Here is a 72,089-nt window from a genome sequence, read left to right as displayed (position 1 = left end):
TAGAAGCTTAGCCATTTTTATCTTATCAGAAAGGAGCATAAATCCTGTTGGTAGTACAGTTCTCAAATCAGTTCTGATGTTGTTGTATTTTGAACAGTGAAGCAGAATATGAGAAAGTGAATCGGTTGTATTAGGACAGAAACGACAGCAACACTCATTTTGTGGGATATTAGAGAAGCGAGCTTGAAGATGTACTGACGGAAAAGAGTTACACCTTGCTCTAGTCATGACCCATCTGCAATTGTAATTAACAAGATGTTCCAGGTATATAGCAGGGCTAGATTTCTCAGGGATAATCCCAAAGAATATTGGAGAGCAAGAGCTTTGCGCTTTGCTCAGGAGAAATTGATATTCTTGATCGAATAATCTAGACATAAGAACATAAGAACATAAGAACAAGCCAGCTGGATCAGACCAGAGTCCATCTAGTCCAGCTCTCTGCTACTCGCAGTGGCCTACCAGGTGCCTTTGGGAGCTCACATGCAGGAGGTGAAAGCAATGGCCTTCTGCGGCTGTTGCTCCCAAGCACCTGGTCTGTTAAGGCATTTGCAATCTCAGATCAAAGAGGATCAAGATTGGTAGCCATAAATCGACTTCTCCTCCATAAATCTTCCAAGCCCCTTTTAAAGCTATCCAGGTTAGTGGCCATCACCACCTCCTGTGGCAGCATATTCCAAACACCAATCACACGTTGTGTGAAGAAGTGTTTCCTTTTATTAGTCCTAATTCTTCCCCCCAGCATTTTCAATGAATGCCCCCTGGTTCTAGTATAGACTTTAAGCTATGGTAAATCTCCGGAGCGGTGAGCATTTGTAGGGCCTCCCAAGAGAAGCCCAAGGAAAAGATCTTTTTTTCAATATGTAGCCACCATTTCGAAAGCTGAAGCTCTCTCATTTCTAACTTAACCATTACATCACATTGACTCTCATCCTTCCATTAATTCTGTGATTTTTATTTTGTCGGGACGGGTGGCTGAGATTTGAACACAGGTCGCTGTGGCCTAGGTCCAGCATGCTGTCTAGTTACAGATCATAGCAGCTCTGAATTTGGCTCCAAAGCATCTTTTATCCAATATCCCTCTTAAATTCTGCCAGCTATTGTCTGCAGACTCACGACCGTGGATATTCCGTGCGCTCTAACCCAGCGTGGAATTTGAATCTCTGACCCACCGGCTCCTAATTACCAAACAAATGGAGAGTCCCCGCTCGCTTTTGACAACCCCTTTGTGTGTTTTCCTTTGCAGAATGTGAATGATTAATGGAATTTCCCTGAAAACAGCCACAGTTGCTTAACGATGGACCAGACGCTAGAACTGGCATCTGGAAATTGGAAAATTATACCTCCCCTTCCCATGTCACCATCAATGCCAACTTCTCCTGATAAAATCATAGGGGAATCAGCCAAAGTTCAGACTTTGGGATTCCTTCTGACCCAGGCTGGTCTCTCCTGGAGCTTAAAAACTTCCCTCAGAAGCCAGAAGTCTTTTGGATTTGAAGACAGAACTTTGATTCAGAGGGTTACAAAAAACATGCCCAGACAAAGCAGCAGAAGATAACTGGTCTGTTCAGTAAACTGGCGAGTGTGACGTAGTGGCTAAGAGGGGTGGACTCCAATCTGGCGACCTGGATTTGTTTCCTCACTCCTACACATGAAGCCTGCTGGGTGACCTTGGGCCAGTCACAGTTCTCTCCAAACTCTCTCAACTCCACCTACCTCCCAAGGTGTCTGTTGTGGGGAGAGGAAGGGAAAGGAGTTTGTAAGCCTTTTTGAGACTTCTTACAGTTGAGAAAAGCAGGGTATAAATTCAATGGACAAATCTGTCTAAGCCTCCTCCTCCTCCTCCTCCTCTTAGAATCATACAGTGGGAAGAGACCTGAAATGTCATCCAACCCCCTGCAATGCGTAATCAAAGCACTCCTGACAGATGGCCACCCAGACTCTGTTTAAAAACTTTCAAAGAAGGAGACTCCACCACCACACTCCGAGGTAGTGCATTCCACGGTCAAACAACCCTTACAGTCAGGACGTTTTTCCTGATATTTAGGAGGAATCTCTTTTCCTTCACCTTAAAGTCATGACTCCTGGTCCTAGTCTCTGGAGCAGCAGAAAACAAGCTTGCTCCCTCATCAACATGACATCCCTTCAAATCTCCAAACAGGGCTATCATGTCACCTCTTAACCTTCATAAATGACCTGGAAGTAGGGGTGGGTAGCGTCGTGGCCAAGTTTGCAGATGATACCAAATTATGTAGGGTGGTGAGAACCGCAAAGGATTGCGAAGAGCTCCAAGCGGACCTTGATAAATTAGGTGAGTGGGCTAAGAAATGGCAAATGCAGTTCAATGTAGCAAAATGTAAAGTGATGCACATAGGGGCAAAAAAAATCTAAACTTCACATACACACTACAGGGGTCAGTGCTATCAGTCACAGACCAGGAAAGGGATTTGGGCATCTTAGTTGATAGTTCCATGGGAATGTCAACTCAATGCATGGCAGCTGTAAAAAAGGCAAACTCTATGCTGGGGATAATTAGGAAAGGAATTGATAATAAAACTGCAAAGATTGTCATGCCCTTATATAAAGCAGTGGTACGACCGCACTTGGAGCACTGTGTTCAGTTCTGGTCGCCACATCTCAAAAAGGATATTGAGGAGATAGAAAAAGTGCACAGAAGGGCAACGAGGATGATTGAGGGACTGGAGCACCTTCCTTATGAGGAGAGGCTGCAGTGTTTGGGACTCTTTGGAGAGGAGACGTCTGAGGGGGGATATGATTGAAGTCTATAAAATTATGCATGGGGTAGAAAATGTTGACAGAGAGAAATTTTTCTCTCTTTCTCACAATACTCGAACCAGGGGGCATTCACTGAAAATGCTGGGGGGAAGAATTAGGACTAATAAAAGGAAACACTTCTTCACGCAACGTGTGATTGGTGTTTGGAAAATGCTGCCACAGGAGGTGGTGATGGCCACTAACCTGGATAGCTTTAAAAGGGGCTTGAACAGATTTATGGAGGAGAAGTCGATTTCTGGCTACCAATCTTGATCCTTCTTGATCTGAGATTGCAAATGCCTCAGCAGCCGAGGTGCTCGGGAACAGCAGCAGCAGAAGGTCATTGCTTTCACCTCCTGCATGTGAGCTCCCAAAGGCACCTGGTGGGCCACTGCGAGTAGCAGAGTGCTGGACTAGATGGACTCTGGTCTGATCCAGCAGGCTCTTTCTTATGTTCTTATGTTCTTAACCTTCTCTTCACCAAACTAAACATCCCCAGCTCCCTAAGTCTCTCTTCGTAGGGCATGGATTCCAGACCTTTTACTCTGGACTCGTTCCAGCTTAATATCCTTCTTGAACTGAGGTGCCCAGAACTGTATGCAATATTCCAGGTGAAGTCTAACCAATGCAGAATAGAGTTTGAGACAATTGTAGTTATAACAGACCCTAAATAGTTTGGGTCTGTAACTCAAGCAAGTCCAGTCAGGTCAAGAATACTATTCTGAATCAGCAGTTCCACATAACTGTAATACTTGACTCAGTATTCATTACCGACCTCCCATAGCAAAAAGAATCAGCGCCAAGCAATCTAGCGGCATCTGTCAAATACCTGACCCTAATCCCACCGTAGCTGCCTCGGTTCAATTTGGGTGATCTAATACAGTATATCACCCGACCCCGGCAATGTGAATGGCCTGTTAGTGCTCTCCCCTTGGAAGGGGGGGTAACTAAGTTAGACCAAACATTTAAAAATGTCCCTTTTAGGCACTTAGGAGGCAGACCTGCTACTGCTCTCGAGTACACCGCTGTCGTTCTGGTGCCATCAAGGTGTGCATTAGTGTTTCTTTCCAAATCGTTTAAACCTGGCATTTCAGAGCCAAGCTCCTGGGAGAATGCCCTGGACTTGCAGTGACTCCTTTCTCCATTTTGCAACAGAGATGCTTGAGGCTGGATGCCTGCAAATGTCAGCTCAGGTTTCAGAGGTGTGAATGTTACAAGGTACCGGAGCGGAGAGGAAACATCGGCTTTTTCTGCACAAGCCATTGACACCATTCCTGTCAGGCAAATGAACCATTTCCTCAGTGGAGTTCCACACTGTTTCCCCCTCATTGGGTTGTGGAAATGTTTCCGGACACGGTTTCTAACTGAAAATGTTTCTGAGCCAGCTTCCCGCACAGTGCGGTCATATTTAAACATTCTTTCTGGCAAAACGATGAGCTGTTTTCCATACCCCCGTGCGGTTGCCAAACCTCCCCTTCGGCACTGGCTCTGCCATTTTTTGGCCGCCAGCATCATGCTTTTCCCCCTATCCTCTTAATTTTTCCTGTTTTTTGGGGGGTGGGGGGTGGGGGTCCTATTTTTAGACTATTGAATCAATAATGTATGACTGTATGTATGATTTTATATGATATTTTATACTGTACACTGCCCTGAGCCCTTCGGGGATAGGGCGGTATATTAAATCAAATAAATAATAATAATGATAATAATGATAATAATGATAATAATGATGATAATGATGATAATGATAATGATGATGATGATGATGATGATGATAACAACAACAACAACAACAATAATAATAATGATAATGATAATGCTATAAATCATCACTGCAACTGAGCCCTTCGGGGATAGGGCGGTATACTAAATTTAATAAATAATAATAATAATAATAATGCATGGAAAAAATGAAAAAAATATGGCCACCAGAAAATGTTTTAAGGAGGGGGTGCAGGCAAACATTGAGGTAAATGATGGGATCAAAAACACTTTCAAAATGGGTTAATTGCTGTCTGAGGAAAAGGCCACGAAGATGAAGTCACTTCTCAGAGACCATGAAACCAAAGGATGTTTCCCCACTAGCAAACAGAGAGAGATTTTCACAAGTGTACCATGTGTGAGGCTAGATAGAAATATACAGAGAATGATTCTTGGGAACTATAAAACTGCACCTCACTACCACAAAGACTGAAAAGTCCAAACATCTCTTAAAAATACCTGCAAAATAGAGTTTCCATCCAGCAGCTGGCAACCCAAGTGACTCTGCAATGGGTGAGGACAGGAGCATTACATCATTTCCAGGGAAAACATGGACGTGACAACATTTCAAATTCCTAGAGAGGAATAACATCACTTCCAGATTTCTGGGTTACATTGCCCTATGCTTTCTCCCATCAGGGCAGCCATTGTCTTAACCTAACTGAAGTAACTGATCTACCCCACTTCAGACTCCATGTGGGGCTACACTCCTCCATCCAACAAAAATACCCTCTTTATGGGAGGTCATAGAATCATAGAGTTGGAAAAGACTCCAAGGGCCATCATGTCCAATCCCCTGAGCACTCCTGACAGATGGCCATCCAGCCTCGCTTTAAAAACCTCCAAAGAAGGAGACTCCACCACACTCCGAGGCAGTGAGTTCCACTACCGAACAGCCCTTACGGTCAGGACATTTTTCCTGCTGTTTAGGTAGAATTTCTTTTCCTTCACCTTGAACCCATTGCTCCTGGTCCCAGTCTCTGGAGCAGCAGGAAACAAGCTTGCTCCCTCACCAGCAGGACATCCCTTCAAATATCCAAACAGGCCTATTTATTTTTATTTTTTATTTTTATTTATTATTTATATTTATATACCGCCCTCCCCGAAGGCTCAGGGCGGTGTCCATCAACACTAAAACAGTTTAAAACATCAAATACATAATTTACAATAAAATAATATATAAAATACTAAAACGACAGATGGCTTCAGCCCCTCCTTCCCCTTTTATGTACCCACGGGAGGCCAGATGTTCTTGTGGCGGAGTTGACATCATCCCGGCTGGCCAAACGCCTGGCGGAACAGGTCCGTTTTGCAGGCCTTGAGGAAACTTTGTAAGTCCCGCAGAGCCCCGATCTCACCTGGAAGCCTGTTCCACCAGGTAGGGGCCAGAGCCGTAAAAGCCCTGGCCCTTGTAGAGGCCAGCCGGATCGCCTTGGGGCCAGGGATCACCAGTAGGTCCGCCTCCGACGAGCGGAGGGGCCTAGAAGGGCGGTATAGGGAGAGATGGTCCCTATCATGTCACCTCTTAACCTTCTCTTCACCAAACATACCCAGCTCCCTACGTTTCTCCTCATAGGACATGGAGTTTCTCAGAGCTTGGGCATTTGCAACATGGAGGCAGGCAATGGCAAAACACCACTGTTGATTTTTTGCCTAGAAGGCGCTGCAGTCCAGCTCCTAACAGGATGGGGTTGCCATGAGTCAGTTGACACTTGACAGAATGTTCTCCTTCTCCAAGTCAGGGAGAAGGGTTCTTTGCCAGCTTCGTACACTCAAGGTCATTTTTTTTTGGGTACGGAGAAGCATTCAGCCAGTGGTGGGATCCAAAAAATTTAGTAACAGGTTCCCATGGTGGTGGGATTCAAACTGTGGTGTAGCGCCAATGGGGCTGGGCGGGGCACGACAGGGGCGTGGCCGGGTATTCTGGGGGAGGGGCATTCCTGGGCGGGGCTGTGGCAAGGACGCAGCTGCTGCGCCGGTCCTTGGGCGGGAAACGAATGCACGTGGCAAAATCACCAATTAGTCACCCCCTCTCGGCACACACAAATAATTGGTAACCTACTCTCGGGAACCTGTGAGAACCTGCTGGATCCCACCTCTGCATTCAGCCAAGATGGGACCAGCCAGTGAGGACACGCCTGCCTGAAATCGGGAAACAGAAGACGTCTAGGACACAGGAAAAAGAGAGAATATTGAGAAGAGGCCATCCTCTCTTGATTCGCCTGAGCTGGCTATTTTTTAAACCCTCCCTCAAGCCCATTGGTGATAATTGTAGCATGGAGTTTTCAACATCTGCCCCCCCCCAATTGGTAAGACAATTTGGCTCCCGATGGATTAGAGTGGCAGGGAGATAGAAAGCCATTCCATGGAATCTGCAGCATTTTGCTGAAACAGCCAATAGACAACTTCTCTTTTATCTCCTAGAACTCCCTATATTTCATCTCACGTAGCATTCGCCAGCCGCCCAGCCAACCCTTTGCACCCACGAAAAATAACAATAATAAAAGAAAAAACCTTGCATTGCCTCACCCACCCCTTTTCTCCCTCCCCCCCCCTTTCTTAAAAGGTACAGCATTGTTACACTTGGTTGGCTATAACAGACTCAACTCCTTTGAAAGTAATGGAATTACAATGCCCTCACAGTTCAGTGGGTCTGCCTCATTTTGGAAAATTCATCTTTCTTAACGTCTTGTCCGATAGGAGAGCTCAGCTCCTAACTTGCAAGGTTCCCAGGAAGCGCAGGCAGACAGCTCAGAGAAAGCCAGGAACGAGGGCATCTGGCCAGGTGAAAGGAGGAGATATAGTGAAGAACCATAGGGAGAAAAGGAGGGGAGACACAGAGAAAGAGAGGGAGAGAGATGTTCAATCGAAGTTGTCCCCAGGGAGGCAAAAGAAACAAAGTCCACTCCAACCAGACACCCATTGTTCTTGTAATACTTGTCAGTATCTATGAGATCCGACTTCATTGTTTTCCATACAGAAGCACAACTTGAAGTAATTTCAAATACGGTTGTAAACCCTAGAGGTCATACTACAAAATATGACATTGTAACCCCCCCCCCGCCTAAAAAAAAATTCCAGCCTCCCCAAAGGGATTTCATATTAAATGTGCTGAGTGTATCCATTGGAAGGTGAGTTTTTCCTAGGAGGAAGCAGAATCGAGTTTCTGGGGCAGGGTTGGGAGTTAGAAACCTCCACTCGGCTTCCTTCCATTCAGCATTGTTACACTGTTGCATGAGTTTAGATTGTACCACTTATGTGTTATAGAACTGGTTGAACTGTCTATTGAAACAATTGCCTGTCGAGCAGAGCAGCGGATCAGCAAGCAAGTAAATAAAACTAAGTTGATCCATGTGAAAAGTTGATCCATGTGAAAAGTGCTGTACAATGAGTGCAGTTGCACTGCATTGCACTGATAAGGAAGAATACAATGACCCTTTCCCCACTCACCTTAAGCCCCGCGCTACTCGAGGAGAGTAGCGCGGGGTCCCTCGGCACTCCCCACTGAGAGGGGCGGTGACAGCGCAGCCGCCCCGAAGCTGCTGCTGTCGCGCCCCTCAGCGCGCGGTATCCCAGACGCTCTTCTGACCGGCGCCTTTTGACGACCCCACACAGAGCGCGGGGTCGTGGGGACGCCTGGGCGCGCGCCTGGGATGCCGCCCGCTGAGAGCAGTGCGCGGCATAGGGGGGATGGAAGCGAGTGGGGAAAGGCCCAATGAAACAACTTTCTGAGCCGCCACAAATGGCTGATGAACACTTTGTTGAAATACTGGTTCCCTGTCTATGACTGGTGAACGGGACATTAGTTGAGCCAGCAGGTATTGAAGAGTTCTTGGCTGTAAGTCTCCAGTTGTGCTCTGCTTGCAGCTCATCTGAGCAAGTTGTCCAAAGCATCAAAGTTGGGGCTATCCCACCTGAGTCTGTTGCTTCCTTTGTGTTCTCTTTGCTGTGCTGCCAACTGCACCATTATGCATAGTTTACGGATCTGTTACGGTAAATAGGATCTTATTGCTAATTTTTTTGCATTTGTTTAACACTATTTCATGCTGCTAATACTTACGCTTTGCTTCACCTCAGATTAGTTCCAGATTTCTATGAGTCAAATCCTATTGCAGTGTAGATTGGATGTCCTACCTTGTCGTTTGTATTGACTTATCCTGTTTCAATTGTCTTGAGTCCCAGAGACAAAGGCAGATAATAAACAGCATTATTTATTTATTTTATTTCTTAGGTTTCTATACCGCCCCATCCCCGAAGGGCTCTGGGCGGTGCACAACATAAAATTCAGACAATGTCAGGTAGAGGAGCAATCATACGAAACACAGTAAACAATTAACGTCGCTCCATCCAATTAATAATCACTAAATAATCACTAAAATACATAAATTTACTGCTACCCAATACTCATGCCAGTACCTATGAGATTCTACAGGCAGAACAGCATTTGTCCTTCATGCACACGAGGGAGAGAGAAGCTTTCAAGAAGAGGAAGAAGAAGAAGAAGAAGAAGAAGAAGAAGAAGAAGAAGAAGAAGAAGAAGAAGAAGAAGAAGAAGAAGAAGAAGAAGAAGAAGAAGAGAGGAGGAGGAGGAGGAGGAGGAGGAGGAGGAGGAGAAGAAGAAGAAGAAGAAGAAGAAGAAGAAGAAGAAGAAAAAGAAGAAGAAGAAGAAGAAAAAGAAGAAGAAGAAAAAGAAAAAGAAAAAGAAAAAGAAGAGAGGAGGAGGAGGAGGAGGAGGAGAAGAAGAAGAAGAAGAAGAGGAAGAAGAAGAAGAAGAAGAAGAAGAAGAAAAAGAAGAAGAAGAAGAAGAAAAAGAAAAAGAAAAAGAAAAAGAAAAAGAAGAGAGGAGGAGGAGGAGGAGGAGGAGAAGAAGAAGAAGAAGAAGAGGAAGAAGAAGAAGAAGAAGAAGAAAAAGAAGAAGAAGAAGAAAAAGAAAAAGAAAAAGAAAAAGAAAAAGAAGAGAGGAGGAGGAGGAGGAGGAGGAGGAGGAGGAGAAGAAGAAGAAGAAGAAGAAGAAGAAGAAGAAGAAGAAGAAGAAGAAGAAGAAGAAGAAGAAGAAGAAAAAGAAAAAGAAAAAGAAGAGAGGAGGAGGAGGAGGAGGAGGAGGAGGAGGAGGAGGAGAAGAAGAAGAAGAAGAAGAAGAAGAAGAAGAAGAAGAGGAAGAAGAAGAAGAAGAAGAAGAAGAAGAAGAAGAAGAAGAAGAAGAAGAAGAGAGGAGGAGGAGGAGGAGGAGGAGGAGGAGAAGAAGAAGAAGAGGAAGAGGAAGAAGAAGAAGAAGAAGAAGAAGAAGAAGAAGAAGAAGAAGAAGAAGAAGAAGAAGAAGAAGAAGAAGAAGAAGAGAGGAGGAGGAGGAGGAGGAGGAGGAGGAGAAGAAGAAGAAGAAGAAGAAGAAGAAGAAGAAGAAAAAGAAAAAGAAAAAGAAGAGAGGAGGAGGAGGAGGAGGAGAAGAAGAAGAAGAAGAAGAGGAAGAGAGAAGAGAGAAAAGGAAGAAGAAGAAAGAGAAGAGAGGAGGAGGAGGAGGAGGAGAAGAAGAAGAAGAAGAAGAAGAAGAAGAAGAAGAAGAAGAAGAAGAAGAAGAAGAAGAAGAAGAAGAAGAAGAAGAGGAAGAGAGAAGAGAGAAAAGGAAGAAGAAGAAAGAGAAGAGAGGAGGAGGAGGAGGAGGAGGAGGAGGAGAAGAAGAAGAAGAAGAAGAAGAAGAAGAAGAAGAAGAAGAGGAAGAGAGAAGAGAGAAAAGGAAGAAGAAGAAAGAGAAGAGAGGAGGAGGAGGAGAAGAAGAAGAAGAAGAAGAAGAAGAAGAAGAAGAAGAAGAAGAAGAAGAAGAAGAAGAAGAAGAAGAAGAAGAAGAAGAAGAAGAAGAAGAAGAAGAAGAAGAAATTTGAACTCCATCCATGGGGAGTTCCAGCATAGGGTTGCCAGTTCCAGGTTGGGAAATACCTGAGCATTTTATATGTGGAGACTGAGGAGGGCGGGGTTTGGGAAGGGGCTTCAATGAAGTATAACGCCATAGCATCCACCTACCAAAGTGGCCACTATCTCCATGTGAACTGATCTCTGTCACCTGGAAAATCCCAAAAGCCATCACTTGCACTTTAGCAACTCCAGTGAAGAGACAAGCAGGGGTGCGATGCCATTGCCTGCCTCTGTTTAGCAATGCCAGTGGCCCTTGGTGGTCCTGCATCCAAGTACCGCCCTGAGCCCTCCGGGGGAGGGGCGGTCTATAAACCCAATAAATAAATAAATAAATAAATAAACCCTGGCTGCCAGACTTTTGGGGGGCTGCTATAGAGATTATATCTCTATTCGGCCAAACGTTTCAGATTGGGTGGACTTCAGTCCAGCCAATCCATTCTAATAGTCTGCACGATTCTGGGCATCAAAGTAGTTTACATTGGACCCATGTGCTGATTCCTAAGTAGGCTGACTGATCGATTGATCAAGGGCAGATGGGATGTGACAGTGGAATATTATGGCAGACTCTTCCTTGTGATGAATGGGGCCACCTTGACACAAACTCCAACTCCGTGGCTCTCAGTAATAAATCTCAGCGCAGAGCCATTCGTCTCTGACCTGATGCTTGGAATCAACAACTTGGGAGACTGAAAATTTCATTGTCTTTATGAACATTTTAAGTTGGCTTTGTGGGGCCAATGCAAGCTTTCTGCTCTCAGTCTCTTTGATAGTGGCAGGGTCCATACTGGTGCTTTTCTCTTTGGGGCGGGGGGGGGGGGGAAGGGTTGGTGGTAAATGGTAGCAATTCCCAAGCAATTTTCTTTTTCACCTTGCCAGCTGGAGGAATCCCTGCTAATATAGATGTTACATCATTTTAATGAGCTAATCGCTGGGGACGGGCTGGGGAATTCAGAAAACAGCAGTGAAGATTGACTTTGTGGACTTGTGGTATGACCAGTGTCATAACACCAGATGCCAACAATAAGTAGTCATTGGTGTCTTTGGTTCAGGACGAGGTGTTCAGGATGCCCCAAACAAGTACACTTTCTGTTATGAAATGGGGTTTATTGTGGATTTAAGTTGCTGAACTATTTGCTGCTAGGATGTTATTGCTATTGTATTATTGCTATTGTATTATTGTATTATTGTTATTGCTACTATTGTATTATTGTTATTGCTATTATTGTATTATTGCTATTGTATTATTGTATTGTTGTTATGTTGTTCTGGAGTGTTATGCTATTGTGCTATGCTAGAGTTGCTATGAAATATTATGTCATTGTTTGCTGATGTTGTTATAGTTATTAACCTGTTACTAGTCGGCTAACCTGATATAGAATTAAGTATTTGCTGAACTGTTGGCCCATTATGGGGCTAGTGCAATTGGTAGTGTTACTTCCCTTAGTCCTGTTGCATTACTAGTCCTATTGTATTATTATGTTATTGTTTATTTACTATGTTGTACACCGCCCTGAGCCCTTTGGGGAGGGTGGTGTATAAATTATCTATCTATGGCCCCTTCCGCACCCACAAAATAATGCATTTTCAAACCACTTTCAAAACTGTTTGCAAGTGGATTTTGCTATTCCGCACAGCTTCAAAGAGCACGGAAAGCAGTTTGAAAGTGCATTATTCTGCATGTGCGGAATGAGTCTATCTATCTATCTATCTATCTATCTATCTATCTATCTATCTATCTATCTATCTATCTATCTATCTATCTATCTATCTATCTATCTATCTATCTATCTATCTATCTATCTATCTATCTATCCATCCATCCATCCATCCATCCATCCATCCATCCATCCATCCATCCATCCATCCATCCATCCATCCATCCATCCATCCATCCATCCATCCATCCATCCATCCATCCATCCATCCATCCATCCATCCATCCATCCATCCATCCATCCATACCTACCTACCTACCTACCTACCTACCTACCTACCTACCTACCTACCTACCTACCTACCTACCTACCTACCTACCTACCTACCTACCTACCTACCTACCTACCTACCTACCTACCTACCTACCTACCTACCTACCTATCTCTCTGCCTGCCTGCCTGCCTGCCTGCCTGCCTGCCTGCCTGCCTGCCTGCCTGCCTGCCTGCCTATCTACACAACTGAGTATCGGAAACAGAATTTACTGTCTGGTCCTTTATTCTCTATGAAGAAGAAGAAAATAAGAGTTTGGATTTATACTCTCCCCTTTTCTCTCCTACAAGGAGTCTCAAAGTGACTTACAATCATATTCCCTGGGATAGTAGCACCATAGCCATTGTTCACAGCTTGCCCACAAAGGAAGAGTTGCGAACAATTGCTGTAGTTCAACAATTGCACAATATGCAACAACAACTGAATAGAGGAAGAAGAGTTTTGATTTATACCCCACTTTTCTCAATCGTAAGGCATCTCAAAGTGTCTTACAAACTCCTTCTCTTCCTCTCTCCACAACAAACACCTTGTGAGGCAGATGGGGCCGAGAGAGTTCAGAGAGAACTGTGACTAACCCAAGCTCATCCAGCAGGCTTCATGCAGAGGAGCGGGGAAAGAAATCCAATTCTCCAAATGAGAGTCCTTTGCTCATGTAGAAGAGTAGGGAGTCAAACCCAGTTCTCCACCACTCTTAACCACCACACCACAGAAAAAAAATATACAAAAATCTGTAGTGACTGTCAAGTAAAAATTCAAAACCCTGGAGGAAAAAAAAGGAATTTTTTTAGATGATTGAGGAGACAGGGCATGCCTAATATAATTTCCCCCCAGAATATTTTAATTCTTTTGTGTCAGAAACATTTTCTGGAAGGTCACCGATTCAAATAAGTATGTTCCATGCCTGTTTGTTCTGTGGGTTTGTTTAAAGGCAAACACCCAGGCATAAGAATAACTCAGGAGCTGTACAGCTTTAAGACTACAGATCCCAGGATGCCGTGCAAGGTGGGGAAGCAACTCACGTGCACAAATGATTTGGTGTGGAAGAGCCTTGCTCTCAAATGACAGCCTAATGACATTCACAAGCTAGATAGCACTAACCAAGGGAGAAAGTGGCAGATGACTGCCAAATCAATTGTACTGGGGGAGAATGAATTTTCCCTAGAAATCTATTGGAGCAGCAGTGGCGTAGGAGGTTAAGCGCTCGTGTATCTAATCTGGAGGAACCGGGTTTGATTCCCTGCTTTGCCACCTGAGCTGTGGAGGCTTATCTGGGGAATTCAGATTAGCCTGTACACTCCCACATATGCCAGCTGGGTGACCTTGGGCTAGTCACAGCTTTCCGGAGCTCTCTCAGCCCCACCCACCTCACAGGGTGTTTGTTGTGAGGCAGGAAGGTCAAGGAGATTGTCAGTCCCTTTGAGTCTTCTGCAGGAGAGAAAGGGGGAATATAAATCCAAACTCCTCCTCCTCCTCCTCCTCCTCTTCTTCTTCTTCTTCTTCTTCTTCTTCTTCTTCTTCTTCTTCTTCTTCTTCTTCTTCTTCTTCTTCTTCTTCTTCTTCTTCTTCTTCTATTGTCAAGGACTAGGAAAGTAAAATTGGCAATGAAATCCCCTCCCCATTTAATACCAGGCTTAAAAAAAACTAGCTGTTTTGTACATCACTTGCTTATGAGACCCTCCTCTGCTACACCCCCCCCCCCCCGTTTTGTATTATTAGGGATATTTACCACAGTAAAGTTCATACGATGCTGAATATGATACCCCATTTTTAAAAAGGAAGCCTATACATAAAAATAGATGACTTTGAATTTAAGATACCCCCCCCAAAAGACAAACCAGCCAGCTAGAGGGGTCTTCATTCAGCCAACTCACCCCAAGGTGCAAACAAAAATAGGGTTGTCAGATTACCCCGACTGTCAGTGGGGAGTGGGGGTTAAGGTTGCCAGATTTAGACAGCAAAATTCCTGGAGATTTGGGGGGGGGAGGAAGTCTCGTGAGGGGTACACTGCCATAGATTCCACCCTCCAAAGCATCAATTTTATCTAGAAAACTGTAGTCTGGCGATGAGCTGCAATTCTAGGGGATCCCCAGGCAGTGGTGTAGTGCCCAGGGGCCAGGTGGGGCGCAATGCACCGGGCTTGTGATGGTGCTGGGGTACAGCGGGGGCGTGGCAGGACACAGTTTCCCCTCACTCCACCCCTGTCCCCAGGTCCCATCTGGAAAGCTGACATCCTTATTCAGATGGCTCTGTTCCATACTCACAGGCCTATCAAGGTCAATATTGCCCACCTGATGGCAGCTATCCAAAGTTTCCAGTGGGGGTGTCTCCCACTACCTAGTGCATTTTAACTGGAGATGCCAGGAATTGAACCTGAGACCTTTTGCCTGCCAAGATGGGTTTTCCCACTAAGCCACAGCCCCTCACGTTCACCATGGCCACCGTGGCCTCTGGGATCACCTCTCCGTCTTTCTGCTGGTTCAATTGATCCAGAGCCAGAAAGAGAGAGGGTGCCCATTCCTCCAACTAGGTCACACAGGATGCTTCCAGACCCCTCCACAGCTAGTGGCGAGACTGGCAATTGTGCTCCACGTTTTCTTTCTGACCCAAAGGATGCCCCTACAATAAGGTGACCAGATTTTCACCTTTGTAATGCGGGCTGCGGCAAGGCGCTGCTACTCCACGCCGCCACAGGAGCACACTGCCTTGGCGGCGCTTCCTCGTCGGGAAACAGGGAAGCTTAATTCCAGAAGGCAGTGCGGCAGCGCCGAGGCGATGTACGCAGGAGCCGCACTGCCTTTTGGCGGTGCTCCCCGGTCGGGATACAGGAAGTTTTCATAGGAAGCATGGAGGCAATATCGCAGCCGCGACTTGTAGCCCCCTCGCTTCTCGGCCTCAGAAAACCGGGAGCTTCACAAAGGCAGTACTCTGCGGCCGCTGCGACCCGCTGCCACACTGCCTAATTGGGAGAATTAAAAAACCCCGTGGGACACATTGCTCAAAAGCGTGACTGTCCCACCAAAAGCGGGACGTCTGGTCACCTTACCCTACAAACCAGTTTCATGGGTGGTTTTGCTCTCCCGCCACAGCTGATTTGCTCTCCCACCCCAATTTTCTCTCTGCGGTCTCTGGCCGAGCCAAAAAGCACGAAGGAAGGGAATGTGTCAGCAGCTTCTCCTTGCAGGTGCAGAGTGTTTGCATTTGTTTAAATTTGCATCCAGATTTAACCCCCCCTTTAAAAAGCTGTTGAAAGGGGTTTTTTTAATGTCATTCATTCAAGTAAATATGGTAGGACTTCTAGAGTTGTATTTCTACAATGCCGGAATTGAAAAGGCTAAAACTGTCACGTCTCTTCTCTCCTTTTGTTTTTTGTTCATGTTGCAGAACGGCACCATGTAAGGAGAGGAAAGGAAATCGCCTTGAAAATTAACCTCCAAGCCAAATCAAACATTACTGGTTGAATTCCGAATCATTTTCAAGGTGTGGGTACTGACCTTCAAGGCCTTACACGGCCTGGGACCCTCGTACCTTCGGGACCGCATTACCCCTTATGTCCTGGCTCGACCTCTGCGGTCAGCAGAGGCCAACGTACTGGAGATCCCTGGCCCCTCAATGACGTGGCTGGCCTCTACTCGGACCAGGGCCTTTACGGCTCTGGCACCAGCCTGGTGGAACACTCTACCACCAGCTATCTGGGCCTTGCGGGACCTTGGAGAATTCCACAGGGCCTGTAAAACCGAATTGTTCCACCGGGCCTTCGGAGAGTCCAGCCGCTGATGGTGCCTATGCCCGTGCCCGTGCCCCTGTTCCCCTCTGCTTATAAGGGTCTTTAACACCACTGAGACCCATTGTTCTTTTCTCTGAGGGGGGTTGTTTTTGGGTTTATATGTGGGGTTGTGGGCTACTGTTTTAGAATGTAACTGTTTTAAATTGTTATTTTATGATGTTTTATATTGTTCACCGCCCTGAGCCCTGTTGGGATAGGGCGGTATATTAAATCTAATTAATAATAATAATAATAATAATAATAATAATAATAATAATAATAATAATAATAATAATAATAATAATAATAATATAGGTGCATCAGAGGTAAGTTTTGAAGGTCTCCTCCCCTCCCTCCACCCCTTTCTGGAATGCTGATATATTTCTCAAAAGAAAACAGAAACAAATACAATATTGTGCTTTTTCTTGTGATGCTGATGATTTAACTTCGTCACATGCCCTGATAAACCTCCGAGAAATACCTTTCTCCTCCATCCGCCAAATACTTTATCAGCTTCTGGAATTTCTTCCTTTTGCTGGAAGGCAACCAGAGAAGAGAAGATGTAATGATACCAGAAATAATAATGGGGCGGAACTGAGGAAAACGGCTCATTTCCGGGATAAAGTGCTGATAAACCTTCTCGCCCAGTGAGTTTGGCCCCCCCCCCCCCCGGCCCCTCGAACAAAATATGTGTGTTTACATACACACATACCGAGAAATGTGCGTACCAGAAGTGGAGTCAAGTGCCCGGCTCTTCTTCGGCTCCAACTAAGTTGGACACTCATTAGAGCACAGGGATTTCTTGAATTGTTGCCACCGAGTGACCTATTAGAGGTGTTTCTAGCAAATGGGGGAGCTAATAGACCATTTTGGAGTAATGTTAAGATCACAGCAAACCCACTGCTTAAGGAGGTTAATATAAAACTAATTGGGGCCCGGGTGAACAGTTCAGGTTCCCCCTGCCGTTCCTGAATTTTGAAAAGCTAGAGCAGTTTTTGGCCGTAACCCATATTCATCTGAGCTTCAGAGTCTCTTCTCTTTTTTTAACTAGAAAGGGGATACAGAATGATAATTGTTACGTTCTAATAAAAGCCAAACAGCTAATATTTTTTCTTGCTTTCAGGGCAGACCCGCTGCCCACATTTTGATAGGGTTGCCAGCTCCAGATTGGGAAATTCCAGGATACTTGGGAGCGGATCCTGGGGAGAGCAGCGCATGGGAAAGGGAGGAACTTCAGCAAAATATGAGACTGTGCAGTCCACTCTCCAAAGCTGCCATTTCCTCTCGAGCAGTTCCAGTTCCAGGAGAGATCCAGGTCTCTCCTGGAAGATGGCAACCCCAGTTAGGACTGCCAAGCTCAGTATTACAACTGGCGAGAGGTCTGGCAGTGAGGACATCGTGGGAGCAGTGGCAACCATGATGCCCCTTTCAGGCAAAACCCAGAAGCAATAACAGTAGCCCTAGGAATCGCTTGAAACCATGTAGGAAGCAGGAGACCCCATGATTCTCCAGATAAAGGGATTCATATATCAGCCCCTGCCAGCATGGCCAAATGGCCATACTGGCAGGGGCTGATGGGAATTGTAGTCCATAACATCTGGAGTGCCAAAGGTTCGCCACCACGGAGAGGCATCACCATCACTTCTGGGAGTGGCATCGTCCTTGTAACACTGGTGGTGGGATTCAGACTATTCGCACCAGTTCGTTAGAACCGGCAGCTAATATAAAGTCTAACTCGGAGAACTGGTTGTAATCCCACCACTGAGTCCTTTTGAAACCAATTGTTAAATTATTTGAATCCCACCACTGCCCTCCCTCCACAACTGTCCCTTGGAGAAGTTGTGGGCAACAATTGGAGGAGGAGGAGGAGGAGGAGGAGGAGGAGGAGGAGGAGGAGAGTTTAGATTTATACTCTACCTTTCTCTCCTGTAAGGAGACTCAAGGCATCTTACACACTCCTTTCTCTTTTGAGTCAGGTGGGGCTGAGAGTTCTGAGAGAACTGTGACTCACCCAAGGCCACCCGCTAGGCTTAATGTGTAGAAGTGGGGAAACAAATCCAGTTCACCAGATCAGTCCACCAAATCAAACCCGGTTCCCCAGATTAGAGTCCAGCTACTCTTCATTATTACACCACGCTGGCTGTCTCTGATCAAGGGCTTACAGGTCTAGAATGTCAACCTAGCAGAACAAATTGTTTTCTAACAAGAATTGGAGGACTAATGCTGCAACTCTCTTTTCATGAAGCTGCTATGTCGCAAGACTTGAAGTAGAAGAAGAAGAGTTTGGATTTATATCCCCCCTTTCTCTCCTGTAGACTTAAAGAGGCTTACAATCTCCTTGCCCTTCCCCCCTCACAACAAACACCCTGTGAGGTAGGTGGGGCTGAGAGAGCTCCAAGAAGCTGTGACTCGCCCAAGGTCACCCAGCTGGCATGTGTGGGAGTGTACAGGCTAATCTGAATTCCCCAGATAAGCCTCCACAGCTCAGGCGGCAGAGCTGGGAATCAAACCCCGTTCCTCCAGATTAGATACATGAGCTCTTAACCTCCTACGCCACCAAACATCACCCAAATCAAAATGTGGAGATGACTTTGTAAGACTAACCAGATATTTCATATTCCTACTTACAAGGTACACATTTCTGTTCCTCCCACTGTCTTATTATCCTAAGCATTTATATAAACAGGCAGAAGTAATATATTTTAGGTCAGAAAAAACAGCTAAGTGCTTATGGCATAAATGTTGACTGAGTGACTCTTTCTCTTTGTTTCTCAGACGTACTATCAGTCTTCGAAGCATTCGGGAGAGTCTAAGGTTTTTAAGAACAGCTGTAATCCACAGTCATTGATGGCAGAGGAGATTGTTTGCCAAACTATTACCATAACTGTCAGCCAAAATCAGAAAAATAATCTCATTGCTGTGGACGGGTGTCTTTCCAGAATTATTGATGGAGACGTTGCTGGGTAATAGAGAAATATAAAACACTGTGCTATTTACGGAAGGAAATTTGGCCAAGTCCTTGAGACACAGTGTGGGGGACGAGCACTTACCGGAATTGAGATACGATGTGTTCACTGAGAGCTTTATATGAGATTTCATCTTCTGTCTCTTTATTTAGCCTTTCCTTATTCTGTCACCTTGCATTTTTACCATTTTTTTAAAAAATCTGTGCTGAACAAAATCAGGCTGCACTAAATAAGGGTTTTAGATGTTGGCCATGTTTCTTTCCACTCTCAACTCTCACGGTTCCAGAAATTTCTGTGATGCATCGTTGCTGGCAGAGAAAGGAAATGAGTGGGAACCAAAACCTATAGCAGTGATGGCGAACCTTTTTGAGACCGAGTGCCCAAATTGCAACCCAAACCCCACTTATTTATCGCAAAGGGCCAACCAGGCAATTTAACCTGAATGATGAGGTTTTAGTTTGGAAAAAACTGATTGGCTCCCTCTTCCTCCGCCCCACCCGCTCAAGCAGGGGCCAGCCTGCTCTAGCCTCCAGCAAGTCCCCCTCGCGCTGCTCTGTGCCTCTCTAGCATCATTGCCTCCTCTGTACCACCCGCCCCCCTCAGGCACAGGCACCAGGCACACCAGCCAAGTCTTCCCTGCTCACCGCAATGTGTGCACATCGTGCTCAGTTGCCCAGGCCAGCCTAGATATGTGTGTGTGTGTGTGGGGGGGTGATTTTCCACCCCCACATAATGAATTCTGTGTGTGCGTGCCCACAGAGAGGGCTCCGAGTGCCACCTCTGGCACCCGTCCCATAGGTTCTCCATCACTGACCTAAAGAATTACCCTGAATTTTCAGATGAGGAGGGATTTTTACCAACCAGACCGCATAGTTGCAACAGTTGGTTAGTTCAGTTCTACAATGTCCCTTTTTAGACACAGAGGATTTTGCAGACAAGAGGAGAAATGCAGACTTCAGACAGGCAGCATGGTGCAGTGGTTAAGTGCTGTGGGCTCTAATCTGGGGAACCAGATTAGATTTCCCACTCCTCCACATGAGAGGTGGTGAACCATCTGGTGAAACCAGGTTTGCTTCCCCACTCCTCCACATGAAGCCTGCTGGGTGATCCTGGGTTTGTCACAATTCTCTCACCCCCACTTACCTGCACAGGATGGTGAGTGGGTGGGTTCTTTCTGACAGCACACCAGAGGCGTATTGAGGTAAATTGGCATCTGGAGACAAATTGTCTCTTAATGCCCCCCCTCACTGTGGCTGAGGGTGGGGTGGGGCAGGGCTCCCCCCCCCACGCTCCCAGTCCCTTCTGCCCTCCACTTTGGGGAGAGCAGAAATGACTGCCATCCCCCGTCCTCCAAGAGCTGCTAAGCACTGAGTCCAGGGGCGGAGCTTGGGGAGTCATGGCCAAGCCCCCAGGGGGTGGGGGCATGTCTTGGCCCCTGAGCCCTGCCCCCTTGGCCTCAGTGCTTATAAAAGCAGTTCTTGGAGGATGGGGGACAGCAGTTGTTTCAACTCTCCCCAGAGGGGAGGGCAGAAGGGACTACCAGCTGCCAGCTTGGAGTCAGGAGCTGGGAGGGGTGCCAGGCTGGGGTGGTGGTGCCCCCTCTGTCCAGGAAGTCCTGCTGCCTTGTCATCTTTGGGCACCCTTGGCCCCATCCATGTCGTCAATTACATGGGTGGGGACAAGGGTGCCCTAGGACACCGTCTTCCTGGTCACGTGGGGGGGGGGCTGATTTTGCGCTCGCCACATGACCAGATTAGTGGTGCCCAGGGACAGAGGGTGCCCCTCAGACCTAGGTAAAGAGCAGCAGTGGCGTAGAAGGTTAAGAGCTCGTGTATCTAATCTGGAGGAACCGGGTTTGATTCCCAGCTCTGCTGCCTGAGCTGTGGAGGCTTATCTGGGGAATTCAGATTAGCCTGTGCACTCCCACACACACCAGCTGGGTGACCTTGGGCTAGTCACAGCTCCTCGGAGCTCTCTCAGCCCCACCTACCTCACAGGGTGTTTGTTGTGAGGGGGGAAGGGCAAGGAGATTGTAAGCCCCTTTGAGTCTCCTGCAGGAGAGAAAGGGGGGATATAAGTCCAAACTCTTCTTCTTCTTCTTCTAAATACGCCACTGGATGGCACTGAACTCAAATTGAACGGGTGGAAGGGAGGAGAATAAAGCACCCCCTGCCTGTTGGGTTCACATGGGAGCACCTCCAACCTGGAATTGTGCAAAAGGAATGCTGGTTTAGTGATGTTCAAAAATCCCAGGTTGAAGGGAATGAAGTGGGCCAAACTTGTTTTGGGGGATAAGCCCTACAGGAAGTCCCCCCACAAATGGTTTATATAACATCCTGCACCTGTGACATTAGGCCTGTGAGGAATCCTCCGAAGAAAAATGGGCCCTCGTGTGATTAACCCGTGGAACTCCCTGTCACATGACTGCAGGTTGGCCTGAAACAGGGTTTACCCCGTTTTGTGAAAGCGAAGTCAGTCGTCCATACTAGCTAAAAGGAAATTCCGGTTCTACAGGCAGCTTGTCTGCAAATAGTTGCAGAGTGGAAACAGCTGGGGAGCTCTGTTGATAGATAGCAAGCATCTCGGGAACATCTGGCGAGTTGTTTGTGGTAACAGGGTGCTGGACGAGAGATAGCTGCTCCCGCCTTGATTTGCTCTTCTGATGATTTGACATGTGCTCTCATGGATACTTGTGGGCATGCCGAGTTGAATTTTTGAAACGCCAGTTTGAGGGCTTTGTTCAAAATGAAGTTTTTAGTGCATACCTCTGCACTCTCTCTACGATTACCCAGCAAGCCATTCCAGTTTGATGCCGATATCAAACGAACGAGGGTGTGTTTTTTTAAATTGAAAACCATAAATTTGGCCTACTAAATCTACTAATGATTCATTTTAATTAGGAACCCAGCTGTTTCCTGAGATTTCGCCGTCTGAGTGCCGCAACTTTAAGCATCCTTAAATGAGTCTCCAGTGAGAAGCTCACAAGTTTTTTATTTAAGAAAAAAAAATCAGCATCCCCCCCCCTTCCTCAACTTGTTGGGGAAGTCCAGGCTGAGAACTTTCCTCTAGGACTTAATTGGCGGTCTTCTTTCTTGCCTACGGTTGAGGAGCGCTTGCTCAGAGCCTGAACAAGAATTTCTTTTTTGCCTTTTTTACGAGCGAGGTGCAGATGAAGTCGGTCGGGTTTCTGGGAGAATCCAGCTGTTTCAATGAGGATATAAAACTCAGTCTAGAGGGGATTTTTGTTAAGGGGGAAAACCCCCCCACAGATTGGTCATACGCTACTTCCCCTGCACTCCCCCTAGTGGTTTTTTAGGAAAATAACAACCAGTCTTGCAGGTAAGAACAGCACACCTTTGGAAATCCAAAAGGGCATCGTTGACACCTAAATGAACGCTGAACTTAGTGCAAGGACTTAGAAACAAAGCAGGGAACTGCAAATCTGTTGTTCCTTCATCTTAAGGCAATGCTGAAAAATGCCCTTTTGTCCAAATTCAGATTGTAAATTCCTTAGGGGGGAACTTTTTATACACTACTAAAACCCCTCATGTATGCTGCATTTACAGTATTATCCTTATTGTCATCACTTTCTAACATCTCTTGCCTTGAAAATCCTATGGGGTTTTCTATCTATCTATCTATCTATCTATCTATCTATCTATCTATCTATCTATCTATCTATCTATCTATCTATCTATCTATCTATCTGTCTGTCTGTCTGTCTGTCTGTCTGTCTGTCTGTCTGTCTGTCTGTCTGTCTGTCTGTCTGTCTGTCCGTCCGTCCGTCCGTCCGTCCGTCCGTCCGTCCGTCCGTCTATAGATATATTTGATATCAATAAAGGAATGAATGACAACCCCCCTAAAAAAAATGTTAAGATTTGACATATCTTGGCCTTTTATAAATAGCCTGTAGAAATCTGTACCTTAAAACTGCTGGCATCAGCAAAAAGAAATGTGTCTGAGTTTGTAGCAAGTTAAGCAAGCAAAGCAAACATGAACAATGCAGTTGCTCAAGTAGCTTCCTATAATAATAGCTGGGGGTAACGGAGGCATCTGTTCTAGCAAAAGACCCCCACACTACTTCCTAGGAACATGATCGTAAAGTTTCCAACCTCAAATAAAGCTCACTTCCAGATGACAAGGGGCTTTCCCCACTCCCATCCCAGGCGCGCGCCCAGGCGTCCCCACGACCCCGCGCTCTGTGCGGGGTCGTCAAAAGGCGCCTTTCAGAAGAGCACCTGGGATGCCGCGCGCTGAGGGGGCGCGACAGCGGCAGCGTTGGGGCGGCTGCGCTGTGGCCGCCCCTGCCGTGGGGAGGGAGGAGGAACCCCGCGCTACTCTCCTCAAGTAGCGCAGGGCTTACGGTAAGTGGGGAAAGGCCCAAGGATTGGTTCCCCTGCAGAAAATGTGGGGTTTTTTTGCTGGGACAGGTGGCCAGAGTGACGTCGTCCTCCCCTGCCTGCCAGCTGTGGACTGGGCTGTGAGATTCCTTGGGCTGTTTCCCCACTTTTAAAATGACGTCCGTTTCGTCTGGTCCAGGACCTTTTTAGCCCGAGGGTCGTGTTCCCCGGGCTTCCCCACTGCCCTGTGCCCTGCACGGGGTCATCAAAAGGCGCTGTTTTGAGCAGCGCCAGAATGAACCGTGCTGAGGGGGCGCAAGAGCAGCTGAGTCGGGGCGGCTGCGTTGTAGCCACCCCTGTAGTGGGGAGTGCAGGTGGACCCCGCGCTACTCGGCGAGAGTAGTGTGCAGCAAACAGTGAGTGGGGAAAGGGCCCTTACTGTTGAGAAAAGTGAGGTATAAATCCAAACTAGTATTCTTCTTCCTCCTGCTCCTCTTCTTTTTATTTATTCCCTCGGGTGTCATCGTGTGTGAAAAATAGTTGGCCAAATGGCTGTGTCGAACCTGAACCATCAGAGTACTTGGAGACCAGTGAACCAAACCATTTGAGAACGTGGAGACCACATTGGCCCTTGAATTCTGACAAAACAGTGGGCAGGACTGAAGATGTCCTTGTGACCTCGGATGTTACCTCCAAAGACGAATAGAACAGAAGCCAATGGAAGATGGCGATCCGCCGTAACCCCTCCAAATCACCGGTTTCCCACAATCTCTCATTGCCAAAATATTATGCCGGGGAGAAACTGGCGGTCTTTGGCAGGCTCTCGGAAGAACCCGTTTCTTGGCATGAGAAGGCGTCCGCTTTGGCTTCGGGCAGCCAGTGACAATTGCCAGCATATGGCATGAGAGAGAGCTTCCGCCTACCCCATCAGGTAAGTGACATCTTCCTGACTATAGCAATGATCAATGTCATGCTTGGAGAATGCTGACTTTTTGGGAAAGGAGCCAAGAGGCCAAGTGGCCAATACCGGGGCAGCGTGGACAAGCCCTCTGGGTGAGACAGGCAGATGAGCTGGAGTGGACAGCCAAATGCTTTGTGAGTCCGGCTGCAGGGGATGGGGGTTTATTAGGCTTGCATCGGAGGGCAACGTGGAACTTCACCAGTTCAAAAAAGAGTCTTCCTCCCAAATGTGATATTTGATTTATTTATTTGATTTATTATTTGATTTAATATACCGCCCTATCCCCGAAGGGCTCAGGGCTGTGAACAATATAATATCTTATATAAAAACATACATATAAGTTAAAAACAATTACATCCTAAAACAATGTCCCACAAAACCCATATGCAACCCTCCCAGAAGAGAATAATGGGTCCCGATGATGGTAGGGACCCCTGTAGGGCAGAGCGGGGGGCAGGGCACCCTCGGCGGCTGGTCTCTCCAAAGGCCCGGTGGAACAATTCGGTCTTACAGGACCTGCGGAACTCTCCAAGGTCCCCCAGGGCCCGGACAGCTGGTGGTAGGCTGTTCCACCAGGCTGGTGCCAGAGCCGTAAAGGCCCTGGCCCGAGTGGAGGCCAGCCGCATCATTGAAGGGCCATGGATCTCCAGTATTTGGCAAGGCCAAAGCAGGATTACAGCCGAACATCAAGGAGACAAAATGAATGACTGCCGGAGAATGTCTTAGCTTTAGGGGAGACAATGGGGAAATGGCCATCGCTGAAGACCTTTTATTCCCTGGCTCCATCAGCAATCAAAAGGGAGACATCAACCAAGAAATCAGAAGGAGAGTGTGACTGGGAAGGGCACCCATGAAGGAGCTCGAAAAGATTCTAAGTGTAAGGATGTGTCACTGGCATCCAAGATCAAAGAATCATAGAGTTGGAAGAGACTCCAAGGACCATCAAGTCCACCCCCCTGCAATGCAGGAACACACAATCAAAGCACTCCGGTTAAATGGCCGCCCAGCCTCTCTTTAAAAACCTCTAAAGAAGGAAACTCCACCACACTCCGAGGCAGCGTATTCCACTGTCCAACAGCCCTGACGGTCAGAAAGTTCTTTCTGATGTTTAGGTGGAATCTCTTTTCCTGCCTCTTGAACCCATTACTCCGTGTCCTAGTCTCTGAGGCAGCAGAAAACAAGCTTGCTCCCCCACCAACGTGACATCCCTTCAAATATCTAAAATGATTATCATGTCATGTCCTAACCTTATCTTCCCCAGACTAAATGTGCCTAGTTCCTAAGTTTCTCCTTGTAGGGCATGGATTCCAGACCTTTTACCATTTTGGCAGCCCTCCTCTGGACCCGTTTCAGTTTGTCAACATCCTTCTTGAATTGCGGTGCCCAGAACTGTACACAATATTCCAGGTGAAGTCTAACCAGTGCAGAATAGAGAGGCGCAATTACAAGTTAATTCATTCCATAGTGTTCACTGTGACTATGCATGGGTATGAAAGGTGGACAACGAAGAAAGCTGACAGGGGAAAAAAAAACTAGATTCCTTTCAAATGTTGTGTTGAAAGAGAGTGTTGTGGATACTGCGGACTGCCAAAAACAACAACAGGAAAACTGTTCTAGTGGGTTCTAGATCAAACCAACAAGTGGGTTCTAGATCAAACCAAACCTGAACTGTCCCTAGAAGCTAAAATGACTACACTGAGGCTGCTGTACTTTGGTCACATAATGAGAAGACAAGACTCACTGGGAAAGACAATAATGCCTTTTCCACCCTCCAAAGCAGCTATTTTCTCCAGGAGAAGGAATCTCTGTGGTTTGGAGGTCAGTGCCCATTCCGGAAGCTTTTCCGGACAACTTGGAGGTTAGCAACATTGTTTGATACTACAGGGAATTCCTAATTTAAAAGCCCCAATGCAATATCTCCTTCCGTTTTAGACCAGGTGCACTCTAATCTGGAGAACCGGGTTTGATTCACCACTTGAGCTGTGGAGGCTTATCTGGTAAACCAGATAAGCTTGTGCACTCCAAACCATCCCAGCTGGGTGATCTTGGGGTAGTCACAGTTCTTTGAAGCTCTCTCAGCCTCACCCACCTGACATTGTGTTTGTTGTGGGGGGGGAAGGGAAAGGAGATTGTAGCCCCCTTTGAGTCTCCTTACAGGAGACAAAAGAGGAATATAAATCCAAACCTCCTCCTCCTCCATCCAACATATGCCATCTGGGTGACCTTGGGCTAGTCACAGTTTTTTGGAGCTCTCTTAGCCCCACCCACCTCACAGGGTGCTTGTTGTGGGAGGGCGGAAGGGAAAGGAGATTGTAAACCCCTTTGAGTCTCCTACAGGAGAGAAAGGGAGGATATAAATCCAAACTCCTCCTCCTTCTTCTCCTCCTTCTTCTCCTCCTCCTCCTCCTCCTCCTCCTCCTCCTCTTCTTTTTCTTTTTCTTTTTCTTTTTCTTTTTCTTTTTCTTTTTCTTTTTCTTTTTCTTTTTCTTTTTCTTTTTCTTTTTCTTTTTCTTCTTCTTCTTCTTCTTCTTCTTCTTCTTCTTCTTCTTCTTCTTCTTCTTCTTCTTCTTCTTCTTCTTCTTCTTCTTCTTCTTCTTCTTCTTCTTCTTCTTCTTCTTCTTCTTCTTCTTCTTCTTCCTCCTTCAAATACCAATCAAGTACCACCTCCTAGTTCTCTTTTATCCACACTGGTAAAAGCTAACCCAGTCCAGGTGTTTTCATTTCAGAGCATCCAACGCCCCCCCTCCCCCGGCCTGGTGCTTGGAAGCTAACAAATTTGCTGTGTCACAATTGATAATCAACTGGAGTAAAAGAATGTCCAAATCAATTGAGCTTTCACGAGGGCAAGCCGACTGGACACTGCGAGGCTCCCGGCAAAAAAAGTAGGCCAAGCTTGATAAATTCGCCCTTATTATAGCTATTGATGTTTAAATTTCTTCAGGGATCTGGCTACATGGGTGCCTGGCGGTGACAGAGGTACAGCGACCTCCTTCGATCCTTAATCTACACCTGTTAGCCATCTCCCCAGTTGCTTGTGAGTATACTCAAGCTTAAAGGTTAACAAAAAAGAAAAACAGGCCCAAGTTTACGCGGCTGCAGCTACAGATCAATGCAGAGTAAATAACCTTCTTTGTCTTATTTCCCCCAAGCGTTATTGATCCTGGTTCTTTTGTTCTTTGTCATGTTTCTGTCTTCTAATCCCGCGAGACACTAAACGATTGCTTCATATTGGACATGTTAACGGGCATATTATGACAGCTACCATTTTGTCACTCCGCGTCATGCTCTGTCGCTATAAAAATGACCCAGGCTTCGGGGGCTTTTCAAAATGTTCCGTCTCCAAAACAAATGGGAGGCCTTGGTGTCGGTTTGCTGTATCTTCACGACCACCTGATATGTCCCAGGTATTTTACGTAGAGGCTTGCAGCAGAGAGCGAAACGAGGGAGGTTTCTGAATTTTTCATCCTGGCTGATTCGTCTTCCCGAATCCTCGGTCTGGTTTCACTTCTCTCTTGAGCAAATCAAATTCGTAGCTTCATTTTGGGGCCTGAATTTTCCAATAATAGGGACATGTTTCCCTATTATTTCCCCATCATTTATACGTGAACTGATAAATCAGGCATATTAGCATTCATATCATGTGCTTCTCACGATAGGCATCCAGGGTGCAAACTGTGTCATTTGTGTATAACCACACAATGTGCATCTGTGATACAAATGAGTCCACCAACTCAGCAATGAAAAGCAGACTCTTCTCAAAAGTACAGGAGGGCAGGAGAAGATTAACAAACCGAAATAGGGACTGTATTGTTGAAGGCTTTCATGGTCAGAATCACTGGGGTGTTGTGTGGTTTCCGGGCTGTATGGCCAGTGGTGGGATCCAGCAGGTTTGCACCACTTCGGCAGAACTGGTTGTTAAAATGGTGCTTGTAAACAACCAGTTGTTAAATTATTTGAATCCCACCACTGTGTATGGCCGTGTTCTAGCAGCATTTTCGCCTGACATTTTGCCTGCATCTGTGACTGGCATCTTCAGAGGACTATTTTTTTACTCCAGTAAATATTACCTGTTCTTACCTGTTCTTTCCACTTTTTTATTTGTCATTGTACGGGCAATCCCAGCATGTCTCCCACCCATCATTGAAGGACATTTAATACAATTTCTACAGTGCAATCCTCCGTGGCCTGGCTTCACTGGGGGTGGGAGGGGGAGGGGAGGGACTTTACTGGGTCCTTCACAGTATGGATAAACATAACACGTGAAGATGGCTACCCTCTCACCTAACAATATCCCTTTTTGAGAGAAGGGGATCTATGATAATAATGGTATGCCTTCAAGTCGGAAACTTAGGGTGACCCTATACGGTTGTCAGGGCAAAAGATGAACAGAAGGGGCTTTCTCATTGCCTGCCTCTGCATCACAACCCTGGATTTTCTTGGTGGTCTCCCATTGAAGTACTAACCATGGTTATCCTACTTAGCTTCTGATATCTGTTGTGATTGGGCTAGCTTGCACCATCCAGGTCAAGGCAAGAGACAAATAGTTGGTCACTGCCTGCCTCTGAATCACAACCCTGGATTTTCTTAGTGGTCTTCAATCCAAGTATTAACCATGGTTATCCTGCTTAACTTCTGATATCTGTTGTGATTGGGCTAGCCTGGGCCATCCAGGTCAAGACAAGAGAGAAATAATTGGTCATTGCCTGCCTCTGCATTGCAACCCTGGATTTTCTTGGTGGTCTCCCATTGAAGTACTAACCATGGTTATCATGCTTAACTTCTGATATCCATTGTGATTGGGCTAGCTTGCACCATCCAGGTCAAGGCAAGAGACAAATAGTTGGTCATTGCCTGCCTCTGAATCACAACCCTGGATTTTTAGTGGTCTTCAATCCAAGTAGTAACCATGGTTATCCTGCTTAACTTCGGATATCTGTTGCGATTGGGCTAGCTTGCACCATCCAGGTCAAGGCAAAAAGTACTAACCAGGGCTGACTCTGCTTAGCTTCCAAGTTCTGACAAGACAAGTTTAGTCAGGTTTATTCAGGCTGCTACAGAAGATAACCCAGTGCATAAAAAAATGATAGATGACTTCCTTTTCTCAGTGTTCGCTGGGTGTTGGGCAAACTCAGGTATAATTTCTTCCCTCCTGCAGCTTGGCTTAAAAAAACGAATGGGAAGCCTTTTCTTTCATTACCAAGGTTACACTTAAATGATATTGCAGTCTCTTAAGTGTCCTCCATGGATTTCTATGAGATATTACAGTGATCAGTCTGACCGTAGGAAGCTCAGAACGGCTAGCTTTGCAGGCATTCCACTTGCCTTACTGTACATAGACAAGTTTGTGAATGGATTTCACTCGGAAACCACTGGATATCTAACTAAGCGAACTGATGTTCCTTTCTTTATGAATGAAGCTTCAACATACCGCACTGCCTGAATAAAGATTTGCCCGTAGTAGGTTTCCGGAAGGAGGGGCATGCATGGAGCACCCGTCAACCTCCTCTTCCTCCCAAATGCAGGCTTACTGAAATCAATTTATTACATCAGAGTAAACGAGCAGGCACACTCCAGAATTTCTTTGCTGGATCTAAGAATTTCCTGCTAAGCAGCAGCAGCAGCAGCAGCATTCATTCATTGATTCATTGATTCATTGATTCATTGATTCATTGATTCATTGATTCATTGATTCATTGATTCATTGATTCATTCATTCATTCATTCATTCATTCATTCATTCATTCATTCATTCATTCCATTTATAGCCCTCCCTCCCCTGCAGGGCTCAGGTCAGTGAACAACCCAAACAATAGTAAAACAATCATAATAACATATAATATAAACATATAATAGACTCAGAGAACTATAATAAAACAGATGGCGACAACCCCTCCCTCCACCACGAGAGGCCAAGATAGCAATATGGGAATGTGGCCATGGTCTGGTAGATCTTGTTCCTAATGTTTCGCCTGCATATGTGGCTGGAATCGTCAGAGGTGTATCACAGAAGAAGAAGAAGAAGAAGAAGAAGAAGAAGAAGAAGAAGAAGAAGAAGAAGAAGAAGAAGAAGAAGAAGAAGAAATAGTAGTAGTAGTAGTAGTAGTAGTAGTAGTAGTGGTGGTGGTGGTGGTGGTGGTGGTGGTGTTTGGATTTATATCCCCCCTTTCTCTCCTGCAGGAGACTCAAAGGGGCTGACAATCTCCTTGCCCTTCCCCCCTCACAACAAACACCCTGTGAGGTAGGTGGGGCTGAGAGAGCTCAGAAGAACTGTGACTAGCCCAAGGTCACCCAGCTGGCGTGTGTGGGAGTGCACAGGCTAATCTGAATTCCACAAATAAGCCTCCACAGCTCAGGCGGCAGAGCTGGGAATCAAACCCGGTTCCTCCAGATTAGATACATGAGCTCTTAACCTCCTACGCCACGGCTGCACACAGAGGGAAGTGTGTTACACAGTGGACACACAGTGGACTAGACACAGTGTGTAACAGACTTCTCTCTGTGATACACCTCTGAAGATCTTGACACCAAGAGGATGGATGGATGGATGGATGGATGGATGGATGGATGGATGGATGGATGGATGGATGGATGGATGGACGGACAGACGGACGGACGGACGGTTGCAAATATACCAACTCCAGCAGCCACATATTCAATCCAACCACCACCTCACACAAAAGGGGCGTGGGGCTTTTCAAACTTTTGGGGCTTTCCAACCAGGAAATGAAGAGAGGTGGTTTGCCATTGCCTGCCTCGGTATAGAAGCCCTGCACTTCCTTGGCGGTCTCCCATCCAAGTAAGACCCAGGGCTGACCCTGTTCAGCTTCTGAGCTCTGGCGAGATTGGGCTAGCCTGGGTCATCGCTGGGCCTGCAGGGTCCCTTCTAACGCTATGATTCTGTCTCAGTTCTTCATCTGCAAGTTAGAAGCCAGAAATGAGGCAAATAAAACCTGGGAGGGGAACTGGAAGAATATGAAGGGCAAAGATATAAACTTCAGTGATGACCTGTCTGTGTTACAAGGCAGCAGCCTTCTATTGATTCCGAGGAGCACCCGTGCTGTCCCAGCCTTTAGTGAGTAATGATTTCTGCCTTGACTTATTGTGACTTGGCGTTTTATGGCCCTGTTGACGGAAATGCGGCTGATTCTTGCTTTCCCCACGGCTCCGTTTGAGCCAGCCTGGTACAGTGGTTAGAAAGCTGGTCTCAGATCCGGGAGACCCAGGTTTGGTCTCAGATCTGGGGGACCTGGATTCGAATCCTTCACTTGGCTGTAGAAACTTTGCTGGGTGGACTTGGATGAGTCACACACACACACTCAACCTACCCTACCTCAGAAGGTTGTGTGAAAGTACAACACTCCCACACATGCCAGCTGGGTGACCTTGGGCTAGTCAAAGTTCTTTCAGACTCTCTCAGCCCAACTTTCCCCACAAGGCAGGGGCGTAACGAGGCAGCCCTGGGCAAACTGTAGCCCTGGACAAAACCTGAGTTGGATGCCCCCCCCCCCATGGGCGGCCACTGCACCATGACCAAATTTTATTTTGCACCAGGACATTGGTGCCTACAGGGGGTGAAGTTTTTAGACATAGCTTAAAAACTGCACCCCCTGCAGGCCAAAAATGGAAAACCACTACAAATACCCAAAAATGAACCCAGCATTTTGATGCCCCCCACAAGGTGATGCCCTGGGCAGCTGCCCACCTTGCCCAATGGGCATTACGCCAGTGCCACAAGGTGGCTGTTGTGAAACAGGGTAGAGAAGGAGTTTGTAAGCTGTTTGGAGACTCCTTGTGGAGGAGAAAAGTGGGGTTCAAATCAAAACTCTTCTTTATCTTCTCTCAAAGAACAAGCAAATCCTGGCCAATTTATGCAGCCCCGATTCAACAGGCTTCTCTTCTCTCCCTTCATCTCTCTCCACCCAATTAATAGTTGCAGAAAATTGGGAGAGGCCCTGCGCTCCTCGAAACCGCATGTTTAGCTGCATGCGGTGGTCATAAATCTAAATTTGGTTGGGTGCCATCAAGTCTGGACTAAGAACAGATGGCAGGTTGGAGCCGGGGAACAAGGGATGCTGGGTTGCCAGTATCGGGGATACGGGGGAAGAGAGACATTAAGAACGGTGACAGTCAGCAGCACCTGCCCACGTCAAACTTGGCCTGCATTCCCAGCATTGCTGGAAAGTGCACAGATATTTCAGCAGCCGGAGATGGTGCCAGCAGGGTCATTAAATCTTCCCTTTCCTTTTGCTTGCAATGGTGTATGTTCTTGGCAGCAGGAGGTAGAAGAAGAAGAAGAAGAAGAAGAAGAAGAAGAAGAAGAAGAAGAAGAAGAAGAAGAAGAAGAAGAAGAAGAAGAAGAAGAAGAAGAAGAAGAAGAAGAAGAAGAAGAAGAAGAAGAAGAGGAGGAGGAGGAGGAGGAGGAGGAGGAGGAGGAGGAGGAGGAGGAGGAGGAGGAGGAGGAGGGGAGGAGGAGGAGGAGGAGGAGGAGTTTGGATTTATCCCCTCCCCTTTCTCTCCGGTAAGGTCACTCAAAGTTGCTTACAAACTCCAATCCAATCCATTCCAATCCAATCCAAGGCCTCTATTGACATCTAGGCTATAAAGTATTACACAACACACAAAATTTTTAAATATACAGAGATTTAAAATAGTTAAAAAAAACATCATAAAATGCAATGGAATTAAAAAGTAAAGTGTTAATACAATCATGAAAAGGACCAGAATAAAAATTAGCACCCTTTCTTTGTAAAACGGAGCTTAATTGCTTCCGGCAGAAATTTAGCTACCCTCTCAAACTTTTCTACGATGTCTCCCAGGAGAGCCACAGTGGACTCTAATCTGGAAAACTGGGTTCGATTTCCTACTCCTCCATGTGAGTAGCAGACTCTTTTCTGGTGAACTAGATTTGTTTCCTCACTCCTCCATATAAAACCTGCTGGGTGACCTTGGGCAAGTCACAATTCTCTCCAAACTCTCTCAGCCCCACTTACCTCACAGGGCGCATGTTGTGGGGAGGAAAAGGGAAGGTGATTGTGAGCCACTGTGAGACTCCTAAAATTAAGAAACGCAGGGTATAAAAACCAAATCCACTGATTAGGGTTAGGGTTATCCAGTGTACTCCAGTGGTTCCCAACCTGGTGTATGTGTACCACTAGGAGTACATGCCAGAGCATAGAATCAAAGAGTTGGAAGAGATCCCAAGAGCCATCAAGTCCAACCCCCTGCAATGCAGGAACACGCAATCAAAGTATTCCTGACAGATGGCCATACAGCCTATCTTTAAAAACCTCCAAAGAAGGAGAGGTAGTCCATTCCACTGTCGAACAGCCCTTACCATCAGGAAGTTTTCTCCTGATGTCTAGGTGGAATCTCTCTTTCTTCACCTTGAACTCATTATTCCTGGTCCTAGTCTCTAGAGCAGCGGAAAACAAGCTTGCTCCCCCACCAACATGACAGCCCTTCAAATATGTAAACACAGCTATCATGTCACCTCTTAACCTTTTCTTCACCAAACTAAACATGCCCAGCTCCCTAAGTCCCTCCTCATAGGGTATGGATTCCAGACCTTTTAGCATTCATGGGTATGCAAAAAATATATAGTGGGTTTGCTAATAGGGGGATGCAACTTTCAGGAAATTGTATTGTTGAAGGCTTTCATGGCCGGATTCAACTGGTTCTGGTGGGTTTTCCGGGCTGTGTGGCCGTGGTCTGGTAGATTTTGTTCCTAACGTTTCGCCTGCATCTGTGAAACATCTTCAGAGGTGCATCACAGAGAAGAAGAAGAAGAAGAAGAAGAAGAAGAAGAAGAAGAAGAAGAAGAAGAAGAAGAAGAAGAAGAAGAAGAAGAAGAAGAAGAAGAAGAAGAAGAAGAAGAAGAGGAGGAGGAGGAGGAGGAGGAGGAGGAGGAGGAGGAGGAGTTTGGATTTATTATTATTATTATTATTATTATTATTATTATTATTATTATTATTATTATTATTTATTTATTTATTTATTTATTTATTTATTTATTTATTTATTTATTTATTTATTTATTTATTTATTTATATATATATAACCGCCCTTCTCTCCCTCTCCTGCAGGGAGAGACTCCAAGTGAGCTTTACAATCTCTCTCTTTGCCTCTTCCCCTCATACAACAAACACTCTGTGAGGTGGGTGGTGGGGCTGCAGAAGGAAGCTCCTCGGTGAAGCTGTGGATCAGCCCAAGGTCACCCAGCTTTACGTGTGGGAGTGCACAGGCTAATCTGAATTCCCCAGAGAAGCCTCCACAGCTCAGGCGGCAGAGCTGGGAATCCAACCCGGTTCCTCCAGATTAGATACATGAGCTCTTAACCTCCTACGCCACTGCTGATATACTGTGTCCAGTATATCACACAGAGAAGTAACAGACTTCCCTCTGTGATACACCTCTGAAGATGCCAGCCACAGATGCTGGCGAAACCAGACCCCGGCCACACAGCCTGGAAAACCCACCACAACCAGTTTCGGGAAATTGGCTGCCAAGGGGCACACAAGGGGGGGGGAAAGGGGGCAGGGAACCACTGGGGTAGAGCAAAAGGTGGCTGAGTATAAGTTGTGGAAATGTCAAGAGGCCCTTCATCTCCACTGTGATGTCGGATCAGGTGGGGTCTACCTTCCTCCTCCCTCGCTTTGCGAGTTGCCATTAGCCATGCCGACAGTTACTAGATACAGTTAAAGACTCATGTGGCTATCTCCACCCTAATTGGACTGTAATGTATAGCCTCGGTCAAGCAAATCTCTCCCAGCACTTCTCTCCACAGACGGCAATCAAGCCATTTACGGAAGATGCATCGGCTGCCGAGACCCCGGAGTAACCTTAAACTACGTTGGCCTTTTAGCAGAAAACACAATTAATTCTGATACTGAAGGGCAATTAGGACCAGGGTTAAAAAAAGAGAGGAAGAGAGAGAGAGAGAGAGAGAGAGAGAGAGAGAGAGAGAGAGAGAGAGAGAGAATGGGAGGGGGGAAATCTTCTGAACGGCGAATGTCAAAGAGTAGAACCATATCCCAGCGACCCTGTCTGCCTGTGAAAACATAGCTGGCCTGACTACGCACACGACACAGTGAAGGAGTGGTTAAGAGACTGGATTGCAAAGTGCCCATGTGAAAAGCTCCTTAAGAACATAAGAACATAAGAACGAGCCAGCTGGATCAGACCACAGTCCATCTAGTCCAGCTCTCTGCTACTCGCAGTGGCCCACCAGGTGCCTTTGGGAGCTCACGTGCAGGATGTGAAAGCAATGTCCTTCTGCGGATGTTGCTCCTGAGCACCTGGTCTTTCTAAGGCATTTGCAATCTCAGATCAAAGAGGATCAAGATTGGTAGCCATAAATCGACTTCTCCTCCATCAATCTGTCCAAGCCCCTTTTAAAGCTATCCAGGTGAGTGGCCATCACCACCTCCTGTGGCAGCATATTCCAAACACCCATCACACGTTGCGTGAAGAAGTGCAGGAGGAGAACTAGCAAACCAGGGTAAGAATTGTACTCATCTAGAGCTGGCAGCCTCCAGGTGGGTTGGCGATCCCCCGGAATTGCAGCTCCTCTCCAGACTGCAGAGACCAGTATCCCTGGAGAAAATGAAGGCGCTGGAGGGCTGGCTCTGTGGTTTCGTGTCGCCTTGCAGGAAGCACAGGTGAATTCTAGACATGCCAAATATAACGAGTGTAGGATGTTCTACAAATCATTGGGGAGGCGGGACTTCGCCCAGGTCCCATTCCCAAAATGAGTTTGGCTCATTTTATTCTCCTCAACCTGGGATTTTGGAAAATCGCTGCACCAGCGATCCTTTTGCATTATCTTGGGTTGGAGGAGCTGCCGCATGAACACAATAAGCAGGAGATGCTTTATTTCCCTCCTTCCATCTGTTCACTGTAGGTTCTGTCAGGGAGAATCCACCTGCCTGCCATTCTGTGCAGGCCGCCCTGCAAGTTGCAGGCAGATCCTCTGAGCGCCCGACAGTGTACAAAGTCCCCCGAGTACATTTTTTCACCGTGGCAGCGAGTATGACCACCATATAGATCTACAGCAACACAATCATCAAGTCATAGAATGATGGAATCAGAATTGGAAGAGACCCCCAAGGGCCATCAAGTCCAACCCCCTGCCACACAGGAACACATAATGAAAGCCCTCCTGACAGATGGCCATCCAGTCTCTCTTTTAAAACCTTCAAAGAAGGAGACTCCACCACACTCCAAGAGCAGCAGTGGCGTAGGAGGTTAAGAGCTCGTGTATCTAATCTAGAGGAACCGGGTTTGATTCCCCGCTCTGCCGCCTGAGCTGTGGAGGCTTATCTCTGGCGGAATCTCAGACTAGTTTCCTGTGCACCTCCCACACACGCCAGCGCTGGGTGACCTTGGGCTAGTCACAGTTTCTCGGAGCCTCTCTCAGCCCTACCACCTAATTCGCTACAGGGTGTTTGTTGTGGGGGGGGGGAAGGGCAAGGAGATTGTAAGCCCCTTTGAGTCTCCTGCAGGAGAGAAAGGGGGGATATAAATCCAAAGTCCTCCTCCTCTTCTTCTTCTTCTTCTTCTTCTTCTTCTTCTTCTTCTTCTTCTTCTTCTTCTTCTTCTTCTTCTTGGCAGTGAATTTACCTGTCGAACAGCCCATACTGCCAGGAAGGTTTTCCTGATGTTTAGGTGGAATCTCTTTTCCTTCACCTTGGATCCTTCACTCCTGGTCCCAGTCTCTGGAGCAGCAGAAAACAAGCTTGCTTCCTCACCAACATGACATCCCTTCAAATATCTAAACATGGTTATCATGTCACCTCTTAACCTTCTCTTCACCAAACTGAACATCCCCAGTTCCCATGTCTCTCTTTGTAGGGCATGGATTCCAGACATTTTACCATTTTGGTTGCCCTCCTCTGGGCCCGTTCCAGCTTGTCAATATCCACTTTCATTATTGCAGAGAAGTCCCTTTTTCTTTTCTTTTGTGTGTTGCACATGCACAGCTACGCAGGGGCAGCCGATCATATTGTGGGACAATCGGCAAGGCCGCGGGGGTTCTTTCTGTATGGCTGCACAGCTACGCATGCATTGCAGGAAATAATAAAAAAAGAAGCATCTCCATGCAATGGCGCAAAAGCAACCTGAATTGTTTCCATGGGCTCCAATCATTGCCTGCGTGGATGAAGGGCACATACATGCATCGGGGAAAAGGAGAAAACGGGTTCCCTTCCCTATAACAATTATAACCCGTTGGCCCCTATAGATAAGCTAAAGTCTTGAGAATCCACCTTCATATCACAAAAGGAACAGTGTACATTTGTTCTATTACATTCCAGCAACAGCCCCAGGAGGAGATTATGGAATTTCCTTCTGTTTCTTTTGTTTCATTGATGGGCAGAACGAAGTGCACCAAGGTTAACTGATAGCCCCTCTGTAATGCACTGGATAGCAAGTCAATAGACGATCCAGAGCTAGAATAGCTGTTCTTTTAAGTGTGCGCTGAGAGATCTCCCTGTTATTAACCCTCTTCCTTTTGTAACAGGATGAAAGTGTTGAAGATTTCTGTTTTATATGAAATCCTAGTGTCCAGGGGGCTGTAGGGAAGGCAAAGTGATCCTTTACTTCCAGCTTCAGGGGATGTAGGAAATGAGACAGAGAAAAGCAACTAGTTTCATTTTGTCCAAGGGCTCTTTCCGTAGGGCTTTGTTGTTGGAAAGGACGACGTCTTTGAGAATGATGAGTGATTTCTTGCAGCACCAAAAGCATTGCTGAACCCAGTGAGGAAGGGAGGGGGAACTCCGTCTGGGGCATGAACTGCCTGTGCGCCCTCTCCCCTCCCCTCCCCCGAAATGCATTGACACATCCCGGACATGCCCCGCCCCTGCAACAACCCCATGTGGCTGCAATGGCGGCGCCCGGGACAATCTGTCCTGGATGTCCCCATTGCAGCTACGCAACTGGCTGAACCCTAAGCAGAGTCCCGCTTTTCTAAGGCCTTTGACTTCAATGGACGTGGCCATGTGTGACTTTGTTTAAGATGGTAGTGAGGGCTTTTATGTACCATCCTGACTTGGATGGCCCAGGCTAGTCCTATCGCATCACGGGAGATGAAAAGCGTCCAAACGGCTGCATATTCATAGACTCCCAAAGATTGCTTATCCAAATAGGGACTGACTTCCACCAATCTTCTCCATCCAAGCAAACCGACATAACCCCCAGTCTGATACTCAACTGCACTTTGGGACCCAACCAATACCAAGAAAACCAAATGACTAAATAATTGCAAGTTTTGCAAAAAACTCTGCTCATATCGCGGAACATAGTTGGTTGGGGAGGGAAAGCATCAAATTGCTCTTTCTTAAAATACCTAAACAGTGCATCGGTTATTGCTCTCCAAGAAACCTGGAGCCCTAAAGAGTGTTGATATTCTCGGGTACTATACATTCAATCTACCAGCTACCAAATCAAAGACCTTGGATCGCCCCAGGGAGGATTGACCATAGCCGTTTCATCTAATATAGCTGTTTCTAGTCTAACCAATTATCCCCCCCATTGGCACAGAGCTGTCCTGTTAACCTTTACAAACAGGAAAATAGTATTTGTCAACTCCTATATCCCAGGCAACCTGGCAAAAAGTGCAACAGTTGACCACTGGGACAAACTAACATCTTACATATTAGACCAGTGATGGCGGACCTATGGCACGGGTGCCAGAGGTGGCACTCAGAGCCCTCTCTGTGGGCATGCACAGAGTTCATCATGGGGGGGGGGAAATTGCCCCCCGCCCACACATCTAGGCTGGCCTTTGCCGCTGGGCTCGATTATTAGCATTAAAACCTAAACTCCACTTTTGGGGAGGCAGTGTAGGTAACCCCTGTTAAGCCTCCACTCGATTTTCATGTGAAGAACTAAAGCGCATCCTTTACCTGGGGAGTAAAGCTTCGGTTGCTGGCAGTGGGGGGCTTGCTTCTGAAGTATTAAACCCTCCTATGAATTGGTCGTTGATCTCACCCATCTCGGAAGAGTTCCATGGTTGCTTCCAAAGCAAAGCCAACAACTACTTCACCAAGCTTTTTTACCTCCTGAGGTAACGCGACGCCTTCAGAGCCAACCATCTTTTCTTAACTAAAACCTCAGTATTCAGGTTAAATTGCCGTGGTGGCTCTTTGCAATAAATAAGTGGGTTTTGGGTTGCAGTTTGGGCACTTGGTCTCGAAAAGGTTCGCCATCACTGTATTAGACCTTAAGTCCAAGAACCCCTTGTGTGAATTTATTCTAGTGGGTGACTTTAATGCAAGGGTAGGCACTAGCTTGCTGAACTTGATGAGAGAAGGGGGCCTGGACTTAAGACTCCCTTTCCTCTCCTTATTGACACCAGAAGCCCGACACTCTAAGGATCAAATATGCAACCAAGCTGGGAAATGCTTGATCAGAATGGCGACACAGCTATCACATCACATCTCAGCAGCGGGGCTATCCATCTCCAGGTGGTGTCAGGAGACATGCTGCTATTACAACTGATCCCCAGTGACAGAGGTCCGTGCACCTGGAGAAAACAGCTGCTTTGGAAGGTGGAGTTTATGGTGTTATACCTCACTGAAGCTCCCCCCTTCCCCAAGCCACACCCTCCTCAGACTCCACCCCAATACTTCCAGGTGTTTCACAGCCCATAGCCGGCAACTCTACTCAGAAGCTAAGCAAGAGAGCCAGCGTGGTATAGTGGTTAAGATTCTAATCTGGAGAATCAGGTTTGATTCCCCACTCCTCCACTTCAGGGCACAGGCTTATCTGGTGAACCAGATGTGTTTCTGCACTCCTACACTCCTGCTGGGTGACCTTGGGCTATTCACAGTTCTTGGGAGTTGTCTCAGCCCCACCTACCTCACAAGGTGTCTGTTATGGGGAGAGGGAAGGAACTTGTAAGCCACCTTGAGTCTCCTTACAGGAGAGAAAGGTAAGGTATAAATCCAAAATCCTCTTCTACTCGGACTGGGAGACAACCAAGGAAGACTGAATTTGGTACCCTGTTTTCCCATAAATAAGACATCCTCTGAAAATAAGACGTAGCAGAGGTTTTGCTGAAGTGCTAAATATAAAGCATCCCCCCCAAAATAAGACATAGCAAAGTTTTTGTTTGGAAGCATGCCCGGTGAACAGAACACCGGAGCATGGAATACTGGATGGAGCGAGGTGTCAAGACACATCCCCTGAAAATAAGACATAGCGCATCTTGGGGAGCAAAAATTAATATAAGACACTGTCTTCTTTTCGGGGAAACACGGTACATGGATGAAGGCAATGGTAAACTACTTCTGTTCATCTCTTGCCTTTATAAATCCCATGGGATTTCCATAATTTGGCTAAGACATGGCAGCACTTTCTACTGCCACGGTTTTACCATAGAGCTTCCAGTGATACCTAGATTTACCCATTATCACTTCTGGGTTGTACCTGAAAGTGGCAGACCATAGTAGCTGGCAGAAGAGATTTCCCCCCATTTATTTTTCTCCCCCTGCCTCTCGGAACAGCGGAGCACACGACTGGCTGGAAGACTCCCACCATAGCAGCATAAAAATCTGGGATAAACGCTCTTGTTTATTTGGGGGAGGGGCACCATTAACAGCAAAATGGGCAAGTGTAACCCCCATGCTCAGAATGGGTTGACCCAGTAAGGGGTGGAGACTCAAAGCAGCAAGAGGCTGCAGACCTCATGTGTAATGGGTTCTGGAGGAGACAAGGCTGTACTCTCAGGACTTGGACCTTGATTTGTATAAGCCCTTAACAATCTTGTTAAGGTAACTGCAATGTTGCTTAGAAACTACTGGGAAGGTAGTTGTTTGTTTTGCTATGTTGTCAAAATGTTGGGAGGTGTTATTGTTTCCAGGGTTTCTTTTTTGTAGTTGTAATGGGTGAGAGAGTTCTCCTTCCTGGAAACCTTCATCATGTTGAATCCTGTTCACCAAGCCCTTGGAGTCTTCAGGAGCCAACCCACTTGCAAAGAAGAATTGGACTTGGCATTGCAAGACTGTAACTAGAAGGACTTGAAGTGAAACCTGAACAGGACCTTGAAGTGTGATGTTAAATGTTGATGTTATATGTTATATGTTAAGAAAGTAAACCATATTGTTTTTAAAATTTGTTGTTGCAAACTCATTCCAAGTTCTGCCCCACAGAACCCACAAGCTGAGGTTACACAAGCTCATGGAATGGGCGGAAAATCCGCGTCCCCAGCTCAAACGGTGGAACATCGTCGGCCTTAAATGCAGATTGTTGGCAGGCCACAACTCCAAAGTGTCTACAGCTGACCGCCCATGCCAAACTCACGAAAAAGTCATCACCTGATACTTCTGGATAGATTCCACATACTCCACCCTGCAGTGAGGAAGACTGGAGGCCCCGCCTCAGGTTAGGAGACTTACACCTGGCACCCTGTCAGATACTTAACCTTTAACACCTCCAAGGTTTGCAGGGGACATAGAACTTGCTGGAAAACCCTCAAGAGGAAAGCACAGCGGCAGTGTGGCCCCTCGATTGCCCTTCACAGATAGCCAGAAGACAGGGCCGGAATCCTCCCGACAGCTGCAGTTGGCTTTTGTCAATACTAATATATGTTTTAAATGCCCTTTGGGCTGACCTGTTTGTTTTGTCAGCTGTTTTGAAAAGTGTTTCCCATTCTGCGGCAGAACTCATTGTCAGCCACACTGTTGTCTTTTTGGGGTCTGTTTGTTTGTCCTGAAGAAAAAAGAGAAAAGTGCACAGCTTGAGGGGTTGGTTTTTTTAAAAAAAGAAAACATGCCCCTCAACCCATAGAAGACTGTCGTGACCTCCAGAATCAAATCAGTAACGTTGCTCTTCTTCATTTCCTCATCCTGTAGCCAGAGGCACAGGAAATGGGGTGCAACCTTTTCTGCAGATAATCTGACACACGGCAGGCGGGAACGGAAGGCCGACAATCATTTGAACAAAAGCGTGGAGCTCTGGCTGGGGGACAGGCCGGAAAGAGGCACATAGGAAATGGCTGTCGTGTCGCCAATCAGCTAAAAAGGGAGTATTTGGCACCAGAACCGGGTGTGAAAACGTTAGGTCACCTCTAATAAGGAGGCTGGATCACACACGCACAATACACATCAAGGACCTTCGGCGTTTGTTGGGAGATAAGCGACAAAAATACATCTCTCGACAAATTCCGAGGGCAACCAAAGAACACATCCTTTAGCAAATTCACCAGCTGCGCATGCAGTGCCTTGCGAAGGGTTAGAAAAGCCCCTTGGGCACTGCTCACAAACATTCCTGATCTTCTCTAATGAGAGAAATACGCTATAAAGGCAGAGAGATGCTAAGCTGATGTTGGGGGGTGGGGGGGAGATGCTCTTGAGACTCACCCCCAAGGGCCACAGTCAGCTGACAAAGTTTTTAGCCTGGGAAAAACTAAAGCTCATTTTAAATTGTAGTGGTCTATAGTTATTCAATAATACTATGCAATAATACAGTAAATATGCTACCACTACTACAATAAATCCACCTCCACCTCCACCACCACCACCACCACCACCACCACCACAACTACTACTACTACTACTACTACTACTACTACTACTACTACTACTACTACTACTACTACTACTACTACAAGGCTGCAGGGGATCTTTCTGTATGGCTGCACAGCGACACATGCGTTGCAGGAAATAATAAAAAAAACAGAAGCATCTCCATGCAATGGCGCAAAAGCAACCTGAATTGTTTCCATGGGCTCCAGTCACTTCCTGAATGGGTGAAGGGCACACATGCGAATGGGGAAAAGGAAAACGGGTTCCTTTATAACAACTATAACCCATTGTATAGATGCAGGAAAAAAGCTTGCTCCCTCACCAACATGACATCCCTTCAAATATCTAAACATGGCTATCATGTCATCTCTTAACCCTCTCTTCACCAAACTTCACCTTCCCTACCTCCCTAAGTCTCCCTTCATAGGGCATGGATTACAGACCTTTTACTATTTTAGTTGCCCTCCTCTGGACACGTTCCAGCTTGTCAATATCCTTTTTAAATTGTGGTGCCCAGAACTGAACTCCGAAGTAATTCATGGTGTGAGGTTCCTGACCTCAATGCAGAATAGAGAGGGGTACAATTACATCCCTCGATCTTGACACTATACTTCTATTGATAAGCAGTCCTAGAATCGCATTGGCTTTCTTTTGGTTAAGCCGTGCGATCACACGGGCTGACTCAGTCGCGTTCAGTTTGTGGCTGCCAACTCAGACTCCTCCTACCAGATCCCTTTCTCGTGATGTAGTAAAAGTTGTCAAGCCAGATGCCACCCATCCTACATGTCCTGTGCATTTCTATTTTTTTCTAACTAAGTATAGTATCTTACTATTTACCTCTGTTGGAATTCATTTTGTTTGTTTTGGCCCAGCTCTCTAATCTGTCCAGGTCATTTTGAATTCTGACTCTGTCCTCGGGGGTATTAGTTACCTCTCCTAATTGGGTGTCATCTGCAAATTAGCATGCCCTATTCTTAGTAGGAGTGAACCTCTTGGTACATTCTCCAGATGTTATTCACAATTCCCATCAACAGTCCCAACTGGCCATGCTGGCAGGGGCTGATGGGAATTGTAGTCCATAACGTCTGGAGTGCCAAAGGTTCGCCACCACGGCCCTATTCCATCATCCAAGTTGTTGATAAAAATATTGAATAGCACTGGGGCCAGGACAGGACCCTGTGGTACCCCACTAGACCCTTATGAGAATATTATATCCAGTGCTGGGCAGGCAAAAACATTGTATAGAAAGCAAAAGCAAAATCCTGGACTGTTAGAGTTACGGACTCCAGTTTGGGCAATTCTTGGAGATTTGGAAGTGGATCTTGTGGAGGCTGGTCTCCAGGCAGGAGAGATATAGGATATGATAGCACAGGGTATGATAGCACCGAATCAGTGGGGTATGATAATAGATAAAGGAGCAGCAGTGGCGTAGGAGGTTAAGAGCTCGTGTATCTAATCTGGAGGAACTGGGTTTGATTCCCAGCTCTTGCCAGCTTCTGAGCTGTGGAGGCTTATCTGGGGATTTCAGATTAGCCTGTACACTCCCACACACGCCAGCCAAGTGACCTTGGGCTAGTCACAGCTTCGCTGGAGCTCCCTCTCAGCCCCACCTACCTCACAGGGTGTTTGTTGTGAGGGGAAGGGAAGCAAGGAGACTGTGAAGCCCTCTCTGGAGTTCTCCTGCAGGAGGTGAAAGTGGGGATATAAATCCAAACTTCTTCTTCTTCTTCTCTTCTTCTTCTTCTTCTTCTCTCTTCTCTTTTCTCTTCTTCTTTCCTTCCCTCTCTTCTTCCTCTTCTCCTCTTCTCCCTCTTCTTCTTTCCTTCTGCTGCTCCTCTTCTTCTTCTTCTTCTTCTTCTTCTTCTTCTTCTTCTTCTTCTTCTTCTTCTTCTTCTACTACTACTACTACTTCTACTTCTACTTCTACTTCTACTTCTTCTAAAGTAGCCATTTTCTCCAGGAGAGCTGATTTCTGTTCTCTGGAGGTCAGTTGTAATTCCAGGAGATTTTTAGGCCAGCCCTGGAGGTTGGCAACTGTATGGACTATAGACCCCTCGCTTTCTTACAGTGTCCTTAAGATCCAGCCAGTGACCTTGACCTGCATTAAAACCCTCCCGTCTTTCTCCTCTTGCTGCCTTCCTTCTAATCCTTTGATTATCCTCGTCTCCTGGAGGACAGAACATATTTTATTTCTTTTATGGCTCTCCCCCTCATTCTCCGGCTCAAGGGAGTCTTCTGTCCTTCCCACCCTTCGCCCCACATGTGAAAGGGTGTTCCTTAAGAAGAAGAAAAGAAAAAAAAAGATATTTTGTCCTCTCCCCCCCCGCCCTCCAAATGAGAATTGGCATCTAGTCAAAGCCACGGAGATGAAAGGAAGCGTTCAGTCCACTTTCAATATTGCTGGATGGTTTGGAAATAGATATCGGGGTTAAAAAGTCCAGATGGTAATTCAGCGGCATCCTTGCTATAAAAATGATTTGATTTATGGGAGCCACTAATGGTATCTCGGTTTAGATCTGGACGGGTTGGCTTTCTCTCATCCGCAGCTTTGGAATTCGTGGGGGTTTCCCTCCCCCACCCTCCCGACCGTCAATCCTTCACTACAAAGAGATACTATTATCAAGAATTTGGGAGTTCTTTAAACTCTGGCAATTGATAAATGTTAACAGCCCTAATCCATGCAAATTACGGTGCCCGGCTCTTTATTTATACTACAGAGCGGATGTGCTTATTCAAAGCATTCTAAATGAACTTTGACAACCTGGCCCTAAATACAAAAAATCTCATGAGCGACAGGGACCGTGTTTCCAGATGTTTCAGGGTCCGAGTATTCTTATCACACCAGCATGGCCAATTGGCCATGCTGACAGAGGCTGATGGAATTGTAGTTCCTGAACATCTGGAGAGCTGCAGGCCCTACCCCTGAGTCCCAGATAAATTAGGTCCATATTCTATCAGCTCTTCTGCAATTACATGCGCCACCGCCATGCTGACAGAGGCTGATGGAATTGTGCCCCAAACGATCGGAGAGCTGCAGGTTCCCTACCCCTGGTTTAGATAGACCACCGGCTTCCTTCTTTCTACGATCCAAGCAATTCCAGTGTGCATGTAGCTGACAATTTGCCTGCAAAAATTCTATCTATCTATCTATCTATCTATCTATCTATCTATCTATCTATCTATCTATCTATCTATCTATCTATCTATCTATCTATCTATCTATCTATCTATCTATCTATCTATCTATCTATCTATCTATCTATCTATCTATCTATCTATCTATCCACACATAGATGTGTACATATATAAGTGTGTACATATATTTTCAAAGTTCATATGTGTGTATGTGTGTTTCAAAGTTCAAATATATATGTGTGTGTGTGTGCAGTGCCAGCAGAGTCGGCGTGGTGCTGTGGTTAAGAGCAAGTGCACTCTAATCTGGAGAACCGGGTTTGAGTCCCCGCTCTGCCACTTGAGCTGTGCAGGCCTATCTGGTGAACCAGATTAGATTGTGCATTCCAACACACATGCCAGCTGGGTGACCTTGGACTAGTCACAGTTCTTCACCTACCTCACAGGGTGTTTGTTGTGCGGGGGAAGGGAAAGGAGATTGTAAGCCCCTTTGAGTTTCCTGACAGAAGAGAAAGGGGGGATATAAATCCAAGCTCTTCTTCTCCTTCTCCTTCTCCTTCTCCTTCTTCTCCTCCTCCTTCTTCTTCTCTCTGTCAATAAACACATACACACACACACATACACACACAGAGACAGACAGACAGACAGACAGACATTTAGCTGATAAAGTAAATATGCTCTTAAACTGTAATGACCTTGACTGTTGTCTCGCAGTGGCAAAGTTTCTGGCTGAGGTTTGCGAACTGAACTTATGATCCAGTGTGAAGTTTTATCTAGTAATTTTAATTGTATTTATATTGTATGTTCTGTATGCCAATAAAGGCTTATTGAATTGAATTGAATTGCTAGTGTGTGCTCCCACTGAAGCCCAGTCTTAAAACAATCCTTCCTTCCTGTATGTCAGAAAAGCAAAGATGCAAACTGCCAAGGCCAACTGGGATTAGAACAGCTTCTCTAGGCAGCCAGCTGAAATGGAGAAGCTCAAGGCACAGATCAGAGCTGTGCACAAACAGGAGGTCACATCACACAAGTGTTCAAAAGAGCCAGAGGGCGGAAAAGCATAGCCAAGGCAGGCAGGTGCAAAAAAACCCATGTCCAGCCGCCACAGCACTCAATCCTTTCGTAATGAAAAAAGTTGGCAGGACTGAAGAAACAAGAGCAAAGCAGAGCTTATATAGCCCCAGCCCTGCCCTGATTGGCTCTCAGTCACCTGCCCCTGCAGAGCTGTCCTGCCCTGCAATTCCCAAACTGGCCACTGGGGTCATGTGCGTGTGTGAATGTGTTGAGTGCCGTCAAGTTGCTTCCGGCACATGGCGACCCGATGAATCAAAGTCTCCCAGTTTCAAAAGACCAGGCAGGACATGACGTGAGAGACTGACACCAAAGACCCTGCAGAGCCGCTGCCAGTCGGGGTGGACAATACTGACTTTGATTTTTCAGCAGTACAACAATAATAAAAACAGATTAAAAAGCATATACAATACAGGATATACATGTTAGGACGAAGGAAATCTATTGTCGAAGGCTTTCACGGCCGGAATCACTTGGGTGCTGTGTGGTTTCCAGGCTGTATGGCCATGTTCTAGCAGGTTATGGGTTCTAATGAAGATATTCCTGACGTTTCGCTTCTGCATCTGGTGGCTGGCATCTTCAGAAGATCCTCTGAAGATGCCAGCCACAGATGCAGGCGAAATGTCAGGAGAGAATACTGCTAGAACACTGCTAGAACACGGCCATACAGCCCGGAAACCACACAGCACCGAAGGAAATCTACTGGCATTTAGTAATTTCCAGGAGAAAGTCTGCCACTATCATACAGAGAGAAGGATCAGGGTTGTCCAACAAGTAGTGTAATCTAATAATCTAATTGGTAATCTAAATCGGGGAGATAGGGTAAATGTAAAGGAGTGAGATTCACATACTTGGATCTGATTTCCTTGAATCTGAGACAGTGAAGTAATTGGTGGGCCAGAGATTCAACTGAGCCATCGTTCCATGGGCACAATCTTTTAGCCTTTTCTTGCTTATTAAATCTGCCATGCAACAAGGCAGAAGGCATAACATTAAACCTGGCGAGCATTATGGCTCTCCTTTGAACAGGGTTTATTAAGCAATACAGGTAGTGTGCCAAGTGGCCCCGTTCAAATGGGAGAGAAAAATACAGGGGGGAGCGCGTTTTCTTGGCTGCGGTGATACTGACTTTGATGTACTGTCTGATTCAGTATAAGACAGCATGGTGTGTGTGTTCATGGGAGGTGGTCCTATGAGACAAAGAATGATGGTGCCATCCGCTGCTCATCAGGAGAAGTCCGGGAAAGGGAGATGCTAAAACAGAACCGTTACCATTTGCAGATGCGCTGCTGGTATTAAACCCTCCGGTGGCTTGGTGCTGCCAGTGTTTCTGCAATCTAATTTGGAGCAAAAATGGCGAGAGAATGCCTATCCTGATGCCCACTTAACAAGGCAGGCCGCGCGTCACCATCTCTACCGCCTCTGTTTGGCCCTCGCTTTTCTCCCAGCGTGATTTCATCCTCCCTAACTCAATTATGTTATTATTACAGAGTGTCACTTTGAGTCACTTTCTTCCTTATTGGCATATGGATTTTTTTCAGTTTCACGGCTAATTCTTTTCCAGTGGACTTGTTTAAAACATACTCATTTTCTCCTTAGGCCCGGCGGTGTTCACGCATCACATTTCAGCGATGCGTCGCTAGCTTCCTCGGGAGGAGGGGGACGGCGAGGAGGGAGGGGGGGGGAACGGGGAGCCGGGGAATTGCCTGTCTCTGCATACATTTGCTCGAGTTTTCATGCCAGATTGTCAAAACACCAACTAGATGGCAGGGAAAGGTGAGCCGTATCTCCCATCTGTCAAGAATTTTGTGTCGGAGGCGGGTCCCAGTTGGGTTGCTTCCAACGTTGTGGGCAGAATAAAGAGGAGAATTGGGTAACTTGTTGACGAGCTACTATCAATGACTTCCTTGGGGTTTAAATGCCTTCCTTTTGACGGGGCACCGTTAGCATTACCTTCTTGATGGGAGCGAAGGTGGTTTGCTGACTGTTATCTCCAGATACCTTTATGGTATCACGGAATGACAGAAAAATCATGTCCACATCCTCCGTGTGAACATCGAATGGATCACACCTAATAGAGGATCTTTTTTGTGAGAGCATGTGTGTCCTTCAAATGAAAAGAGGAGAAGAGTTAGTTATACGCAGCTTTTCCATGTCTCAAGGAGTCTCAAAGCAGCTTACAATTCCTTCCCTTTTTGTCCCACAACAGGTGCCTTGCGAGGTGGGGGGGGCTGAGAGAGTTCTGAGAGAACTGTGACTAACCCAGGGAACTAACCCTGTGCCTCTCCAGATGTGCATGGACTACAATTCCCATCAGCCCCTGATGGCTGATGGGAATTGTAGTCCATGCACATCTGGAGAGCCGTAGGTTTCAGACCCCTGGACTAACCCAAGGTCACCCAGTGGAGGAATGGGGAACCAAACCCGGTTCACCAGATTAGAGTTTGCTGCTCATGTGCCAGAGTAAGGAATCATGCCTGGTCCTCCAGATTAGCGTCCATCACTCCTAACCCAGGCTGACCAGACGTCCCGCTTTTGGCGGGACAGTCCCGCCTTCGAACAATTTGTACTGCGTCCCGCGGGTTAATTCAATTGTCCCGATTTTGGGGAGGTTGCCGCACTGCCTTCTGGGGCGCAAGGCAGTGCGGCAGCCTCCCGTGCGCGCGGCCGTAGGAGCACGGCCTTCTGGGGCTTGCCGTTTCCCGCCCCAGAAGGCAGTGCACACCCCTGATGGCTGATGGGAATGAAGTTCAGCGCGTTTCATCTGAGAGTCAGAGGTTTCAGACCCCTGACTAACCTTCCAAGGTCACCCAGTGGGAGGAATGGGGAACCAAACCCGTCTGCTCCACCAGATTAGAGTTTGCCGTCATGCCAGAGGGCGGAATCAGCGCCTGGTCCTCCTCGTGATTAGCGCCCACTCTAACTCCAGGCTGACTAGACGCTCCTGCTTTTGGCGGAGCCAGTCCCTTCTAACAATTCTGTACGGCACCCGGTTAATTCAAATTGTCCTGATTTTGGGTATGCTGTTGCACTGCCTTCTGGGGCGCAAGGTAGTGCGGCAGCCTCGCGCGCTACGTCAGAGTAGGAGCACGGCTCTCAGCTTGCCTGCCTCTGGTAGCTGCAGTGCACACCAATCACTAAGGAAGAGTCAAGACAGTGACTAATCAGCTCCACACAAACACAGGATGACTACAGACAATAAACAATCAAAAGGAACAAAGGCCAAGCGACTTCTGTTCAGATACCCTCACCTATTGACCTTGCCATCTTCATTGTGACTCACAGGTATATATACTCCACTTGCTTTCCTTTCCTACTATCAGATCCTCTGAAGATGCCAGCCACAGAGGCAGGCGAAACGTCAGAGGAGAGAATGCTGCTAGAACACGGCCATACAGCCCGGAAACCACACAGCACCCCAGTGATTCCAGCCGTGAAAGCCTTCGACAATACACTAAGGCAGTGGTGGGATTCAAATAATTTAACAACCGGTTCTGGTGGTGGAGTTCAAATAATTTAACAACTGGTTGTATACAAGCATCATTTTAACAACCGGGTCTGCCGAAGTGGCGCGAACCGGCTGAATCCCACCCCTGCGCTAAGGAAGAGACAACTTCTAGTGTGCTTCAAGCCTCTTCCACATTAGCACAGAACTCATATCTGAGTCATTGTTCAGTTGCCGCCTTTCCCTCGCCAGGCAAATGAGATCAAGAGTGTCAGCTGTCATCTCCTCGCTTTTGTGGTCTAGCAGCTGGGAATAAGCACGCCATGGAAACAGATCCCTTAATTGACGGGGACGTGTGATTGGCAAATATTCGGGGGGCTCCATTAGCAGCGCCGGAGATGCAAAGTGGGATGCTGTCCCCTCCCATTGCCCAACTCCCGTTGAATTAAACTTTTAACAGTCAAGAGACCAGAGGGTTAAACCTTCAAAGGCCGGCGTGATATTTTCACTGCCTCCGAGAGCATGTTAAAACGAAGAACCTCTCTTTCTGCCGCTAAACACCGAGCCTGCAAAGGCGCCGTGCACGCGGTTGCTATTTGAAGAATCTGGCGTTTTCTATGAATAGCACAAAACAGGCGAGCAGATTGGCTGTCATGTTTTGACAGGGCTGTCCCCCCCCCCCGCCCGTGCAGCGTTTCTGCCCTTTCCCTTTTCTTCCTTTCACCTTTTCTTCTAGTTGAAAAGTCAAGTCTCCTGACCCGCTTCCCCTCCTGTTGATTAAACGAAAGCCCGGAAAACAGTAAACATGCCTGGACATCAGTTCGTGGACTAAAAGACGTCAAAACTGAGCGGGATCTTCAGGGAATGTCTTCTTAAAGGAGGACTAATGAGCCCTTCCAGGAGAGGGATATGAATTTTTCTGAAATGAATTATGCAAAATGCTTGAGATTATGATCACTGGTATGTGTAGAAAGAACGGCCTTGTATACGGCAAGTATCTAAAAAGGGTTGCTTCGAACACTCCGTGAGGTTTCTTTCAGCGGTGTAGCGGTTAAGAGCCTGTGTGGTGTAGTGGTTAAGAGCAGGCGGATTCTCATCTGGAGAACTGGGTTTGATTCCCCACTCCTCCGCCTGAGGGGCAGAGGCTTATCTGGTGAACCGGATGTGTTTCCGCGCTCCTGCATTCCTGCCGGGTGACCTTGGGCCAGTCACAGTTCTCTCAGAACTCTCTCAGCCCCACCTGCCTCACAAGGTGTCTGTTGTGGGGAGAGGAAGGGAAAGGGGCTTGTAAGCTACCTTGAGTCTCCTCACAGGAGAGAAAGGTGAGGTATAAATCCAGGCAAATTTTTAGGGGCCAAAACTGCCAGACTATGACCCACACAGGCAGAGGCGTGTCGGGGAAAATGGCACCCACTGCACCTGGGGCAGTGGCCACGCCCCCACGCCGCCCACAGGGGCATGGCCCCACCTTCCTAAGCTCTGCTCCTGGCCTCAGTGCTTATAAAAGCAGCTCTTGGAGTACTGGGGATGACAGTCCCTTTTGCTCTCCTCAGAGAGGAGGGCAGAAGGGGCTGCTGGCTGCCGGCTGGGAGCTGGAAGGGGATGAGGCGGCAGTTGGGCTTCCTTGGTCCCGCCCATGTCAATGACGAGGGTGCCCAAAAGATGACGAGGGTGCCCAAAGATGGGTCGAGGGTGTCCAAAGATGACGAGACAGCAGGACTCCCTGCTGCCTTGCCATCTTCCTGGTCATGTGGGGCCGATTTTGTGCCCCCCCCCCACGTGACCAGATTAGTGGAGCCCTGGGACAGAGGGTGCCCCTTGTCCCTAGGCAAATGTGCCACTGCACACAGCCTGGAAAACTCACAACAGTCAACTGATTCTGGCCTTTGACAATACACTACCTCACAAGGTTGCTGAGAGGATGAAATGCAGAATAAAACAGCCTAAGCCACTTTGGAGAAAAAAGATACGGTTCAAAGTAAAATGAAAATAAAATGTATTGTCTAAGGCTTTCATGGCCAGAATCACTGAAGAAGAAGAAGAAGAAGAAGAAGAAGAAGAAGAAGAAGAAGAAGAAGAAGAAGAAGAAGAAGAAGAAGAAGAAGAAGAAGAAGAGGAGGAGGAGGAGGAGGAGGAGGAGGAGGAGGAGTACTGGTTTGGATTTATATCCCCCTTTCTCTCCTGTAGGGGACTCAAAGGGGCTTACAATCTCCTTGCCCTTCCCCCCTCACAACAAACATCCTGTGAGGGAGGTGGGGCTGAGAGAGCTCCGAGAAGCTGTGACTAGCCCAAGGTCACCCAGCTGGCGTGTGTGGGAGTGTACAGGCTAATCTGAATTCCCCAGATAAGCCTCCACAGCTCAGGCGGCAGAGCGGAGAATCAAACCCGGTTCCTCCAGATTAGATACACGAGTTCTTAACTTCCTACGCCACTGGGCTTTCCGGGCTGTATGCCCATGTTCCAGTAGCATTTTCTCCTGACATTTTGCCTGCATCTGTGACTGGCATCTTCAGAGGACCTGATGGAAGGATCTGACCTGATTGAAAATAAAATACTATGAATTATAGTGTAAGCAGCAGCAGTGGCGTAGGAGGGTAAGAGCTCATGTATCTAATCTGGAGGAACCGGGTTTGATTCCCAGCTCTGCCGCCTGAGCTGTGGAGGCTTATCTGGGGAATTCAGATTAGCCTGTACACTCCCACACACGCCAGCTGGGTGACCTTGGGCTAGTCACAGCTTCTCGGAGCTCTTTCAGCCCCACCCACCTCACAGGGTGTTTGTTGAGAGGGGGAAGGGCAAGGAGATTGTCAGCCCCTTTGAGTCTCCTGCAGGAGAGAAAGGGGGGATATAAATCCAAACTCTTCTCTTCTTCTTCTTCTTCTTCTTCTTCTTCTTCTTCTTCTTCTTCTTCTTCTTCTTCTTCTTCTTCTTCTTCTTCTTCTTCTTCTTCTTCTTCTTCTTCTTCTTCTTCTTCTTCTTCTTCTTCTAAGCTACTTTGCGTCCCCACTAAAGAAAAAGGTAAGGTTCAAAGTAACATAAAAAATAAACTAATGTACCATCAACAAGAATGAAAAGAAGAAATATGGGTTTTATCCACGGTTCACTTTCATGTTGAGACCACTCCATTAAGAAATCTGAAACTGTCCCTAATTCCAAGCTCATAATTTATGAACTTGAACAGCATCAGTAGTACCAAGTTGTGCTATCCAATGTAGCCTCTCCCTTTTTTCATCCTCCAACTCTCTTCTTTTATCTCACAAGGTCTGGATGCATTATGTTTTCTTTCCCTTGTATTATTTTCCCCTCTCAAAATTGTGTGCAGCGGCTCACGCCGATAAAAGCACATTCTGTTCGGGAGTTAAGAGGTCAGCGTCGGGTTGATCATGGAAGCTTTTAAACTGTTTTACTGGCTTGAAATTATTAGATTCATGTAACTTTCCAGCATCGCCAGTACACCATAAAATAAGTGTTTTACGCTACATTGATATTGCTGCCCATGCACAAAACAAGTTTGGAGGTTGGCGAAAAAGAAAAGCCGCAGCTGGAATTGAAGATTATATCATACACAGATTTTGTTTTTTGATAGAAAAGGGTTTTCTTTTAGAAAACTCCAGCAAATGGAAAACTCCAGCAAGATCTGATTTGCCCGACTGTGTATTATGGCTGACAGTAACTTTGTTTTTCGTGGTTTCTGGTAACCATAGTCTATTCTTGTCCCCTGTTTGGAAAAGCAGACTTTTCTTGTATCCTATTGCTTGTCATAAAGAATATAGTTAGTGTGTTCCGGATAGTAGGATTTGAACTGTTTGTTAGGTCTTCAGGACAGCTGGTTGGTCATCAGAGGTGGGATCCAACCAGTTCTCACCACTTCTCTAGAAGTGGTTACTAATTTTTTCTGCCGAGAAGGGGTTACTAAAGCAACCTCCCTGCCCAATAGGGACTAGAGGTGCGTGTGTGCGGCGGCGCCCCTGTTTGAATCCCACCACCATCGGAACCTGTTATTAAAATTTTTGGACCCCACCACTGTTGGTCGTTGCATAAGAGGGGATGCTGGACAAGATTGAACATTGGTATGATCCAGCAGAGCTCCTCTTCTGATGTTCCTATGAATGCCTCAGCCTCTATGCCCTGTGGTTGGACCTCCAGAGAAACTGTTTGGCCATTGTGTGAGACAGGATGCTGGATTAGATAGACCACTGGACTGATCCAGCAGGGCTCTTCTGATGTTCTTATCAGGGGAAGACCTCGGATCCTATGCCCTGTTGTTGGACCTCCAGAGAAACCGTTTGACTCATTCCGCACATGCAGAATAAGGCACTTTCAAACTGCTTTCAGTGCTCTTTGAAGCTGTGCGGAGTGGCAAAATCTACTTGCAAACAGTTGTGAAAGTGGTTTGAAAATGCATTATTTTGTGTGTGCGGAAGGGGCCTTTGGCAACTACGTGAGGGTATGCTGGACTAGATAGACTACTGGTGTGAACCAGCAGGGCACTTCTAATGTTAAAATAGTGTTGATCTTCAGAGAAAACCCCAATGAAATCCCACATTGTCTTTGTCTTTTTCCCCCAGTGGAGTCCAGATAGAAGAGAATGAGGGGGACAGAAAGAACCCAGATTGGTCTGAATGGATTGGGTTCGTGGTTATGTACATGGGGGAGGGGGAAATTCTGTGTATGTCTGGTTGGGGGTGAAGTTACATCCTTAAAGACATAGCCAGGGAAACAACAATGATTGTCACTGATCAGAAAGGAATCTCCCACCCCTAACCTGTGATCTTCAACAGCTGTGAGGAACTTGGAAGAACAAAGGGGAACTGTCCCAAATAGCTCTGAAAAAGTCCCTAAAACAACTGGCAGAGATATCACTCAGTATCATCCGGGTGTTAATGGGACAGGAAAAATTTGTCTGCCAGTATGAAAGAAAATAAGATAATGCCTTTTGTCCTTGACTTAATTTCTTGCTTGGACAATTTATTTACTTATCTGACAAGTAGATATTTGGGAAAGGAACAAGATTTGAATAAGGGAAAGACACACACAGAGAGAGACACAGAGAGAAGTGTCTATGAATTATGGAACATTTCAAATCCATCTGGTTTGGGAGGCATTTTTTGTTTCTTTAAAAAAAATCCCCCCATTGCAGCCAATTATTTTGCATGCTTGAGGGATAAGCACTCTGTCTCAAGGCCTGTTCCTTGGGCGTAATTTCTACAGCAAGAGTCGCTACCCAACCTGAGAGGTTAGCAGCCATCTGGAAACTCAATATGGCACTTAATATTACACTTGTTATACTGCAAAAGCTGGGTTCCAGAAATCATAAATCGGTTATGTGTGAGACAACTCAAAAGGGTGGTGGTGGTGGTGGTGACAGGAAGCAAAGGTCAATTGGGTTTTGTGGATTTTGGCCACAAAAGCTGTTCTTGATGTAATTTCAAGAACATTGTTGAATAATGAGCCCATTATGCATAGAAAGCTGACCTCGGGGCTCTCCAGTGTGCGGTGGACTTGCACAGGAGTCTCCTCCCATTTTTCTGTTTACACAAAGGCAGCCGTTTTTTGCCTGCCCTGAAGCTAGCTTGATGATCTCGCTGGACCTCTGCAGCTTTTCCTGGTTCTCTTAACTCCGCCCATTAACTCCTCTTAAAGGCACAGATCTCATCCAACCTGTAGTTGCAAGATACAAATTGCATTCCTATCAATAGCAGGTAGATCGATATTGTGGTCCCTTCCCCAACATAACCCCCACCTCCCCAAAAAAGAGGCAAAGCAATTCCCTGGACCACACACTGCCGAAGGACCATGTGCTAGATTCTCCTCCTCCCCCCCCCTCTCTGTTGTTGCTGCAGCCAGGAAAATTGTTTTGAAATACAATCTTCCTTGAAATGAAGTTTATAAAAGCCCGCCTGATCATTGGGGAGGTGGAAGCAGAGCAGGGGAAGTGGGGTGGACACAAAACGAGCCTCTGCATGTGTTGTTCCTATCGATGTATTGATACAAGCATGTAGAGAGGCAGAGGGGGGAGTATTCAAAGCAGCATGAGGGAGTGGTGGCAGTAAGAAGAAGACGAGTTTGGATTTATAGCCCCCCTTTCTCTCCTGTAAGGAAACTCAAGGCGATTCACAAGCTCCTTTCCCTTCCTCTCCCCACAACAGACACCTTGTGAGGTTGGTGAGGCTGAGAGAGTTCTGAATGAACTGAATAGCCGAAGGTCGCCCAGCAGGAATGTTGGAGTGCAGAAACACATCTGGTTCACCAGATAAGCCTCTGCCACTCAGGTGGAGGAGTGGGGACTCAAGTCCAGTTCTCCAGATTAGAATCCACCTGCTCTTAACCACTACACCACGCTGGCTCTTGACTAGGCAGGCTGGCTAGGAGTGGAAAGAAGAGGTCCAGGAGAAACCTGTTCCAATTGGTAAATCTGTCTGTTCTGTATGTGAAACAAAATTAAACTGCCTTGCAGGGTTTTTATTTTATTTTACTTATTTATTAATTGATTGATTGGGGAGAATAAAATGAAGGAGTAGAGATGAGGCATGTCTGACAGAGTTCCTCAGAGGAGGGCGCAGATAAAATAAAAAGCCACCAGATCAAGAAACAACACAAGCAATTTGCAATATCTTGTGGCAGTGAATTCCACAGGCTAATGGTGCCTGGCACTGAATAAAAACATCCTTTTTTGTGTGTGATTCCTGAATCTCTACACTGTGTATCCACACAAAAGAACATGGCTGGACCCCAAATCAGGGCCTTTGTGCAGATCCGCCTTGCATATGTAAATGGCGGAGGGTCTTAAGTCTTCTTTAGAGGTCAAAGTTTCTGGCACCCAGGACCCAAAATTGGTTCTTTCCAAATTCCATTGCCATTCACAAGAAGTTGGCTTTTTCTGCTCAGAGGGGAAAAGGAGGGGGAAAAGAAACAATGTCATTTTCTCTTCGAAGTGGGTGCCTGGCCAATATCTCTTTTCAGAGGTCTCGCAGAAGAGCGCTTATTCCACACTGGCAACGGCTCCCGCCGTTTCTCTGTGCCGAATCAGAAGCTCGTTGGTGGCTCGGTTGGCTCCGAGGCAGCCGAGGAAACGGTTCCAAGCTCTCCCCGGCCACCAGCTCTGAATGAGGCCTCTTGTCCCCTTTGCACCTCCCAAGCAAATCAGTTTTGCAACAGCTACAGTAAATATCTTTTCATTTCAGGTTTGCCAGCCTGCGGGGGGTTCGGAACCCCCCCAGGCCTCTCCCTGCCAACGCTTTGTGCCATTGACTGGTTCAGGGAATCTTCCGCATGAAAGCAACGGTTTCTTCTTCTTCTTTCAGTGGTCACTTTCTGCGAAAATAGGAAATTTCTCTGGCATCCTTCAAAACAGACTTCAGAGAAATGCCCAGCAAACAAATGGAAGGATTCTCAATAGCGGCTCGCTTCGAATAACATGCCTATTTTGATTGTGTGTGTGGTTTTTTTGGTCTGTTTGTGTGAGTTTGAAAGTGGTTTCTTTTTTAAAAAAAAAAAACCCAGTGTGTGAACTTGGCCTGTGCAAAAACCTCGATGAATTCCTTTCAGGCTTTCCCTGAGATATCTCGGTAGCTGGAAATCCCCAAAAGGAACCTCTTTCTTGCTGAGGGACAAATTGCTCACAATGGGAGAGAGGACAAATCTACAGGTCTTTATTCGTGTGTCTAAACCCTGAGCACTCCTGGCCATGCTGTGCTCCGTTGCTTGAAGGACAAGTCGCATTTCCAGTGTGAAAGCTGGATTTGGAGGAGGAAAATATTTGAAATAAGAGAATGCAACGGGGAAAGCGGAGAGGAAGAGGGCTGGACTCCATTTTCCAGATTTTAAAAAAGCCAGTGGCCCTCCCTTCCCTTGCTTTACACATGAATGCATAAGAACATAAGAAAGAGCCTGCTGGATCAGACCAGAGTCCACCTAGTCCAGCACTCTGCTACTCGCAGTGGCCCACCAGGTGCCTTTGGGAGCTCACATGCAGGAGGTGAAAGCAATGGCCTTCTGCTGCTGCTGCTGCTGCTGCTGCTCCCGAGCACCTGGTCTGCTGAGGCATTTGCAATCTCAGATCAAGGAGGATCAAGAGTGGTTGCCATAGATGGACTTCTCCTCCTGTCCAAGCCCCTTTGAAAGCTATCTAGGTTAGTGGCCATCACCGCCTCCTGTGGCAGCATTTTCCAAACACCAATCAGACGTTGCGTGAAGAAGTGTTTCCTTTTATTAGTCCTAATAATAAAAGCAGTGGCGTAGGAGGTTAAGAGCTCATGTATCTAATCTGGAGGAACTGGGTTTGATTCCCAGCTCTGCCGCCTGCGCTGTGGAGGCTTATCTGGGGAATTCAGATTAGCCTGTACACTCCCACACACGCCAGCTGGGTGACCTTAGGCTAGTCACAGCTCTTCTGAGCTCTCTCAGCCCCATCCACCTCACAGGGTGTTTGTTGTGAGGAGGGAAGGGCAAGGAGATTGTCAGCCCCTTTGAGTCTCCTGCAGGAGAGAAAGGGGGGATATAAATCCAAACCTGGTTCTAGTTGCATGGAGGTTGCATGGAAACAGGAAGGAAGCAGAAGTCAGGTAAAATGGCAGACTAGCTCAGCTAGGGATGATTTGCAAGAGGAGAATATGTACACAGACAAAAAACCATGAGAAAACCCTTTTGCAAAGCAAATGCCCCCAGGGTAACTAGTGCACGCATAAATGGTCCATGTGTTTATATCTCCCCTTTCTCTCCTGTAAGGAGACTCAAAGGGGCTTACAACCTCCTTTCCCTTCCCCCCTCACAACAAACACCCTGTGAGGTAGGTGGGGCTGAGAGAGCTCCGAGAAGCTGTGACTAGCCCAAGGTCACCCAGCTGGCATGTGTGGGAGTGCATAAGCTAATCTAGTTCACCAGATAAGCCTCCACAGCTCAAGTGGTAGAGCGGGGAATCGAACCCAATTCTCCAGATTAAAGTGAATCTGCTCTTAACCACTACACCACGGTGGCTCTCTCTGTAAGTGGCTTTGGACAGGTTCCACAAAGTTAGGTTGCTAATTTCCAGGTGGGGCCCAGAGATCTCCGAGAAATACAACGGATCTCCCAAATGACAGAGACCATTTCGTCTGAAGAAAATGGCTGCTTTGGAGGGTGGACTCTGGCATTATCCCTTGCTGAGGTCACACCTGTCTCCAACCCTGCCCTCAGATTTCTTGGAATTTTGTTACCCAAAGCTTGTAACTCTACCTGGAGACGGGCCCAGAAAATTTCCAAGTAAATAAATAACTAGGCCAACTCCTGTGAACGGGTCCCAGCCTTGAAAAAAACGTTTTCAGAGGCTCTGCAAGATAGATCTCTCCCAATATGCACGTAAGGTTGTACTCAGCTACTTCTGACACGTCTTTCTGCAATGAGATTGCTTTTCACTCAAAGGGAGTCACTTTGATTCCTGTTGATCAGGAGACGAGCAGCATACGAGCAGTCTTGTCTCCATGAAAAGGGTTGTCAAATCACAGCTGAATTGTCAGCCCCTGAGGGATTTCAGTGCAAAGAGTGAACTGAGGTGGTTTCCCAATGCTTTTCTCTGCATGGTGACCCAAGGCTTCTTTGGTGGTCTCCCATCCAAGAACTCATCAGTCCAACCCTGCTTAGCTCTGAGATCTGATGAGATCAGACTAGCCTGGACCATCCTGGTTACAGCAGAGATCAGAGGTGGCTTCCCATTGTCTCCCTCTGCATAGTGACCCTGGACTTCCTTGGTGGCTTCCATCCAAGTACCAGCCAGGTTGACCCTGCTAGGTTTCTAGGATCAGACAAGGTTAAGCCATCCAGGTCAAAGCCAAGACAAACAGAAGTGATTTGCCATTGCTTGCCCCAGCATAGCAACCCTATAGACTTCCTTGGTGGTCTCCCATCCAAGAACTCATCAGTCTAACCCTGCTTAGCATCTGAGATCTGATGAGATCAGACTAGCCTGGACCATCCTGGTTACAGCAGAGAGAGGTGGTTTCCCATTGCCTCCCTCTGCATAGTGACCCTGGACTTCCTTGGTGGCTTCCACCCAAGTACCAGCCAGGTTGACCCTGCTAGGTTTCTAGGATCAGACAAGGTTAGGCCATCCAGGTCATCATCATCAATATTTTATTTTGGTCAAAGACCAGAAAATATCAGATATAAAATATAAAATCCAGATAGTACATTTCCAGACCAGATACAAAATAAAATTGAGGTAACCAGTTTCCAAAGACTGTTTGTCCAAACCACAATATAAGTTCAAATTAAAAACTGGAATAAAATTTGAATAAAAGATAAAATCATTAATCCAAAGTTCCTATTTTTATTGCCCTACTTGTCCACGCCTTTTAACCACATAAGCGCTGAATTTTGCCACCTCTCTGGTTATATTCGGATTGGCATCTTCTAATAGTCTTTCCATGGCACAATCCTCATGGCCAAGAAAAATTGATGTTGGAAGAGAGTCAAACAATTCTGCCCTCATTTCTTTGTGAGTGGGGCATCGTAAAAAAATTTGCGTCAGGGTCTCTATTTCCCCCATATCACATGGACAAAGCCTGTCGATATATGGAATTTTTTTATATCTGCCCTCAAGCACTGCTGAGGGAAGAGCATCATATCTGGCGAGTGTGAAAGCCCTCCTAAGTGACTGGCTGTCCAAGTTATATAGATAGGGGGAAGGGCCCAAAGTGTATTTAATGGATGGTTTGAGATTAAATTTGGGGAATGCTGTTATATCTTGTTGACGAGCCATATCTTGAACTCTCAGCTTGACTGTAGTCTTAGCTGAGGACAAGTCTTGTGTCAAGAGAGCGGCCATCCAGGTCAAAGCCAAGACAAACAGAAGTGATTCGCCATTGCTTGCCCCAGCATAGCAACCCAATAGACTTCCTTGGTGGTCTCCCATCCAAGAACTAACTAGGTCCGACCCTGCTTAGCATCTGAGATCAGATGAGATTGGGCAAGACTGCGACATACCGGTCTGATCACACACTTTTTAAATGGACTCTGTAATGTCACAACCAACTTATTTATTTAACTGTGCTATACTCCCCTTCCCTTTTGGGCTCTGCTTTCCCATAAAAGTATATACCTCATAAACTCACACAATAAACATAATAAAATCTATACATTTAAAAGTTAAAGCGATACATAATCTCCAGAAATCTGAGGGTGATAAAACATCTAAAGACCAACCAAGCTTGCTGAAAATCAACGGAGAAGGAGGAAGGAAAAGAGAAGAGGGAGGCCAAAGATCAAAAGCATCGCTGCCTGTACCTTAGGCCAGGTGGAACAGCTCCATCTTACACACCTGGCAGAATTACATTAAATCCCGCAGGGCCCTGGTCTCAGTTAGACAGTATGGCCCCTTCCGCATTGTAGGAGTCGACCTTAGATCGACTTGAGTCCAACCCGAGTCCTCCGCACAGACGTAGTGTCGGACTCGTGTCTGACTCAATTCACCCCCCTCTCGCCGTTGAATTTCTGAGCTCGACTGGGGGGTCGAGTCGACTGGCGGACTCGGGTTGCGCTCGAGCCGAAGCCGGCGGAGTGCGGAATCTCCGTCGACTCGACTCTGCCATCCAGCCAATCACAGCTCAGTATTTTGCCCATGCGCAGAAGGGGAGACTCGTGGCAGCGGCGAAAAGCTTTGTGCATGCACAGAATGGGGGACTCAGCAACCAATCGGAATGCAGCGCAGGGAGGTGGTCCCGCCCTCTGAGCTCGGCTCCGGAGACACGAGTCAGCTGCTGTGCGGAGGAACGGGAGGACTCGAGCTGAGGTATGATTCTGCCGACACGAGTCGAACCTGAGTCGCCTCCTGTGTCCGGAAGGGGCCTATGTTCCACCATGCTGAGTCAGGGCTGAAAATGCCCTGGTTGACGTCAGTCAATCACCAGTAAGTGTGTGATCAGACCTGTATGTCCCAGTCTTGCCCAATCTCATCTGATCTCAGATGCTACCAGGGTCGGACCTAGTTAGTTCTTGGATGGGAGACCACCAAGGCAATCTAGGGTTGCTTGGGCCAGGGACCACCAGTAAGTTTTTACTCAATGATCAGAGTGTCCACAGGGGGCATAATGGGAGAGGCACTCCCCAGTCAGGGTCTTCAAGCCACATGAGAACCAGAGGTGGTTTGCCACTGCCAACTCTTCCCGGGTGTTCTCCCATCCAAGGGCCAACCCTGCTCAGTTTCTGAGAGGAGATAGAAAAAGTGCAGAGAAGGGCAACAAGGATGGCTGAGGGACTGGAGCACCTTCCCTATGAGGAGAGGCTGCAGCGTTTGGGACTCTTTAGTTTGGAAAGGAGACGGCTGAGGGGGGATATGATTGAAGTCTATAAAATTATGCATGAGGTAGAAAATGTTGACAGAAAGACATTTTCCTCTCTTTCTCACAATACTAGAACCAGGGGGCATTCATTGAAAATGCTGGGGGGAAGAATTAGGACTAATAAAAGGAAACACTTCTTCCCGCAACGTGTGATTGGTGTTTGGAATATGCTTCCACAGGAGGTGGTGATGGCCACTAACCTGGATAGCTTTAAAAGGGGCTTGGACAGATTTATGGAGGAGAAGTCGATTTATGGCTTCCAATCTTGATCCTCTTTGATCTGAGATTGCAAATGCCTAAACAGACCAGGTGCTCGGGAGGAACAGCCGCAGAAGGCCATTGCTTTCACCTCCTGCATGTGAGCTCCCCAAGGCACCTGGTGGGCCACTGTGAGTAGCAGAGAGCTGGACTAGATGGACTCTGGTCTGATCCAGCTGGCTTGTTCTCATGTTCTTATGTTCTTAGCTGGTCAGATCAGGCTGTGACGCTCCATTCCACACCCCAAACATTTTTGATAACATTGAATAAAAGAAACCGAATCGTTGCTCAGCTGGTTCTCCGGGCGCCAATCTTAAACTGAGTCCAGCAACTCAGTAGGCACAAGATGCCAAGGCAGTCGACGTGATTTTAATTAATTAATTGAAGCCGTCGTTGTCTCCAAGGGAAATGGGCCTTGGTTGTAGGGAGAGGGACTGTAATAGTGGAAGGCCTCCAGGTGTGGACTGGAGGTTGGCCACCCTAGCAGGCTTCCTGGTATCTATTCCAATCATTGACAGAGACCGTGATAGAATGCAGCCATTGCTAAGTTCAGATGTGAGGCAGCTGGGGGGGGGGGCAGGCCTCCTTCCCAAACTCCTACGGCAGGACGTTGAACTTTTCCCCTGAACTTGAAGCCTTCCGGAACTTCCTTTCTCCTCCACCACCCGTTCACTGTTGATCCTGGAACCAGGAGGGAGGGGAAGCAAAATTTATACCCATGTGCCCTTAAACTGCTGACATTCCATGTTTACAGAAACTGTTTACACAGAAAATTAATCAGTTACGGTTTTAAATTTTAATTAAAGAATGCTTTCTGGGGTTATTGCAAAAGAGACAAATGCCCATAAAGTGAGTATTTGACTGCGGGACGGTGTTGTTCTTGGACCGGAGAACAGACTGCGGATCAATCATGCAGGAGATTTGTCAGTGTGTGAACATTTCTCTCTCTCTCTCTCTCCCCCCCCCCGCCCCCGCCCTTTATTTCCCTCCATTTAACATAACACTCTTTGCTTGGGCTGCCGTTATTTTCAAGAGTCCTTTCCCGAATAAAAGAGAGAGCAAATAATATTAACAGGCGGCGGGGCATGTAAAATATATATTGGACCGCCTAGGTTGGTTGTCTTGGAACTAGAGGGAATCAATCACCTAGAAGATTCCAAAACAAAAACAACCCACCACCGTTTCTCGTTGAACAGGAGTCTGCCAATGGTGATGGGGTGCCCACTTTAACTGGGGAGATTCCTGGAGAGTGGGGACTCGTGCCCTGGAAGGGCACAGTTTGGGGATGAGAGAGAATTCAGATGGGATATAATCAGTGGTGGGATTCAGCCGGTTCGCACCACTTCGGCAGAACCGGTTGTTAAAATGGTGCTTGTTAAACAACCAGTAGTTAAATTATTTAAATCTCACCATTGGAACCAGTTGTTCAATTATTTGAATCGCACCACTGGATATATTCGTACAGTCCTACAAAAACAGCTTGCTTTTCAGTGCTATCTACCCTGTAGTAAATCAGAATTGTCCATTAAACCTACCGTACACATATTTGTTTATTGACTTCTTATTTTTTTTACTCCACCTTTTATTTATTTATTTCATCAAAGGACTCTGGGAGGTGTACAGATAAAAACCAAAACAATAATCAATACAAGATAAAACCAATACACAGCATAACACAAAATTCAAATTAAATACATAAAAAATTCCAAGATCTGCATCATAAAGCCCAACTTTAGGTGGCCCCCGAGAGCTCCTAATCCCCCCTCAGGGAAGGGACCGGCATAAACAGCCAGTTAGATGGTACATGGGAGGTCAGCGGGGGAGCGAAACCATTTATATTTCTAAAACATTTTTTTAAATAAAACCCTGAGTTCTCTCACCTTTGACAACGGCCTTGCGAATGGCAGCACTGCTAATGTCTTCTGAAATAGTGCCCAGATGTCCATTTGTTGTCCTGACTTTCATGGCACAGTTGTACTGGATGGTTCCAGAAGAACTTCTCAACCTCTGCCAAAGTTAGTGGACAACTCGAGCTTCAAATTGCCATGGGTGTGCGTTGGTGTGTCTTCAAAATGGCTTCTTCCCACCATGCAATTATGTCCTTAATAGCTCACCCATCCGATCATAAACCACAAAATCATTCTTTGACCTCATGTTTAGAGAAGTCACCTTTCGGAATCCCGGACACCCCGGTTAACTTTTCTCCAAAACTTTGACGACGCCCCTCTCCAACTGTCAATTAACGTCTGAAATATTGTCTGTTTCCTTTCCGAAATGACTCCAAAGATGTTTCATGGCCACATAAAACTCCAGGCTATTATTTTGAGGTGTGCCCAGGGTAGCAATTGAACGCCTCAACTAAGCACATTTTTGTGCTAATTAAATATTCCAAATTTCTATCAAGATTATCGTCACCTATGTAATGGTTCGTTGGCTTTATGAGCCGCGCTTGCTCTTTCTTTTTATCTTTCCATCCGAATCATTAGCTCAGCTATTGCCGTAATGGCCAGCTGGAGAGCGCGTTGAGGAGACGAAGGAATCTCCACCCACAGGGGCCAAATGCGCTTCTCACTTCTATTTGACATTCTGATGCCGTAACTGCGTTGACATTGATAGAGCTACTGTGGGATGGGGCTCGCGAGAATAGGTCTATAAGATAGAAGACTTCTTCCACACGACCTGGATTCTCTGCATTACTTCACTGCTGACACACATCCAAAGTCTGCACATTGGGAAGGTAGCTTTACACCCTTTCCTTCATCCAGAGGCGTACTGACCTAGGGACATGGGGATACCCATATCCATGGGCACAGGCCTTTCAGCCACGTGACCAAGGACGTGCACCCACAGCCGGTACCCCAACCCCCTCTCGAGCTCCAGGGATGCGTGGGGGAGCTCGTTTCCCAACTCCTACACATGAAGTCTGCTGGGTGACCTTGGGTTAGTTAACGTTCTCTCAGAGGTGTCTGTTGTGGGCAGGGGGAAGGACAGGCAATTATAAGCCGCTTTGTAATTCCTTAGAGAAAAGTGAGGTATAAAAGCCAAATCTTCTTCTTGTTCGTTGTATTCTTGTTCGTCTTCCTCTTTTTCCTCTTTTCCTCTTCTCTTCTCTTCTCTTCTCTTCTTCTTCTTCCTCCTCTTCCTCTTGTTCTTTTTCTTCTGACACATCACCTACTGCCTAATCTTGAACAAGGGATTTATTTATTTGCTCTTTATGAACATACAGCCCACCTTTTCCCCCCACAAGGCAGGTAACGATTGAAAATATGCATGATAAATTTAAAAACCATTGAAATCACACCCAACAGAAAAAATTAAAATGGAGCCCAAATGTGTGCAATAGCATTAAAAAAAATCAATTAAACATTGGTCAAGAAGGTGAAATCGCTGAGGGAAAGCCCAACAAGTCTGCATCTACTGGTGGAATATAGGAACAGGAAGGGCGCATAAAACTCCCTGGGAAGAGAGTTCCAGAACTTTGATGCTGTGACCAAGAAGGCCTTCTTCTGGATTGCCCCCAGCCTAACTTCAGAAGGCAGGGCCTTTGAAGGAGAGTCCTCAAAGATGGCCATAATAGTTGGGTGGGTTCATGAGGGAGTAGGTGGTCTTTGGGGCATGTTGGTCCCAAACCACACAGGACTCTGCATTTATTTATTTGTTTCCTCATTTATTTGCTCATTTATTTATTTCCTTTATACCCCACCTTCCTCATCAGCGAAGACCTAATGTGGCTTAAGATCTTCTCCTCTCCTGGGTGCGGGTGACTCAGCGGCATGTAAATCCAAACTCTTCTCGTCATAGCGCACGCTCAGTCACCCAGCATGTGCTATGAAGAGAAGAGTTTGGATTTAAACCTGCCTTTCTCAACCCTACGGAGTCCCAAAGCAGCTTGGGAATTCCTTGCCCCTCCTCTTCCCACAGCAGACACCTTCTGAGGCAGCTGAGGCTGAGAGAGTTGTGAGAGAAGTGTGCCTAGTCACGCAACAAACCCAACAAACTGTACGGGCAGGAGGGGAGAATCACATTTGGTCTTAAGAATGTCGGCGGAAAGATGAGGTATATAAAGTGTCTGTTGTGGGGAGGGGAAGAGAAGGAGTTTATAAGCTGTTTTGAGACTACTTATAGTGGAGAAAAGTGGGCTGGATAAAGATGATAGATCAGTGGGGCGAACCTTCGGCACTCCAGATGTTCTGGACTACAATTCCCAATTGGCCATGCTGGCAGGGGCTGATGGGAATTGTAGTCCAGAACATCTGGAGTGCCAAAGGTTCGCCACCACGGTGATAGATGGACTGATGGATGGGTAGATAGCTGGTGGCTAGCCAGCTGGAGGGATAGAGGGATGGATGGATGGAGGGAGGGAAGGAAGGAAGGAAGGAAGGAAGGAGGGAGGGAGGGAGGGAGGGAGGGAGGGAGAGAGAGAGAGGTGGGTGATTGGCAAGCACGGAAATGCATGAAGAAGAAGAAGAAGAAGAAGAAGAGGAGGAGGAGGAGGAGGAGGAGGAGGAGTTTGGATTTATATCCCCCCTTTCTCTCCTGTAGGAGACTCAAAGGGGCTTACAATCTCCTTTCCCTTCCCCCCTCACAGCATTGAGGTAGGTGGGGCTGAGAGAGCTCCGAGGTAGGTGGGGCTGTGAGGTAGGTGGGGCTGAGAGAGCTCCGAGAAGCTGTGACTAGCCCAAGGTCACCCAGCTGGCGTGTGTGGGAGTGCCCAGGCTAATCTGAATCCCCCAGAGAAGCCTCCACAGCTCAGGCACCAGAGCTGGGAATCAAACCCGGTTCCTCCAGATTAGATACACGAGCTCTTAACCTCCTACGCCACTGCGTTAAGAAACCAGATAGGAAAAATAGAAAAGAAAAATAAAACAGGTGGGATGAAAATACTCCCAATTAATTTGTAGGAAAACTAACCGAAACTCAAGACAACTCACACATACCTCTTCAACTCAAGAGCTCGGGTGAGGACCTTTCCACTGCAAAGCCGAGGAACCGAATCCAGGACCCGCTGCACAGAAGGCATGGGACTCTGCCCCTATCTCCAGCCATTCTCCCTCTCCTGGCCAGCTGACACAGGGATGACTGGAGAGAGGGACGGGAGAGATCAGCCTGAGGCCTGACTAGCAAAACCCGGATGCCATTCACAGACATTTCTCACATGCGAAATTGTCTCAATTTGCATCCCATCCAAAGAGGCTGACAGGAAGAAACTTGACAAGGAAAGACTCTCCGTTTAACAACGCCGGGCATTCTCAAAAGCAACAAATAGGCTGAGTTTTTGGTCTCTTTCTCAGGGATTTTCTGCGCATATTTTACTGTCAGTTTCTTGACATTTTTGTCAGCTCCGATCCAGAGGCCAGAGGTGCAGCGAGCAGGTCTGGCAACATTTTTTATTCTCTGCAGTATTTTCAGGGAATAAATAAAAACAGAACAAGAAAAGAGGGGAGGGGGAACAATACAGAAATTGGCAGAAGCTGAATGGTTTTCGGGGTAGTCTGTAAAGCAGAATTTGTGTGCATATCTGTCAAAAAAAAAAAAAACCAGATCCAAAAACAAAGATTTTTTTGCCAAGTGAAAGCGCTGTTTTTTAAAAGCCAATTATACTTTGACTGGGGCTGTTTGCCGAAGATTCTATTTTCCCGTATACAGTGAACGTTAATTACGAAGTCATGTTTTTGAACTAAAATCTGGGATCAATCAAATTCAGCGGGGATCTTCTGTGGAGGGGGGGGAACCCTCACACGCTCAACACTGTGCCCCCAATGGGTAACAATTTGGGTAATAATTCAGTAATAATTTAGTTAATAATTCAGAAATACCCAACAGGCCTGGAAATGTTTGTTTGAATGCTTTTTTTTTGGGGGGGTAGCCTTTTTTCCGGGCATCAGCTCCCCTTTCCAGTGGCGTAGGCGGTTAAGAGCTCGTGTGTCTAATCTGGAGGAACCGGGTTTGATTCCCGGCTCTGCCGCCTGAGCTGTGGAGGCTTATCTGGGGAATTCAGATTAGCCTGTACACTCCCACACACGCAGCTGGGTGACCTTGGGCTAGTCACAGCTTCTGGGAGCTCTCTCAGCCCCACCTACCTCACAGGGTGTTTGTTGTGAGGGGGGAAGGGCAAGGAGATTGTCAGCCCCTTTGAGTCTCTTGCAGGAGAGAAAGGGTGAGTTATAAATCCAACTCTTCTTCTTCTTCTTTCCAGACAAGGGGAGGGTCCTGGCCTACCAAAAGCCAGTGGGCCAGGAGGGACCATGGCCCAGTACACGGCTGGAGTGAGGAGGAACTGTGCTCAGGGCACGTGTGTGCCCTGCGCCCCTGCCATGCCTCCAGAATGCCCTCGCGCCTCCACCACGCCCCCTCACCAGCACGCGCCCGGTGCACTGTGCACCCCCGCCCCTGTTCCCTTGGCCCTACGCCACTGGCTCAGTGGCAGAGCATCTGCTGTGCATATAGAAAGTTATTTCTCTGGTATCTTTGGTTCAAAAGATCAGGTAAGAGGTGATGTGGAAGGCCACTGCCAGAGGCCCTGGAGAGCTGTTGCCAGGCAGAGCAGACAGAAACAACTTGATGCACCCAGAGTCCAACTCAAAAGAAGGGAACGTCCTGTGTTCTCAAATAAAATAGGTTGAAGTTGTTACGGGCGACGCAAGGAATAGGCGAGATGCAGCGATATCATCCGGTGGAGAGAAGCCAGTGGTGATATAGCGTGATCCGTGGATCTGGCTAATCTGCCGAGCTGGCGGTCCCTGGCACCTTTTATTAGGGTTTTTGGGAAGGCGGGAGAGCGGGAGAATGTTGCACAATACATGACTCATAGGGGCTGCGGATGTGCGAGAGGAAACGTTCCTGTCTGGGCCTAATCCATACCTGGGGGTATGCACCTTTTGACCCTTTGTCCAGGACATCTTGTGACCCATGAGTCATGGGGGTCTTGTGACCGGTGAGTCCACTTGCCCAGAGGGCAACAGATGGCGCAGGCATTCCTGTGCACTGTCTGAGGCTCTGCCGGGTTCGCAGGCTCACCCCAACAATAGGTTCCTTCTTGGCAGTGAAAGCAACAAGTCAGTCCCCTTGAGCGGTGAGGGCACCCTAGCCATGGACTGCTTTTTGGTCGCCTTCATTTACTATCAGCATGATATCATGGTCAAGAGTGGCAGAGTCTAAGCTGGAAAACTCGGTTCAATTCTCCACTCCTCCACATGAGCTGTGGTGCGTGTTCCTTTAAATAGGATTGTTTCCCTGGCACACCTGATGCTTATTCAGCTGTTTTTTTATTATGAGCCGGTTGTTGCTTCTCTTGTAATTCTTGGGCCCGTTCCACATGTGCCAAAAACAGTGCCCTGGGCATGCTAAAAACAATGCTCCTGGGGTACAGTTCACATGGATGCACCCACGTCTTACTGGCGGGGAAACGGCATTTGTGAATGGCGTTTAACAAATGCCGTTGTGTACTTGACGCCGTGTGAACTGCACCGGGTGGGAGGTGCCACTTTTCAGCATGTCCTTTTTTTCAACTTACCTTCCTTCCCCATGCAGCTCTGCGGAGACAAGGGGACACAACTCCTGGCCTCCGACCCCCGAAGTGTTGCCATGGCCACGGGGCCGGGTCCCCTCATTCCTGTAGAGCTGCGTGGGGGGGGGGGAAGGGAAGTTTACAAACAAAATGGAGGTGCCTTTGTGCGAAGACACCTGTGCGGGCCACGGCCACTTTGGGCTGCCCAAACAGAGGCGTGTGAACGGCCCTGGGGCTACACCGGCATCATGTATGCCGCCGTGCAGCTGCTTCAGTGGCCCATGCGGAACGGGCCTTTTTCTCTGTCTATGTTCAGAGACTTTCTGTCTCTAGGCTTCTCTCTCTATTAAACTCTGCTGTTTTCCCATATGCATGTCTGGGGATTGCTATGTTTGGGGACTATGTTTGCTGCGACTAAGAGACCTTAGGCCTTACGTGGCATGGGGCCCACATACCTACAGGACTGCATCACCCCTTATGTCCCACACAGGCCATTGCGGTCGGCAGCGGCAGAACTGCTGGTGATCCCTGGCCCTGCGACGATGCAGCTGCCTCGACCCGGGCCAGGGCCTTTACAGCTCTGGCCCCTGCCTGGTGGAATGCTCTACCTCCAGCTGTCCGGGCCCTGCGGGACCTTGGTGAGTTCCGCAGGGCCTGTAAGACAGAGCTATTCCACCGGGGCTTTTGGAGGGGCCGGCCGCGGTTCTATCGCCCCCCACTGAAATCAAAGCTGCCTGTCTAGACCATCTTGGTTGGGGCCCTAATTCCATCCTGGGCCCTGCCTCACCTCCCTCCCCTCCCTTTTTTTTTTTTTTTTCTTCTCTCTTTTTGGTCTTTTAGATTGGGCGCCTGGGTGTGTATGTTTTACACAATTTAGTTGTTTTAATTTATTTATTGTTATTAACTGCTGCTGTGTTTTAATGGATTCAGTTTTTATGTTGTATTAAATTGCTGTTGGAAACAGCCATGCTGTGAGCCGCCTCGAGCCCTTCGGGGATGAGGCGGCCTATAAATTTAATAAACAAACAAACAAACAAACAAATATTACATGGTGTCAGAATATGGACTGTTTTCGATTCCCGCATCCTCTTCTGTTGCAAAGCAACTTGGCTGAAAATTGGAAGCGTTGGGAGCAAGCCTTTCGACAATATCTGATGGCAGCTGGCATTGATAATGTTGCAGACGAACAGCAAGTGGCTACTTTGTTGAACTGTGTGGGAGAGGAAGCAACGTGCGTCTACAATGAATTTGTTTTTTGTTTTTCTGATGACCAGCCAAAGAATGTGGAGGAAGTTCTTGAGCAGTTTAAAAAGTACTGCACTCCCCACAACAATGTGATATTTGAACGTTATTCGTTCTGGAATCACTCTTGGAGATATGGTCAT

The sequence above is a fragment of the Sphaerodactylus townsendi genome, linkage group LG17 (assembly GCF_021028975.2).
Source record: "Sphaerodactylus townsendi isolate TG3544 linkage group LG17, MPM_Stown_v2.3, whole genome shotgun sequence".
Lineage (NCBI taxonomy): Eukaryota > Metazoa > Chordata > Lepidosauria > Squamata > Sphaerodactylidae > Sphaerodactylus > Sphaerodactylus townsendi.
This window is presented reverse-complemented; position numbering follows the sequence as displayed.